Source organism: Trichomycterus rosablanca, chromosome 11 (genome assembly GCF_030014385.1).
Source record: "Trichomycterus rosablanca isolate fTriRos1 chromosome 11, fTriRos1.hap1, whole genome shotgun sequence".
Classification (NCBI taxonomy): Eukaryota; Metazoa; Chordata; class Actinopteri; order Siluriformes; family Trichomycteridae; genus Trichomycterus; species Trichomycterus rosablanca.
In genome coordinates, this window is record NC_085998.1 from 36,836,924 (window position 1) to 36,909,012 (window position 72,089).

At 41.4% G+C, this 72,089-nt stretch overlaps 3 protein-coding genes across 4 annotated transcripts; 1 reads left to right on the top strand and 2 right to left on the bottom strand.

Annotated features, from left to right (window-relative positions):
- The first annotated feature begins 1,232 nt into the window (after nt 1-1,232).
- Nucleotides 1,233-34,344, top strand: mapk8ip2 (mitogen-activated protein kinase 8 interacting protein 2). 2 transcript variants are annotated; one of them, XM_063004862.1, is made up of 13 exons: nt 1,233-1,446; nt 20,113-20,218; nt 25,022-25,249; nt 25,345-25,423; nt 26,659-26,853; nt 27,062-29,374; nt 30,147-30,222; nt 30,907-31,079; nt 31,308-31,417; nt 31,512-31,634; nt 31,936-32,006; nt 32,108-32,206; nt 33,737-34,344. In XM_063004862.1, exons 1-13 carry the CDS (start codon nt 1,376-1,378, stop codon nt 33,807-33,809), a joined length of 3,717 nt encoding a protein of 1,238 aa, XP_062860932.1. In that variant the 5' UTR covers nt 1,233-1,375; the 3' UTR covers nt 33,810-34,344. The 2 variants fall into 2 exon arrangements, with proteins under 2 accessions (XP_062860932.1, XP_062860933.1); XM_063004863.1 differs by having other exon boundaries at nt 26,659-26,751.
- LOC134323354 (gastricsin-like) lies at nt 12,407-17,689 on the bottom strand. The gene is made up of 9 exons (XM_063004861.1): nt 17,634-17,689; nt 16,774-16,918; nt 16,571-16,688; nt 16,162-16,280; nt 14,835-15,031; nt 14,597-14,713; nt 13,885-14,038; nt 12,661-12,753; nt 12,407-12,565 (listed from the first exon to the last, which is right to left on the bottom strand). Exons 1-9 carry the CDS (start codon nt 17,687-17,689, stop codon nt 12,407-12,409), a joined length of 1,158 nt encoding a protein of 385 aa, XP_062860931.1.
- Nucleotides 34,345-38,908: 4,564 nt separating the features above from the next.
- arsa (arylsulfatase A) lies at nt 38,909-46,857 on the bottom strand. The gene is made up of 8 exons (XM_063004358.1): nt 46,634-46,857; nt 45,037-45,277; nt 44,420-44,638; nt 43,142-43,311; nt 41,912-42,036; nt 41,325-41,452; nt 40,264-40,366; nt 38,909-39,748 (listed from the first exon to the last, which is right to left on the bottom strand). The coding sequence occupies exons 1-8, from the start codon at nt 46,855-46,857 to the stop codon at nt 39,426-39,428; spliced, it is 1,533 nt and encodes a 510-aa protein (XP_062860428.1). The 3' UTR covers nt 38,909-39,425.
- Nucleotides 46,858-72,089: the final 25,232 nt, after the last annotated feature.

Genomic DNA, 72,089 nt, shown 5'->3' on the forward strand with positions numbered 1-72,089 from the left:
CAATATATGTTTCACATTGTCCACAGCCCAAGATTTGATAAGGAGAAACTGATTTGCACCATTGAAACCGACGTTTGGCATTGGCACGAGTGACCAAAGGTTTGGCTATAGCAGCCCGGCCATGTATATTGACCCTGTGGAGCTCCCGACGGACAGTTCTGGTGGAAACAGGAGAGTTGAGGTGCACATTTAATTCTGCCGTGATTTGGGCAGCCGTGGTTTTATGTTTTTTGGATACAATCCGGGTTAGCACCCGAACATCCCTTTCAGACAGCTTCCTCTTGCGTCCACAGTTAATGCTGTTGGATGTGGTTTGTCCTTCTTGGTGGTATGCTGACATTACCCTGGATACCGTGGCTCTTGATACATCACAAAGACTTGCTGTCTTGGTCACAGATGCGCCAGCAAGACGTGCACCAACAATTTGTCCTCTTTTGAACTCTGGTATGTCACCCATAATGTTGTGTGCATTGCAATATTTTGAGCAAAACTGTGCTCTTACCCTGCTAATTGAACCTTCACACTCTGCTCTTACTGGTGCAATGTGCAATTAATGAAGATTGGCCACCAGACTGGTCCAATTTAGCCATGAAACCTCCCACACTAAAATGACAGGTGTTTCAGTTATTTTGTCCAACCCCTGTATATACACGTGTGTGTGTGTGTGTGTGTGTGTGTGTGTGTTTCAGGCATAGTCGTTGTCCTAAACTTGTTTGAGGTAATCTGCCTATTCTCACAAGCATATAATATTATATATTTTATGTTTTACCACCGTTTTATCCTGGTCAGGGTCACAGTGGGTCCCGTTTCCCTGGAATCACAGGGTGCAATGCAGTAAATCGCGTGACCTGGGCCGCTCGGTAACCGGAGCCCCGCGTAACGGTATGCACGTCTCAGAGATGACAACTATGCTAGGACGGGAGCGCGCATTGGCAAAGAGCGCGCGTCGGCAGGGGGCGCGCATGTGTCTGGGTTCTCCCCTGATCCGCAGTGCTTTTCATCATCAGTGCAGATCTCCCATCGCGCATCCGTTTACCCACCGAGATCCATCATCTCTCCAAAGCGCGCTCCCGCAGTCCGCCCCCTCCGTCCTTCGTTCCCGCCTCGGGAGCAGGTGCATGGCCGAAGCCGCAATCCAAGATCATCATCGTACTTACATCATCGCTTTTCTCTAGGCTTCTGGGTTGGATCAGACTCCTGGACCCGATCTGATGCTGTAGACGGGTGCGCGCTTGTGAATCATCCAAGTCGGGCCTGTTAGCGCATCCGCAGTGAGGACAGAGACAGAGACGCGTATTAACGCGCGTTAGGACGCAGACGCTCGGTGTGTACTTGCCTTCGTGCCCGCCGTCGGTGGATGGGACGCGCTTGGTAGATGAAGATGGCGGACAGAGCCGAGATGTTTTCCCTCTCCACCTTTCACTCTCTCTCTCCTCCGGGATGCAGGTAAGCAAGCGCATTATCATCATCATCATCATCATCACTATTATTATTATTATCATTCTTTTCGTTGATTTAAGTCAAACATATCAAATATCTATACAGTGCTTATTCCTCCTATCATGCCACATTTATGAACATAAGCGCAAATGGTGCTGATGCTGAGCATCTTCTCGCATGTCTGACTCTGCGTCCTTGCGCTGTTTATCCCCGCGATGCGTCTCTCAAGCCTCTGCTCGTTTATTGACTCATTTTTCCTTCTTTCCATGTTCCTTGTTTCCATATTATCATTTAATACAATAAAATAGGTCAAATCCCTAATCTATCTATATGGATTTCATCATCATTGCGTTGCGTGGCGCAGGATGTTTCCATAATCTGAGATGCGGCCCACGCCCTGATGACCAATCTGTACCAGTAAACAGCTTCTGTATCTCCATCACCAGTGCGGTGTGTTATCACAGGAAACAGTAACCTAACCTGCTTATCTTCTATTGTGTTTGGCACAGACGTGATCAGATGAGGTTTTTTATTTTTTAAATATGTTTAGGTTTACATTGTAGGTTTACATCAGGCTAGATGGAGTCCTGTGTGCTCCTGTGTGTAGATATTTACATTTACAGTTCCAGCATTTAGCAGACGCATTTATCCAAATCAACATACTTATGCATTAAGACTGAATGAGGGTTGAGGTTCATGCTCATGGGCCCACCAGGGGCAACTTCGGGATGGTTGGGCTTGATCTGGCAACCTCTGAACTACTGCTGTCGGATGTTGCTTATTAAATTACTATGAAGAGCTTAGGTTAATGTAAGCCTTAAAATGAACTCAATACACAACATCTCAGGCATTAAAGCCTTAGGCCTGTGGCTGTCTATGTAATTTCTGTAAGTGCATGTGTGTGTGTTTGGAGTGTGTGTGTGTGTGTGTGGGGATGGGGGGGTACAACTAATCAAATTGCAGTTAGGACATCTAAGAAGTAAATTAGGAGTGGCTGATGTTTTAGCTTTTGTTTACGTCTGTTCATCCATCCATGATTCCCTCTGTGGATTGATTAAGCAAATAGATTAAATTGATTTTTTTTTTATTTAAAATCTCTCCGTACCCGCTGAAGGATGGTGTTTTCTTTAGATTTTAAGCCAAACAGGTTTACTTTAGTCTAATCAGAAAAGATGTGTAAAAGAGAGGCTGTTTATTATTGTAAAGCAAATAAAACATTCACATTTTTACAGAGGTTTTGTCTATTAACGAATACAGCAAACAAAGCAGACACTGTGTTGACAAGGTTATGTGTTTCATCCATCCATCTGTCCATCCATCCATCCATCCATTAACCCGTCCATCCATCCATTCACCCATCCATCCATCCATCCATCCGTTAACTTATCCGTCCATCCATCCATCCATTCATCCGTTAACTTGTCCGTCCATCCATCCATCCATTCATCCATCCATCCATTAACTCGTCCATCCATCCATCCATCCATCCATTCATCCATTAACTCGTCCATCCATCCATCCATCCATCCATTCATCCATCCATCCGTTAACTCGTTCGTCCATCCATCCATCCATCCATTCATCCATTAACTCGTCCATCCATCCATCCATCCGTTAACTCGTCCGTCCATCCATCCGTCCATCCATCCATACATCAACTCGTCCATCCATCCATCCATCAATCCGTCCGTCCATCCATCCGTCCGTCCATCCATGTACCACCTCAGTGTCCTTTTATGTTGGTAGGTACGTTAATCGCCACCCATTTGTCCATCGACCTCACATCCACGCATTCATCTATTGTCTCATCTTTCTGTCCATGTATTTATAAGTAGTTTTGTATCTGACTGAGGCCCAGTGAACCCTGGCTCATCAAAAGACATCTATCACTGGTCCACCTGTCCTGATATGTACTGGTTTAAAATCCTAACTGACCACATTAGCCATATTTTAGTGTATCTTATTAAAGAATTCATGTAAGAACTTCAGGAATCATTTTGCTGTGCAGCACCCGCTCTACCAGATGTGCCACTTTGCCGCCCCCTGCTAAGATATGTTTAATGAATGCTGATAATAGTTTGTGTTAGATGAGCCATTCAGAAACAATATGCACCTCATTTACAAAAGAAAGAAAACACTGTGGACAGGGTGCTACTCTCTCTCTTTAGTGTTTTGTGTAAGTTATTTCCGATGTTGGATTTACTCGTGTATTGTTTCACTTTATTGTTATCACATCTTTAGCAGTAGTGTAAGTGCATAGTTGATTATATTGAGTTGATCAGCTGCATAGTTGATTATATTAGACCTTAATGAGACTCAACACACATTCCATCTCTTGCATTTATTCATTACAAGAACGGCAGAGTCCAATTTAATCACAGAGCTGAGCAGACGGGCATAAAAAGCTCCTCAAAATCTGTTCTGCATGGATTAGCACAGTAAATGCTTTATGTTTTATGAAATGGTTTCCACTCACCATTTCTACATCAGACCTCTCAGGTTTAGAAAAGGCCAACGATTAGAATAAGGTCACACAGTTCTTTAAGCTTAACCTTTACTGTACGGAACAGGATTGTTAATGATTAACCGGTTAGTCATCGTTCGATTAATGCTGTCTGTTCAAATCTCATTTCAATTCATTTCCAACAGCTGAAGCTGAGCGCTGAATGTGTGAGCATTTACACTGTTTACACTGTTGATTTGAGACGCACCCTTACACATCTTGTGTGTTTGCGCCAGCTAAGAGTTCAACCTCATTTTATTTTATGCGTTTATATTATTTAAATCAAGAACGTCCAAACTATTAAACACTGTAATCAAAAATAAAAGCTGTGTAGTGTCTGTAAGGAGTCTGTACTTGCATGTTAAACTGCACATTCAGATCTGCATGTAACATTATTATTATAGTATATGTATTTTCACTCCAGTATGAAGATAAAACAGCAATTTTGGACTAGTAATCTAAAGGTCACTGGTTCAAGCCCCATAACTGCCAGAATGCCACTGTTGGGCCCTTCAGCAAGGCCCTTAACCCTCACTTACTGTCACAGTATAGTTGCTTTGGATAAAAGCGCCTGCTAAATGCTGAAAACATAAATGTAATGTAAAAACTCTGCTTATAATATTATAATAATCCCACAAATGTTGTCAGGAAAAGCTTCAATACACCAACTGAACCTTGTTACTGACTCTGGGTAAAATCTATATTCTTTTTTTCCCTATTTTATTTAGGCATTTAGCATAGTCAATTTGTCTTTCGCTGCTGGTGGATCCCTGATTGCAGTCGATGTGGGTATATTGCTGCTCACGCCTCCTCCGACCCGGGCGCAGCCCTTAGCGGAACCCTTTTTCACCCATGCATTCAACCACGCACAGGCGCCTCTATATCTGCTAATCAGGGTCCTTACACAGCGTTTGAAGACCCCACCCACGTAGTCTGGTCAACTCGCTAGATGGCGCCCAGCCGACCGGTGGCAACGCTGAGTTTCGAATCGCGGAGTTCAGAATCTCGGCGCTGGGGTGCTAGTGGAATATCCCTACATTTTTAACCAGTTCTGCTCAGTGTTTATGTTAATCTAATTGTTCTACATTACTGCCATGTTCACTATATTACTTTTTAATACTTTAGTTTTGAAACTTAAGACTTAAAACTCAGTGATTTATATTTTGATGAGACTTGTTTCTAAAATTTGAAAGCATTAATTACCTATTATGTTAGTGTGACTAAGACAACTAAAATCAATAATTAAAATGGATGTCCTTGTTTGGTTGTATGATGTAGCAGGCGTTCAGTAAGCTCATATAACATGCAAATGTTATTCGGAGTTTGTTAAATACAGTCCATTTAATTCATGCAATGCATGCAAAATGCAGGTTTGTTTACTTTCTACTAGTCCCTGATGCGAGGCTTTTTAAAAGTAATCCGATCGATTAGTGATGCTGCAGACATTTAGCACACACATTAAACTACACTGTTAAAAGGATAACTGCTGTGGTTGTGCAATAATCTCTTACGTAACGTCAGCAAAAATCTCAGCCCTTCAGTATTAAGCAGACAGTTATTATATACTGCATGTGCCTAGCAAAAAATGTTGCCCTGTCCAGGGTGTATTCCTTTCTAGGGTCCAACGTTTCTGAGTGTAACCTGAAGTTGTGAATTTGGCAAGGACTTTTAACCAGATCACAACAGAATATCATTCACAGCACTTATAAAAATCACTGTGTACTTAGAATCAAGGAATTTGTCTTGGTGCATGTGTCAACATTTAGATGTAGTAAAATAATATAGAACAATGTATATTATATAAACATAGATATTTATCTAAACATAAAAACATAAATACAGTACACTAACAAACAAAAATGAATTAAAAGACAGAAGTTATTATAACCATTTCAACTTTTAACTTATTATATTGGAGTGGCACGGTGGCTAAGTGGGTAGCACTGTCGCCTCACAGTAAGAAGGTCCTGGGTTCGATCCCCAGGTGGGGCGGTCCGGGTCCTTTCTGTGTGGAGTTTGCATGTTCTCACCGTGTCCATGTGGGTTTCCTTCAGGTGCTCCGGTTTCCTCCCACAGTACAAAAACATACAAGTGAGATACAAGTGAGGTGAATAGGGGACACTAAATTGTCCAAGACTGTGTTCGATATAACCTTGTGAACTGATGAATCTTGTGTAATGAGTAACTACCGTTTCCTGTCATGAATGTAACCAAAGTGTAAAACATGATGTTAAAATCCTAATAAACAAATAACCATTTAACTTTCGGTTATGGCGGCGCGTCTAGACGCAGCGGCTCAGTGCTCTCTTTTCTTTTACTTCTTTATTTTTTTTAAGTGTTTTTGCAACTGACGATCACGCAGTATTATCATATACCCCACTAGAACTCCTGATTATAGGTAAACTCTGCAGAGCTTCCGTAAAATACGACATAACAACACTACTTCCGGAGCTCGCTAGCATACCACCGGTGCTTACGAGTACACAAGAGACCGTGGGCTTTCCTTGTTTTACTGAATCTCGTTGTACGTGTACAATGACAATAAAGGTATTCGTATTTTTGCATAATATTTAAATACATTGTGCACAAGTACTGCCAGGTTAGTTAGAAAGCTGTGTCGTACTGCAATTTTAACAGGATTGGGTTGCTCAGGGATATCAGTCACTGGTATTTTAAACACACTTGATGTTGGCAGTGTGATTTGGATCATTGACCTTTCCAGTTTACACCTTTTCCACTTGGCAGAAAAGAGCTGGTTTTATCCAATGATCTGCACTGTACCACTCACAGTCCTATAGATCTTAGTTTACTGACTAATTTTAGAGAGGTGACCTGACCTGGTTAGTGCATCTGTAGTATCATATTTCAACATGTTCATTGCCAAGTCTTGTATTTTTCTGCGAGAGCTGTGCTTCTCTGTGATTACTTCCCTGACTCAGCGTTTCTTTTGTGCTGCTGATTTTCTGGACTCAGTATTGGGTTTGTTAATCTTGTTAGTTTGGCTGTGGATAAAATGGGGGGGGGGGATGGGGGGTGAGAATGAATGCTGGGAAGGTGCGGTCGGTGGATCAGACTCTTTTTGTCTGTGCAGAGAAAGAAATCAAATCATCTGTGTGAGCACAAAAGGAGCAAATCTAATTCATGTAAAGAGCAACACCACTGAAAGTTATTTGATTTCACTTTTTTGTATTTGCATTGGTATTCTTTACATTAGCCGTTATACTATGGATGTGATGGCTTGAAAAAATAATTAGATCTAACGGCTGTTTTTGCTGCATAAACCCACAAAATGCCTGTGTGTCAAATACAAAAGACATTTAACCTGTGTGTAATAAACAAAAAAGCAGCAGTGTGATAGGGGACAGCGAAAGCTCAGCGGTTAGGTTATTGGTCTAGTAATGAGAAGGTTGCAGGTTCAAGCCTCACTACCGCCAGGTTGCCACTGTTAGGCCCCTGATCAAGGCCCATTAACCCTCAATTGCTCAGACTGTATTCAGTCAGTGTTTTAAGTCGCTTTGGATGAAAGCGTACACTAAATGCTGAAAATGTAAAAGTGATTTAAAGCATTTTTCTATACCTTACATCTATAGCACAAAATTACAAATCTGCAATGCAAGAGTCGCCTCTTTGTCCAGTTGTATGACCAATACACTAACAAGTCACTGCAATTGCTCTTAAATCCAGTGAGCAGATTGTTGATGTCGTTAGTGGTGGACTGCAAGCGATTCCCAACCTTTCATATACACAAAATTTTGTTCTGTACATTTGTTCAGTCTTTTGAGGTCTTCGAGACACCTTTAGCAGCTATTGCTATTATTTTAAATAAGCCATTTGACTGTTTGCAGTATTGGTCCATTCCCCTATTGCCCATGTTCTGCGTTAGTTAGGTAGCAGCTCTTACCACAGATGTCGGTAAAATCGGGAGAAAGTGCATAAATAAATAGAAAAAAAAAAATAAAATAAAAATAAAAAGTCAAACCTAGTTTAATGACATTTATAAAACGGATAGTTCTGGTCCTAAAATCTGGTTGGCTGAGCCGCGTTCGAAGCCGTTGTAAAATCCCCGATAAACGCACACCTAGGACCACCTCACATCATTCCATATTAATACGCCACTGAATAGAAAAAGTTAATGTTATTTTCGCCCTCATGTTGCCTAGCAACACTGTTAATCGAACTATTTTGCGTCGCGGAAGAATGCTTTATTGTAAGTTTATACAATAAATACATTTATGAATTAAACATTGTTGTATTTATTATATTTTATGTTGACCGCCGTTTTATAAAAGCAATAAGCCACTCGAGACCGTGCATTACTGTTATGATTTTATCACTGGGAAAACGTCATCCCCGTGCTAAAATCACAGTAATGCACGGTCTCGAGTGGCTTATTGCTTTTATAAAACGGCGGTCAACATAAAATATAATAAATACAACAATGTTTAATTCATAAATGTATTTATTGTAACATGAGTCAGCACATGAGTGTGAACCGGAGGATGCTTTTGTCATGGTGACAGCTGTTAGAGGTGACCTCACTGTGCTAAACATGCTAGAATCCTCCAGGGCTTTTCAGCTAATGGTGTGACCTCATCCCTTCTTCATCATCGGCTTCTATGGCAACCGCTAATGACTGGCGTGTGATGTTACACTCCCGAGATTTGAACAGACCCGCCCACTGCTTTTGGGACCGGTGAGATATGCAGTGGAGTGTTGCCATGGGGACGGTGATGTTGGGTGGCTCTGAAGGAGTGAGACTCCTTTCTGTTGATGTGAAATTGCCGTGCACTATGTATCTAAGGACATAAAATAAAACTAGAATTTTTGTTCTACCTGTTTTGTTTTACCGGTTTCTGCTGTGTGGAGGCGACTAATTATACTGAACTATGATCAGTGTTGCCACTCCCTGGGATTTTTCACAAGATCTTAGGATTTGCGGGATCGACTTGGGATTTGGGGATTTTGCCAAGTAATCTTGGGATTTTTAATTTGTACTCAAGCAGTAAAATCTGCGTGCAATTTTATGGTCTACAGCACATGTATCGAACTCAAGACCCGCGGACCAAATCCGGCCCGCCACGTCATTTATGTGGCCCGCGAGAGCTTAAAAGACGTACGATTGTCCTAAAATACCCTGTAAAATCTACATAAACTGCATCTCCCACAATGCATTCCGATTTGGTGACCCGCAAAGTGATCGCATCCCGCCACTAGATGGCAGTGTTTCCACATCAGCGTTTAACTGAGGCGGTTTTCCAACAAGTGATGCTGAGAAATATTTACAAATAATCCCAAAATGTGCAAGAAGAGAAAATTGAAGCAGAAGGAGGAAATTTAATGAAAGATGATAAAGTGAAAAGTTTGTGCTTCAAGAAGAGAAAGCGGTACGTCTCTTGTGTTATGATGCCGTGTCTGTGGTAAAGGAGAACAATATAAATGTAGATACACATTATAAATATACAGAAAAAAATTGGCATTTAAGGAAAAAAAACAAATACGCTCAGGTGGTAAAGTAGTAAAGTACGCTAGCCCACCAGAGTTGGGTTTCTAGATGCATCGTATCGAAACTCAGCTCTACCTTTCTGACTGGGTTGGGCGGCAGTATGAACAACGTTTGGCTGTTGTTCAGGGTTAGGGGTAGAGTCGGAGCATAGGTCCTCATAACTGGTGCGACTGCGGCCCCTGCTGGTTGACTGACGGCGCCTGCACAGGGCTGAGGAATAACATTGAGGGGGGTGTGACCCTCCGTGCGCAGTGTCTCTCGGTGTATGAACTCGGCTCGTGCAGGTGAAAAATGCAGACTGTACTGATTGCGTGCCGGAGGGTCGAATCAGTATAGAAGACACAATCAGGGTAATTGGACACGATTAGAATGGGGATAAAAGTTGGGGGAAAAAAGTGGGAAAAAATAAATAATAATAATAAAATAAAAAATAAATAAAAAAAATCCGAGCAGGATCGGTTACAATCGGCCCTTTGAGGGCCACCATAATGCAGATGAGTTTGACACCCCTGGTCTACAGTCATAAATAAGGAATGACAAAGCGTAATACGACTAAATAATAACCTTTGGCTGTTGCTGGCCATTTCTACACCTACTGCACACTTCTTTACTTACTTACATTTTCCTGGATGTGAGGACATGACATCACGTCTGTCGTCATCCGTGCATTTTACTTCCGTTTTTTGCTAATTGTTGTGAAAGATTGTTATCTGTGCCAATCGTCGTAGTGTTAACAGTTTAAAATCTGATGTTCTCATGGCATCGTTCGATGATTGCGATCAGAGTGATCACCATGAGGATGGATCTCACACACCGCAGAGTAACAGAGCTAAAGGTATAGACAACCATTCAACGACGAATGGCTGCAAATCGATGAGTTTAAACTTTGGCTTTAATCAGAGCCAGAATATTTAATATTGGAATTTGTAAATATCAATACTGATACTTACTTAAATACGTTATATAAATCTTCACGTTACTTGGGATTTTTAGTCTAATCTTGGGATTTGTGTGGCAAGATCATGGGAATTCTTAAAATGGAGAGACTATGAGTGACTGCTTGACTGAATTATCAGAGATTCCATCCTCCCTAGAAAAGAACCTTTTATTTAATTGCTTAATTGATTTAGTAAATTGCTTTTTACTGCGTGATTGTTTAGAGCTAGGCTAGGCTGTGCACAGTGTATTTATATACGTATTTAATCACGTATACGTGATTCAGCTGAAACCAGAACCAGCACGACCCTGACCAGGATAAAGTGGTGAAAAACATGGAAATGAAATGGAATATATGATTAATCCTGCATGAATGACATCACTGGTTGTCCGTTTCGGGATTTGCATTTTTAACATGAGGATGAGGATGATGGCTGAAGGACGCTGCTTTGCTTCATGTCTCTAAATGTCTGATTTTGACTGCTTGTCATTTCACATTATGCCAAACGTCTACACTAGCGAGTCAGCTAGTGTGGGTCATTAAAACCTTAATCAAAGTGACAGTAAAGCCTGTGTTTGCAGTTATACACACTCACATTTCATTTCTGTAAGCACTTTTACTGTTGAGGGAATTATAAAACAGTTAAGCTTATTACAAGGAACGACGGATGCTGGAGGTTCCAATTTCAGTAAGGATTTTGGTGTTTGAAAGTCAGAACACTGCAACACAACACAGTTAACACAACAATACTTCGTTCAAGTGCTTTACACAATATAATAATATTTTCATTGTTTTTCTTTAATTATTAAAGGCTTTTACTGTTTACTTATTTTACTCAATATGAATATGTTTACTCTCTTTTTCTTCGAATTTTCCCCCCAATTTTCTCCCCTAATTTAGTCGTATCCAATTACCCCGATTGCGTTACGCTTCACCTCTACCGATACAACCCTCCACTGCTGACTGTGGAGCTTCGCAACTGACACACGCCCCCTCCGACACGTGCTCAGTACCGGCTGCATAATTTCACCTGCACGAGGCGAGTTCATATGCGGATCAGCCTTGTGCACGGAGAGCCACACCCTGATCAGCATTATTCCCCAACTCTGCCAGCATAGGTCTGATTGCACCAGTTATGAGGAACCCTGGTCCGGCTCATCCCACCCTGAACGACAGCCAATCGTTGTTCATGTGGCCGCCCAGCCCAGCCGGATGGCAGAGCTGAGATTCGAAACGATGTATTCGAAATCCCAGCTCTGGTGTGCTAGCGTGTTTTACATTTTGAAATGTTAACTTTTTTGGTAGTAATAACTAGATGATGCGCTTAACTTACAGAAAATGTGTTTCATTGCCTCTGTGCTGCCTGCCATAAATGGCTAAATTGTTAACCTCTATTTTTAACAAATAAAAAAGGTCAATAATTAACATTTTAATTTTTTTTTCATTAAATCAATTGCTTGATCCTGGTCAAGGTTGTAGCGGGTTTGGTTTCACCAGACAACACAGGGAACAATGGGCACAAGGCCGGAATACCCCCCGACACAGCCAATGCTGTCAGTGTAGACACCCGGTCGGCCAATGGCACTACTAAGATTCAAACCTGGATCTCATCAGTGATGGGCTTGCGCTGCACCACCCGAGCGCCCACTAATTAACATTTTCTGTTCATACGTGAGTGTATGATCCTAGATTAAAATCTCTTAATCTCTTGAATCTCTCTTGAATAAGGTCTTTGATGTGAATGTGTGCAGATGTAATAAAAATTGAGACGGCATGATTTGCTGTTTATTTTTATTCAAAGATTGATGAAAGAGGGAAACATTTAAAAATATGCAATTTTGTTTATACCAATATACCAGAATTCCAAAGTATTCCAAAGCTTTTGCATGCCAATTTATATAAGATGGCTAATAAGTGTACCAGAAAGATGCGATGAAAGCAGTTATTGCTGATGATGTTACACAAACTGTTGATTTATTAAGGAAATCACAGTCTTGTAGAAGAGTATTGTTGGTTGTGCCGTTTAAGCAGCCTGAGCAAACCCAACTTGGTTGTTTGCGCGGTCGTAGACAGAGTAGTAACCCCTGAGGAAGACGTCGCCAAAGATCCAGAGAGGCTGGTTGTTCTGAGCAGGCAGGTAGGTGGGTTGGATGTTTACTGTGCAGTAGCCACCCTCATTCTCCTGTAAACAGCAACACACACACAATTGTTATTAATTTATTTATAAAACAGTCTAATTTAAATGTACAGCATGATGCAGGTAGTGAAATAACTTACGATGTAGGCAGAAGGAGGAAGAGGAAAGTTCACTCCGCTGATGGTGAAGGTCAGAGTTGGGAGATTGTTCACCTGGCTACAGTCCACAGCGTACTGTAGAACACAGACAGACATTTAATTGAAGATAATAGATAATATTTTATAATATTTAAGTTAGCTGAGTGTAATAAGAACCAGCTACATCTGCTACATTAAGAAATAAAACGTTTAGTTTGTGGTTCCTTCATTATGTGCCCTTCAGGTGGTTAAAATTGTGAGAACACTATTGCTGTGCACTTGAGAAATTCTGGTAGATACCTTTTGCACTTTTAATCATTATGGTCACTATTTACTGGGGCTAATCGTTGAGCCGGTTAGCTGATTTTTTATCTAGACAATGATGAGAATTTTCAGAAGTCACTACAGCAGATTATTCTGGTTCAACGGCACAGTGATTATGTCAGATGCACCTCCTGATGCAACCCTTATTTTGTCTATCCGGGGTTGGGACCGGCACTAAGAGCACCTCCTAATGGTTGGAACGGGCACTGACAAGCGCACCTAGACGTCTGATTGGCCCATAGCACCGCCAAGATTCGATATTAGATAAATTACATATTTTTTTATATTTAAATTATTTGCTTAAAGTATTTACACTTATCATAAACAATCAGCTGAACTCCCTTGTATTCAGCAGTCTTAAGGAATCTAAATATCGTCTCACAACACTCAAAAGTCATCAGACAATTTAATGGTGAATACCACAGACATTTATTTGTAATCTTTCACTGACCGTAACCACATTGGGACGCACCATTATGTTTGCAGGAGTCAGTAGTGCTGCTTATAAGGTCATAGCACAACTAAAGACATGCTATGAGTATTATAAGACTCTCTTAGCACTGCAACTGCACAATCTGAGGACAGTAGTCATGTTAAAAACATTATAGTTACTCTGCCTGAACTGGAGCCTGGTTTGTGTTTACAGTGCACTGAAGAGAACCAACATTGTTCATCTAACAATATTACAGTGAGTATCTTAAGAAAGAAGAGTTTATATTGTCAGTTAGGGTGCATACATTTCCTGCACACATTAAAATTTGTGAGCGGGTGCTCGAGTGGTACAGCGATATAATGTGACTTTGATTGGCTGTGTCTGAGGGATGCTGGTAAAATGGGTTCCTTATTCATGGTCAAGGTTTTTGCAGCTTGCAAGTCAGTAAAATATGATACGTATGTGAGTACCTGGCCGGAACTGTCCTGCTGTGCTCCAATAGACTGCATCAGGGAAGACAGGAAGTTGCTGGGGGCAGTGAGGCTGGAGGTACCAGTGTCAACAATACACTGGCAGCCACTGTACTGAGAGCACCAACCAGTCTGCTGTCCTCCGATTGAGACCCTGAGTCAGATTATAAGGCATTTATAATCAGAAAACTGCTACAGAAGAACTACTTTCAGATGCCGTAGCTCATGACAGTCCAAATAATTAATAAAATATGTCATATATATTTTTAATAAAGTTAAAGCTTTGACTTGGTCAGTCTAAAACTAAAAGAAAGGAGCAGGAATAAGCTGCTTAGGTGGCACAGCAGTCACAACACACCTTCAGACCACCACAGAAACCCAAGTCTTAGTGGTGCTACCAGCCTGGATGGGCTCTCATGAGACACAGGGGACTGTAGAGAGACTAGTGTGATCCTTAGTATGTTTTAGGATTCTCTGTAGGGATGTTTGAGGCCTTGGACCAGTCAGGGTGTGGTTCATACATTGCAAAATGTATATATTACACTATATATTACAGTTTACAATAGTAGCCTATAATAATATAAGCAGCTGAGGGTTAAAAGCTTTGCTCAGGGTCTCAACAGGAACTTGAACCAATGACCTTGTAAGCGAAAGTCCAGAAGCTTGAACCCTGAGCTACCACTGCCAGAAAAAAGAAATAAGTGACACTCACTCTTGAATGCCAATCTGCCAGTAGGTCTCAGCAGTCACTGGTGTCCAGTAGAGCTGACCACTGTACATATTGGTGTCCACAGCACCGAATGCAATCTCACTGCCAGATTGCTCATTCCTGTATGAAAAATATAATATTTAAATTGTTTAATAAAAAAAATACATAATATACTGACAATAGTTCTTACACCTGAGTTAACATTACTGTATTGTTGTTGATGTTCAGTAATAATGCTTACCCGCTCAGGTAGACTCCGAACAGGTTTTGCTCGAGCAGACCCTGCTGCATCATGTTATCTACCAGAGGCACGGCATTACCAGAAGCGAGAGCTGGGTAGGCCAGACCAAGGATTCCACTGAACTGAACCGATGCAAAGTTGTTGCCTTCTTGTGTGCTGAGTCCAATCTGTTGATTAGGGACCTGAATGCCAGACAGCTATAGGATACAGACAAGATCAGGATCTGTTATATTACTAAACACACTTGCACTGAAGTCAAGCAGGTTTACACTGCTGTAAAGCAGGTTTTTACAGAGACCAAAAACAACACATCAAAAAACTAATTAATGAAATTGGTGGCTATCTGGTCCCACGGAGGTTTACAAGGTGTAACGTTAAGCCTCCACAAGGGGGCGTTCATGTACAAGTTAAAATTCGTTCATTACATTTTTAGTATTTTTTGTATTTTTGTCTGGGACCTATTTTTTTTGGCTCGTGACCAACCCCAGGGTTACGACCCCTGCAATAAAGTTTGTTTTCCTTTTTTTTGCTAAATATGTTCTTTCAATGAACTATTTTCTCTTTTTTTAACTTGCATTTAAATCCTAAACATGTTTTAAAATGTTTAAAAAATACATTTTACTTGGCCCTGCTAATTATACTTTCTGACAATGATTTAATAAAGGTATTTATGTATAAAAGTGTGCACATTTATTATTTTACCTACCAATAATTAGGCCGATTAAGTAACGCAATTGTAATGCATACTTGTTGCTAAGAATGTGTAGTATATAGATAGACAGACATACAGACAGACAGACAGATAGATAGATAGATAGATAGATAGATAGATAGATAGATAGATAGATAGATAGATAGATAGACAGATAGACAGACAGACAGAAAGACAGATTGATAGACAGACAAACAGACAGATAGATAGACAGACAGACAGACAGACAGGTAGATAGATAGATAGATAGATAGATAGATAGATAGATAGATAGATAGATAGATAGATAGATAGATAGATGACTTAATTAATCCCATAGGGAAAGTCAGTTATTACAGCAGCTCAAAATATATTAAAATAAAAAGTATTAAAGTACACAGGTATTGTTGTACAACACTACGTAGTTAACTACATAGTAACTAGGATGAATAAACGTATGTAATATGTAATATAATAAACTGTTGTAAAGTGTATTAACAGGAGTGTAATGTCCCGACACAGTGAAGTATTATACAGAGTGACCACTGCTGGTACAAACAGTATATACGTGCTATTACTAGTTCCCCAGAATGCAGTATGTACTGTAGGTGATATGAAATGAGCTGGAGGACTTACAGTGACAGTGTCATAACCGAACACTCCAGTAAGAGTGCCAGCTCCATAGGGCAGGTAGAAGGTCTGGGAGGTGCTCTGGTATGTCGAGGACTGCTGAGGGTTAAACTGGGTGTGTGAAGCTGGAAATAAGCAAGAACAGAATCAGTTACGATATAAAGATCTTATTTGGCTGCATTTGGATTTGTGTTTTACACATGCTGCACTATTCACATGTGTGCTAGGTGAGACTGGTGTTAGCTGTGTAAAGTGTAAGTGTTTTTACTGCGACTCTTATTAGGCTACAGCCGTAGCTGTAATGAATTATTCAATACACGTGACATATAGCATCACATCATATACACACAACACTTTTTGTGAAACCACATTTTCATTTACAATTTCTAAATAAACACATTTTAAATGAACTTACTGCATACTTGCGAGTTGCAGTACGAAGAGTCAAACCACAGATTGGAAGAGCCGGTGTCAAAAAGGACCTGGAAGGACTGGGGAGGTGTGCCAACACTGATAACACCATAGTAGGACGACTGAAACAGAGGTGTTAAGCTTTAATCAGCCGAACACTATTGGAGGGGGATTAAGTAAGGTTATGGTTAAGTCATTTTGACTTACATCAGCGTAGTTTGTTATGGGTTCGATAGTGGTGGAGGCCAGAATCTCAGGAGGCTGGTATTTGAGGGCTGGATCAGTGTAGGGTAGATGGATACCCTGTTCCCTCAGGGTCTGCCTAAGAGACTTAAACTTCTTCAGAGGAACCCTGCAGAAAAGAACATCTCCAGGTTAATGTAACGTAAACCAGGGCTGGGCAATTATTAAGTAAGAAAAAATTATTACATACACTGTATATTTCAGCTCAACCCACAAAGTATGATTAGGGTAGAGAATATATAAATGTATAAATAATCTGTATTGCTGTATTGTTGAGAAACACATCAAAATGTTCAAATGTCACTAAAATTTCTGTTATGCTGTTTGGGAAACAAACATTTTGCACCAGACTAGATTATACAGTGTTTGGCATTAGACCATTACACATGACCATATACAAACCTGTAACACACTGGAAAAACACCATCTGAACCATCTAGCTGAGCCCTGGACTTATCAGACCACAGTACATACTTACATGGTCTTTCAAACCATCAACCCAGTGAACTCTGAAGTGTTTCTGCATAGCATTAATGTATAGCTTTCTTTTTGCATTATCAAATTTCATGTTGCATTTCGCAGCGGCGTATTGTGTTAAGCGACGATGGTTTTCTGAAGTGCTCCCGAGCCCATGTGGCTATATTTATCATCGTCTGAGAGCTCACACACATTCAACAGTGGTTTGCGGCTTTGCCCGACATGGACTTCTCCATGGATCTCTCCAGATTCCTTGAATCTGTTCACAATATCGTGAACAGTAGATGGTGACAGACTTGCATTAAGAAGTGTGTATGAATCGTAGCTGTTTTAAAGAGAAAACCTACCTGACCATTGCCTCTGAGAGGACAAGGCAAGCCACGAGTACGATCAGACTCTTCATAGTGATTCTTGTGCTCCGTCCACCTGAATCAACACACAGCGCACGGACTCCTCACGCCGCGCAGCCCTTATATACAGAAACCAACGTCTGCGTATCTCTTAGAACTCCGTATGTACACATTCGTGCTTGCATGTATCAGCACTTTTCTTTTATTGTGGGCATTATGACTGTTTGAACAATCACTCAATCTCAGATTTTCATTATGACCTTATTTATAAATGATAAGGAAATAATGAAACAACATGAAGCAATTCAAACACAACACTAATTAATTTAAAACACCATAATAAATGTTTTCTATTTTGTAAATTGCACCAGAAAGCAACGATTGTTTTGTTAATTTAACTGTATAGCAAGATAAACATTGTGTGAAATAGTATTATATTATATATATATAAAAAAACTATTCATTCATAAAATCATCATCAAGTTTGACCTTCCTCATTTAAAGAACAGAAAATAAAATGAAAGCATAAAGCCAAGAAACTTTATAGACAGTCATTTGGAAGGGCGAAGGGGGGTAGAACCACAAATGGGCCCTGGTGGACCTGTAAAAGTATTACAGATGTACCCAGAGGGAGGATAAAGGTGGGGTCCCTGCCTAAAACTGTCAGGGGGGTCAAACGTTTTACTGTCACCCATGAGGATACATTAGAGTGGTCTGCCTTTAAATATTTTAAGCCACAGAGAGGGCCAAATTGTGATGGCTAGACGACTGGGTCAGAGCATCTCCAAAACTGCAGCTCTTGTGGGGTGTTCCCGGTCTGCAGTGGTCAGTATCTATCAAAAGTGGTCCAAGAAAGGAACAGTGGTAAACCGGCGACAGGCTCACTGATGCACGTGGGGAGCGAAGGCTGGCCCGATCCAACAGACGAGCTACTGTAGCTCAAACTGCTGAAGAAGTTCATGCTGGTTCTGATAGAAAGGTGTCAGAATACACAGAGCATCACAGTTGCGGGGCTGTTTTGGCAGCAAAAGGGGGACCAACACAATATTAGGAAGGTGGTCATAATGTTATGTCTAATCGGTGTATATCTGGATGGAAAATATGTATTTTTTAATCTCTCCTACAATCATATAAAAGCTTTTACAAGGACATCGTTATCTAAGTTCTGTTTGGTAACTTAAGGAAAGTTTCTTATCAACAGCCTGAAGGAAAATCTACCTGTTATCACGAATCACACGAAAGCAAACACAGTTAATTCTGTATATTTATGTTTCTAACGTTAATAGACGTTATATAATGAATGCATGATTATCACTGTTTATTAATGATAAAAACACACTTTTTGTACTTGTAGCTCTTAGTACAACAGTAAAAGCTTGAGGATGAATGCTGAAGGTCTTTACACTGCAACGTTTTACCTTCTACAAGTTATACTTACAGTAAAGTCATTTTATATAAAACAAAGAATTTAACTAATATGAATATGAACTAATACGAATATAATTACTAATTATATAATATGTTATATATACATGTATATTTGTTGCAGTGTGTACCTTAACTGTGAATTGTTTACAAATTGGATGTAGTATATAAGTTCTAAGGTAAGTTCATTACTGGACTAGTAATCAGACGGTTGCTGGTTCAAGCCCCACCACCAAGCTGCCACTATTGGTCTCCTAAGTAATTCCCTTAACCCTCAATTGCTTAAATTGTATTTAGTTATAATTGTGAGTTGCTTTGGATAAAAGCGTCTGCTAAATGCCACAAATGTAAATATAAACTTAAAACATGATGATCTCTTCCTACTCGTATTACTCTCTCTTTAACTATAGATGCCACTGATCTGTGCTCGAGTCGTTCTGGGTGTGAAAACCTGCATTGCAGCATTTCTCACAACCAAACGGTAGAACTGATGCCATCTCCGAGTTAGCAGTCGGCGTATCTCTGGCTTTAAACAATGCTCTCTGTTACTGATATGTTTCACCATATCGGATGTTGCTCTCATATAGCAGCACGCCAGTCAACATAGTAATAACTATCGTCGACACTGAATGGGTAAAACGAATGTAAATCCTGATAGACTTTTCATACACAGAGAACGGAGGGCATGTTGTACTGTGTTATTCAGCCACACACACAGTATATGCAGAAACGTCTTCCTTGTTCACCCTGTGATTTGTACACATTATACATAGACCGTTTGTCCACTTTATAGTGCATCAACATGCCAGCTAACACAACTTCTAGGTTAGTCAGTTGTCAGTTTCTGTACCAAGCTGGATGCGAAGCTTTAAGAAGTGTATCTGGGACTCAGCTCAGGACTAAGTCCTCTGACCCCCTGACTTCTTTCTTAGCTACTCAATTCACCAATGAGTTGCGACCCAAACACCTACTAACCAAGGAACCCGACGAGAGAAACGCAAGCACAAGTACAGCTAATCTTTTAACCTGTTTTGTTTTGTTACCCCTGCAGGGCAGCTCATGACATTAGTCTGGAGGAGTTTGATGATGAAGATCTGTCTGAGATCACTGATGACTGTGGGATCGGCCTCAACTACGACTCTGACCCCTATGAAAAGGTACATTCCATTAACCATGTTCTATTCTATTCTATTCTAATCTGTTCTATTCTATTCTATTCTATTCTGTTATATTGTATTCTGTTTTATTCTATTCTAATGTGTTCTATTCTATTCTCATCTGTTCTATTCTATTCTCATCTGTTCTATTCTATTCCATTCTATTCTAATCTGTTCTATTCTATTCTCATCTGTTCTATTCTATTCGCATCTGTTCTATTCTATTCCATTCTATTCTAATCTGTTCTATTCTATTCTATTCTATTCTAATCTGTTCTATTCTATTCTCATCTGTTCTATTCTATTCACATCTGTTCTATTCTATTCAATTCTATTCTAATCTCATCTGTTCTATTCTATTCCATTCTATTCTAATCTGTTCTATTCTATTCTATTCTATTCTCATCTGTTCTATTCTAATCTGTTCTATTCTGTTCTAATCTGTTCTATTCTGCTCTAATCTGTTCTATTCCATTCTCATCTGTTCTATTCTATTCTGTTCTATTCTATTCTTTTATATTGTATTCTGTTTTATTCTATTCTAATGTGTTCTATTCTATTCTCATCTGTTCTATTCCATTCTATTCTCATCTGTTCTATTTTATTCTAATCTGTTCTATTCTATTCTAATCTGTTTTATTCTATTCTATTCTGTTTTATTCTATTCTATTCTGTTTTATTCTATTCTGTTCTATTCTATTGTAATGTGTTCTATTCTATTCTCATCTGTTCTATTCTATTCCATTCTATTCTAATCTGTTCTATTCTAATCTGTTCTATTCTATTCTCATCTGTTCTATTCTAATCTGTTCTATTCTGTTCTAATCTGTTCTATTCTGCTCTATTCTATAATAATCTGTTCTATTCTATTCTCATCTGTTCTATTCTATTCTAATCTGTTCTATTCTATTCTGCTATATTCTATTATAATCTGTTCTATTCTATTCTAATCTGTTCTATTCCATTCTCATCTGTTCTGTTCTATTCTGTTCTATTCTATTCTCATATGTTCTATTCTATTCTCATATGTTTTATCCTATTCTATTCTATTCTGTTCTATTCCATTCGAATCTGTTCTATTCTGTTCTAATCTATTCTATTCTATCTATTCTATTCTAGTCTGTTCTATTCTAATGTTCTATTCTATTCTGTTTTATTTTATTCTGTTCTATTCTAATATGTTCTATTCTATTCTAATCTGGTCTAATCTTCACACATTTGTGTTTAATTAGTGTCTACATTAGTAAATAAGCTGTGCATGTGTGAATGTATGAGTCCCAAATTCCATCTTTAATCTCACACCCAACATTCAAACCAGTTGCACAGTAGAAATGCTAACAACGTTGTATTTCAAAATGTATAAAACATAAACAGTGAGCTAAAGCTTATTTAATTCAGAGCAAAATTCTTCTCCTTGTTTCCCACACATCTCTGTCTGTGCTGCCATGATTTATTCATTGAGCCATGATGACCTGTCACACAGATGCTAAGTTTAGAAGGAATGGATAATGGAGGATTAATAGGTTTGAATCATGATGATCAGCCCATTTAGAGAGTAAAATTCCAGTAACATATGAGTGCTGATGTCTGCTGGTGAATTAATCTGTTTGGGAAGTAAGTGTGGAATAAACTGAGCTGTGTGTAATAAGGATGAGGATAATCTAGAACAGACGGAATGTCTTTATTTGGCATATATACACCAATTAGGTATAACATTAAAACCACCTCCTTGTTTCTACACTCACTGTCCATTTTATCAGCTCCACTTACCATATAGAAGCACTTTGTAGTCCTACAATTACTGACTGTAGTCCATACATTCCTCTACATACCTTTTTAGCCTGTTTTCACCCTGTTCTTCAATGGTCTGGACCCCTACAGGACCACCACAGAGCAGGTATTATTTAGGTGGTGGATCATTCTCAGCACTGCAGTGACACTGACATGGTGGTGGTGTGTTAGTGTGTGTTGTGCTGGTATGAGTGGATCAGACACAGCAGCGCTGCTGGAGTTTTTAAACACCTCACTGTCACTGCTGGACTGAGAATAGTCCACCAACCAAAAATATCCAGCCAACAGCGCCCCATGGGCAGCATCCTGTGACCACTGATGAACGTGTTGAAGATGACCGACTCAAACAGCAGCAATAGATGAGCGATCGTCTCTGACTTTACATCTACAAGGTGGACCAACTAGCTAGGAGTTTCTAATAGAGTGGACAGTGAGTGGACACGGTATTTAAAAACTCAAGCAGCGCTGCTGTGTCTGATCCACTCATACCAGTACAACACACACTAACACACCACCACCATGTCAGTGTCACTGCTGAGAATGACCCATCTCTGTGGGGGTCCTGACCATTGATGAACAGGATAATAAAAACTCGCTTAAAATTACAGGAAGAAAGCTTGAGAGGAGCCGGACTGAGCAGGAACCCATCCTGGAGAATAATTTGAATGAATTAGACTTAAACAAATCTTACATAAACACAATTAATTTAAACTAAATGTTATAACTAGTGAAACGAATAAAAAACGAGTTTTTCATTATTCAGTCCAGTTAGTGATAGAGTCTGTAGTGAGTTCAGGCTATTTTAAGTCAATTTTGAACTTCTATTTAATAAAAATCACTAAAAAAGGAACCAGACTCCACAAGGACACCCACACGGACCTCCTTGCTTGTCGTGTTTGTGGGGTTTGGCATGTTGCCCTCTAAAATATTATAAAAAGTCGTGTACTAGTGTGTGAGAAATGAGGACTTATTTCAAAGCCAGTAACCTAGAGTCACTGCACACCCACTCAACCCCACTGCAGCACTACTCTGTCATCTAATACTGCCCTGTGTGTGTGTGTGTGTGTGTGTGTGTGTTTAGTACATCTCCCTGAAGATTTAGTGCTTTGTTCAGGCTTAAGGTCACTAAGTACATTAGATATTAGGGTGCTGGTTTCTCTCTCTTCTCTTCTTGTTTGTATCCTCATTCTTTGTTCTTGTTTTTTTTATTTTAATATACAGTAGTTGGCCAAAAGTATGTAAACACCTGATCATGAGTCTGTTTGGATCATGTCTGTGGAAATTTGTGCCAATTTAGTCAAAACTCAGGCACTGATGATAAAAAAGAGAGCCTGACTTGCAATCAACATTCCATTTCATTCCAGATATGTTCAGGAGGGTTGAGGTCAGGGCCACTGGAATTCCTTCACGCCAAACATGTTTTCATAAAGTTGCCATGAAGTTGCTAACATATAAGTCTCTTAATATAGTTAATCTTCTACTGTTAAAAATAGGTGTGTCTCTTCCAGTTTTTATTCTTTTCCTTCTTTCAAATGTTAGCTATTGAATGTTTCAAATGTTTGTATATATATATTTTTTAAATATAAAATAAAATATTTGGCCAAAAGTATGTGAACACCTGATCATAAGTCTGTTCGGATCATATCTGTGGAAATGTGTTCCCATGTAGTCAAAAGGTCAGGCCCTGATGATGAACAAGAGGGCCATCAGGGCAATCAACATTCCATTTTATTCCAAATATGTTCAGGAGGGTTGAGGTCAGGGCCACTGGAGTTCCTTCACGCCAAACTTGTCAAATCATCTCTTCATTAAGCTTGTTTTCTCAAATACTTGCCATAAAGTTGCTAACATATAAGAGTCTTAATATAGTTGATCTTCTACTGATAAAAATAGGTGTGGTGCTTGCAGTTTTTATTCTGTTCTTTCTTTCGAATGTTAGCTTTTTTGTGTATATATATATATATGTTGTATATGCAGGCCATGTAGCGATGCCGCATTCATTCATGAGTTCTCTGAGGGTCCGGCTGTGTCAGCGGTAAAGTTTTGCTGACGTGAGGCTCTTCAGGCTGTAAAGGCAGATCTGGTCAGAACGAAGCTACACCCTCGAGTATGTTAGAACGGTGGCAGCATGTGGCATCGTGCTTATTGCTCTAATGAAGATACAAATTCTGGGTATTGATGGTCAGTGGTCTGCCAGACTGCTGGTTAGAGGAATCGATCGGGTCATGGAGCTGCATTTATTATTGATTTGTGTCCCTGTAGCACTGCTGGGGGTAGTGAAAGGGTCGTGTATATTTCATGCACTGTGGGGATTTTATAATGAGTTTGTTTGTAGCTTATGAACGCAACTGCATTGCGATTCTGCACAGGGAGAAAAGGGCAAACAGGACATTCAACATTCAAATAAAAAAATCCTTCAGCATTCAGAAGCTTAATCTTATTAACCACTATCCATCCATCCGTCCGTCCGTCCATCCATCCGTCCGTCCGTCCATCCATCTGTCTATCCATCCATCCATCTATCTACCTGTCTGTCTATCTATCTGTCTATCCATCCATCCATCTATTCATCCGTCCGTCCATCCATCCATCTATCCATCTATCTGTCCATTCATTCTTCTGTCGATTGATCTATCCATCCATCTATCCGTCCCTCCATCCGTCCGTCCATCCATCCATCCATCCATCTATCCATCCATCTATTTGTCTATTTACTTATTTATCTATCCATCCGTCCGTCCGTCCAGCCATCCATCCATCCGTCTATCTGTCTATCCATTCATCCATCGATCGATCTATCTGTTTGTCTGTCCGTCCGTCCGACCATCCATCTATCTGTCTACCTATCTATCCATCCATCTATCCATCCGTCTGTCTGTCTGTCTGTCTGTCTCATATGTGAGAATACCAAAGCCAATCTGTCTTTTCTTTACATTATTTCTAATCTTTCACAGTAGTTTTTTTTTTTTTTTTTACTTTGAATCTTTCATGTCATTCTGTCATTTTGGGCAGGACTCCCTCATCCTGGAGAAGAGTGACATCCACCACCCAGTGTCAACGTTTCAGGACGACTTCCAGGAGTTTGAGATGATCGATGACGAAGACGAGGAGGAAGACGAGGAAGGAGAAGCAGATCCCGACTCTCCACCCTCTCCCTCTGTGTCTCCTCCTGACTCTCCTAGTTTAGGCTCCCTGAAGAGCCGCCCCACGACTCTGAACCTGACCACTGCAGTATCACAGGTACTGACGAGCCCACATAAACGTTTCACTGTGGTACAATTTAAAACTCCCAAATATATGTACCTGTAACAAACCACAAATCTTTGTTATACCAGGACTCCCTGAACAACAACAGCAGTGTTTCTCCACGAAAATCAAGCTGGCAGGACTCTCTACGTAACTCCACATCACAGGGTAATAACAGTTCATGAACTACTTTGCTAAAATGACTTGATTGTCATAATGATTATCATAACCACGTCTTCTGTGCACATGCTTTAATATGGTGACTCTAGTAGTTCCACAAACTAGCTGATCAATATTTATAGATTGTTAAAATTGATGGACCTTGCACAATTGGTGCTCCAGGCAAACCTATTTAACATAGACCCAGCCACCCACGCCCCAATCGTACGTCAATACTGCCAATTCCCAAAGACTGTTTCAGACCGAAAGCCAAGTGACTGTCAGTGCTTTTGCATGGTACACACCTTTTGAGAAATGGAGCTAGCTACAGCACAACCTTCTTAATACATTCATTCATTCGATTTCTTATCCGCTTATCCAATTAGAGTCCCAGCTTTTCAATGGGCCCAGGGCACACAGTAACACCCTGGACCAAACACCAGTCCATCGTAGGGCAGACACACACACATACACACATCCATTCACCTATAGGGCAATTCAGTGTCTCCAATTAACCTGACTGCATGTTTTTGGACTGTGGGAGGAAACCGGAGCACCCGGAGGAAACCCACGCAGACATGGGGAGAACATGCAAACTCCGCACAGAAAGGACCCGGACCGCCCCGCCTGGGGATCGAACCCAGGACCTTCTTGCTGTGAGGCGACAGTGCTCCCTACTGAGCCACCGTGCCGCCCACCTACTTAATATAATCAACTAATATTTCTTAATTGCCGATTACACGATTACACAAAGCTGTGAAGCCTCAACCTGGGCGGCACGGTGGCTCGGTGGGTAGCACTGTCGCCTCACAGCAAGAAGGTCCTAGGTTCGATCCCCAGGTGGGACGATCCGGGTCCTATCTGTGGGGAGTTTGCATGTTCTCCCAGTGTCTGTGTGGGTTTACTCTGGGTGCTCCGGTTTCCTCCGACAGTCCAAAAACATGCAAGTGAGGTTAACTGGAGACACTAAATTGTCCACGACTGTGTTCGATATAACCTTATAACCCGTTTCAGTCATGAATGTAACCAAAGTGTAATGACGTTAAAATCCTAATAAACAAACAAAGCCTTCACCTTAATTCTATTGAACTCCAATGGAACAAATTCAGATGTTGTCCTTCAGAATAGTCCTTCAGAATAGTCATTTATTTAAGACTATTGCTGACTTCACAATAGTTCTTCATACTAAATAGACACAACATGAGCAGATTTTTACATTATTTCTGGCTCTTCTTTTTGTTTAGGCCGTTTGTCTCCAAACCACACTTGCCTCGAGGACGGTACCCACGTTACTGGCACATGTCCAGGGGCTCCTGGCACCAACGTCTCCACCAAAGGTACTCCCCCAAACTCAACTGGGCACTGTGGTCACACTCAGTCGCCTGGCAGGCCGCTGCTGTACGACTTTGAGGGCAACAGACGCGAACGACTCGAATACGGTAAAAAATGTCTGACCCCGTTGATAGAAGCCCATCAGTAACCATGAACCTGAAGTTGTCGTCAGACTTCTCAGTGTTCTCACCATCATCTTCACTTTGTTTGTGTATAATTGAACATTATTAGACTGCAGTGTATATCTTTCTCTCTTCACCAGTGTAATTCTGCTTGTTTTTCTTCCCTCCTTCTATCTGGTCTTCTGCTAATCAGGTTCCTTCGGTCAACACAACTCCTTGGATGGTCCTGAGGTCACTAAGGCAGAAAAGAGTGTTAATGGAACTCTTGAGGAACGCGTCCTCTCAGGCGATGACTGCATTTCCCAGTGCTCTGACACTGAAGTCGACCATGACCTTAACGGCCATCCCAAAAGCCACCTGTTCCACCCTCGACCTACTGACACATACACAATTACTACAGAGACCGCTGATGACCCTGAGATGGAGAATGACCTTACAATGGATGGCACGAGCAAGTGCCTGTCATCTACGGCCCCACTTGGTAATGATGCAGAGACACCGCTGTCAGATGAAGAACTGGATAAAGACTTTGAGATTGACTTCATAACCAAGGAGACCTATGATCTGACCTGTAAAGAAACGGAAGGTTTAGCCTACATAGAGTTTCCAAGCATTGAGCCTAGTGAGACATCATCTGAGCAATCCAAATATGGGATTCAGGGATTGCCTGGGAATCGGCCTGCTGCCGCTGCGTCAAATGACACGTCATCTCCCTCTTCTGACCCTGGCATTGCCGACATGAATGCCAAGCGCTATTCAGAGTCTGACCGCCATAGCGATGACCTTAGCTCCCCTGGATCTGATTCTGATATAGAGGGGGAGCTGGAGGCTGAGTTTGCCTGTGGTCCACTAGTCAGTAACATGATCTCATCCATCTCCGAGACAGAACTGGATCTGACCAGCGAATCCAGCAGTGGAAGGTCCTCACACCTTACTAACTCAATTGAGGAAGCCAGTTCTCCAACTTCAGACCCTGAGCTCGATCAAGAGCTGGATGCTGAGCAGGACAGTGGGATTGTGGGTCTGAAGACGTCTCTTCTTCTAGGCCAGCCTGAACCAATCAAAGAGGACCATACACCATATTTTATGGAGAGCCCAGAAATTCAACCTTTTGATGATGATCAGGCATTCATGGGTCTGCAGAACGTGGATGATGAGCAGGGCTTCGAGCACCAAGCTGATCCAGATGAGACCCTGCCACCAGCTGTGCCCTGTGATGATATGGCAACTCAACACCTGCTTTTGAAGATTGAACCGGACCACAGTCTGGAGAGCGTGAAAAGATCTTTCTACCTTCCGGTTGAACCTAGGAGCATGCCCTCGATGGATGACTATGACGGAACCACGGAGGGAGACTCGGAGTCGGAGTCCGAAGACGAGCTGAGTGAGAACTCGGATTCACCGTGGCTACTCAGCAACTTGGTTAACAAGATGATATCAGAGGGATCCTTCCCGATCAGCTGCCCGGAGGACTGCCTCAGGCGCTCTGCCTCCATCTCCGACACTATTTCACCCTCGTCTGACCTGGACCCGGAAACCTTCAACGAAAGTGAAGGGTACAAGATAGGGAAAGGACAAGACGACTGCCAGAAACAGCAACCTAGTGTCTCAGGTGAGAGGATGGGCGGTGAAACTGATGACAGAAAAGCCAGCTGTGAATCAGAAGAAGAGCAAGACGCTACGGCTTTCGGATCTTGTCTATATGTCGGTGATTTCAAAAATGACACTGGTACTCCTGCCTGCTTGGAAAAACGCCACACCAAGAACACAGGTCAGAACTACACGTCATATATGTCACTCAAAAATCAACAGAACGAGGATGAAGAGGAACCAAATAATGACTTGATGATGGACAAGATGAAGGACCTGGATTCACCCAGCCTAAGTGAGAGCATCATCAGTGACAAGGATGAGGGGCGAGAGATTAGGGTGGACCCACTCTCTCTGGAAAAAATGACACAAGTGAAAAACAGTCTGACCCTTGACCTGCCCACAGCACAGACCAATCGCTGCTTCAGCCTCACCTACTCCACAGACAACGATGAAGATGAGCAGGACCCCTCACCTTTCCTCGAGGCTGTTCACAAACCACCCTCACCTTACAGTAATGACACTTACCTTGACAGTTCGCCCCCTATCGATGAGAGTGTGCAGGAGCTGGGAAGCACCTTCGACTCGGTGGGTGGCCGAACCGTGGACGACTCTCTGGCCTATGACTCGATGAAGTACACTCTAGTTGTGGATGAGAATACTACACTAGAGCTGGTGAGTCTGAAGCGCTGCACCTCTGTGCTGAGTGAGGACAGCGACGGACTGTCCACTGTGTGTGATGAAGACGCAGCTGATGAGGAGGAGGTTCTGTACGGCAGTAACGAGACGGTCGGATGCATGCGGTCTGATCTGTTGTTAAGCTCCTCCTCTGAGGAAGACTCCTCACCCGAGGCGGACCTACCATTCTCCAAAAAATTTCTCAATGTGTTCGTCAACGGCACGTCTCGATCCTCCAGTGAGTAAAGCTTTTAATTAGTGCCAAAAAATAATGTAGACCATTGTTATGTACAGTAGCTTTTAATGAATATTAACTTGTGATTGTCACCCTGTGTTACTCTCCCTGGTTCATTCCTTTCTCTATTGTTTAGATGTGTCTGATTTTGCTTTCTCTCGCCTAATCGAGTCATTTCCAGCTCCCCAAACTGTAATACATTTACCTTTTAATAAACCTGTAACTTAATTTGTGAAGGCTCAGTGGCTCAGTGGTTACAGTTCTGGTAAACTGACCAGAAAGTCCTGAATTCGCCAAGCCGCCACTGCAGGGTGGTGTATGGTGATAATGGCTGTCTTTTCCATTTAGAAAACTGGATGGGTGCACATATTAAAAATATATTACCTGCCAGCCATCATGATAAGTACTCTGGTTGGTGCAGTTGGTAAAGTAGATACCAGATGGAAAGAAGGCTCCTGAGGACCTGGGTTTGATCCTTGAATCTGGTCACTGTCTGGAGGTTTGCATGCCTTCCCTGTGCTCATGTGGGTTTCCATCGAGTACTCTAGATTTCTCCTATTAAAAAAACATCCATTAGGAGAATTGGCTGTTCTAATATGTGTGTAAATGAGTGTAAATGTGTAATTGCTGCCCTGTACAGGGTGTATTTCATCCTTGCACTGATTTTCCACAATCCTGACCATTATAAAGCTGTAAAAATGAATGAATGTTTTGTTTTTGTACCTCAGGGTTTAATTTTCATGTTTTTTAATATTGTCATTTGTTTGTTCCTTAGGTACAGAGTCATTTGGCTTGTTTTCCTGCACTATAAATGGAGAGGAGAGAGACCAGACTCACAGAGCAGTCTTTAGGTGGGTCTACAGTATCAGTTTTCAGGTTTTCTTCAGTGTATGAATGAGTGAAGAATATAAACACAAACGCATCTCTTTGTACTGCTGTGTATCCTTGATTCATTTACAACAAAGCAGCTTCATTGTGTTGGTTATGAATCCCTACACTCTGTTGTAGTGTTTGCACTTGGTTAAGTGCATGCAGCAGAAGTTGTGAGATTAGGGAGTAGGATATGACCAGAATGGGAGAAAAAATGGGTCCAGACGATTGGGTGGTACGGTGGTCTGATGCGCTAGCCCACCACCACTGAGATTTTAAGCCCTCGAATTCTAGGCCGAGGATTCACAGTTGGCACAGTTGGCTGTGTCTGAGGGAGGACGGTTGACAGGGTTCCTTTGTGCTGCTACAGATGTGACCTCTGCTGGCTGGACAAGGCAACTGCATGAGTGGTGGGAAACTCACATAAGAGCATAGCGTGCATTTCAGCATGCAATACATCTTCAGCTCTCATTGGTCAGGGCAGCAGGGATGGTACTGCATTGGAGAATCTGGGAATTGGAAACGCCTAAAATGGAAGTAATTAGGCATTTAGTTTTCTACTAACACAATGTAAGTGTAAAAGTAAAGCAGGTTGATCTTAGTCTTCGGAAACCCTACACTAGAGCTCTAGAGTTTACAATCTGTCCCCTCTGTATTTCATGCAGGTTTATACCGCGCCATACAGATGAACTAGAGCTGGATGTCGATGACCCACTCTTTGTTGAGGAAGAAGAGGATGACTACTGGTACCGAGGCTACAACATGCGCACGGGTGCTAGGGGGATCTTCCCTGCCTACTATGCTCACGAGGTCATCGGGCAAACCAAAGACCTAATGGGTGAGAACCAACACACGTGTTAAGATCTATTTTAATGCTGATGTTGATCCAGGGTATAAACAGGGTATAAATAGTACATACAGTATATTTAGTTAAAGTATATTCAATAACCAAAATTAAAGTAATTAGATATTATTAAAGTTTTCCCATGTGTCTATTATGTTATACTGTAGTTTACTATATAAATAAGTTCATCATGATTATTGTGTTGTATAATTGTTTCCACAGCAATGAAGAGAAACCCAGCATGGATGGAGAGTTTCGCTGTGCAGTTCTTGGGCTCGGTGGAAGTGCCTTACCACCAGGGCAACGGCATCCTATGTGCAGCCATGCAGAAGGTGCACAAACCAGAACAGAAATCTCTGATAAATATTGCCATGACTAAACCATGTTCCACTTTAGAACCAAGACCTTCATGCATTTTTGTTGCAGATTGCCACGACGAGGAAGAGGACGGTGCATCTGCGTCCTCCATCTCTGTGTGAACTGGAAATCAGTCTACAGGGAGTCAAGCTGGTCATGAGTCTGGACGATGAGTATGACCTCTCAGAGGAGGTGAGGGAGAGAAAGTAAAAAAAAATAGGTTGAACTAGCCCTATTTATGTGACCACAGAACACATTAAGGAATATTCTAAACATCTAAATACATAATCTTAGTTGCTTTATTGTTGTAAATTTTGTCAAATTAAAAATAAATGGAGATCATTGATTAAAGAAATAAAGAGGGTTTGTTTCTATTTAAGTTGTGAAAGGTTGATGACAGAAAGATTACATAATTAATGCTAAATATACGTATATTTTGTGTATATCGATGCTCTGGCTTTCCGTGTTTAATGTTTTTTCTCTGTCCGCACAGTTTGACAGATGTAGTCACTTCTTCCAGATGAAGAACATCTCCTTCTGTGGATGCCACCCCAAAAACAACTGGTAGAAACTACAGAAATACAAATACAGATAAAGACAGTAAATAAACAAGCTCATTTATTAAGACCTGTACATTATTTTGTCTTTTTCTCTCTGTTCTGCAGTTACTTTGGCTTCATTACCAAGCACCCAGTGCTGAATAGGTTCGCCTGTCATGTCTTTGTCTCTCAGGAGTCCATGAGGCCTGTGGCTGAGTGTGTGGGGTGAGTTACCCAATCTCACATTTACATTACGATCTAATAAACACACCCTTCATATATCTGGCACCTGACAGGAAGAACAAAAGGTAGAAATAAGGACAGAGTGAAAAGTGAGAAGTATCATCATAGTACCATTATTTATAAGGATAAGATGAGAGGGGCCAGCAGGGATGGATGAGAGGATGATAATGATAATGTGGCTGTGTACTCAATCACAGAGCCATTTAGGACGCAGTAGTGTGAATAATTTAGGAGTCATCTGACTCTGTGAGGAAGGGAATGGATAAGGGTGATATATTATGACCCCTCATTATTATCATGAAAGAACCAGCCTCATTATATAAATAATATCTCATTACTAGGGTCATCAGTTGTTATGCAAGAAACTTGTTTTAGAAAGAAACCAGGTTTAGTTCATAGGGAATAAACAATTTAATGCAGGAAAGTCAATAGAATGTTATTTTTGCAAATTCTAATTATTCTAATGGTCGTAAATCACCAGTGGTGCTGTTAGTTGTACGTTTATGTACGGACATGAGGGGTGATTGAGATAGCGAGAAGGATGGTTATTCTCTCTGGAGTATGTTACTGCAATGTACTCACTGATACAGAGGAAACTGGACCCACCGTGACCCAGACCAGGATAAAGCGGTGGTAAAGCATGAAAATGAAACAAACAAAATGTTTTTTAAAGTATTCAATTAAAAAAAAGCTTGTTGAATGGCGCCCAAGTGGTGCAGCAGGATATTCCGCTCTCTGGGATATTCCGAATCTCGGCTCTGCTACCGGTTGGCTGGACGCCCCCTAGCAGGCACAATTGTCTGCTATGTGGGACAAAACCGGACTAATAAGAGCGTGGGGACTTTGATGCTGTGAAAGGACCCTGGTTAGTAGCCCGGAACGTCTGTACAGAAGTAGAGGAACATGGAGATCAGTGCATGACTCTCCATGTGCAAGACTGAACCCACACGCGAATAAAAGGGGGTTGAGTGGACTGCGCACGCATTGGAGGGAGCATGTGTCAGGCGAATATAGCCTCCTCAGATGTGATCGGGATTCCCAGCAGCGGAAGACTAATTGGCTATGCCAATCCATCCATCCATTTCTCTGTCTGTCTGTCTGTCTGTCTGTCTGTCTGTCTGTCTGTCTGTCTGTCTGTCTGTCTGTCTGTCTGTCTATTTGTCTGTCTATCTATCTATCTATCTATCTATCTATCTATCTATCTATCTATCTATCCATCCATCCATCCATCCATCCATCCATCCATCCATCCCTCTCTCTCTATCTGTCTGTCTATCATCAATACATTCATCCCTCTCTTTCTATCTACCTGTTCGTCCATCCATCCATCCATCCATCCATCCATCCATCCATCCATCTATCTATCTATCTATCTATCTATCTATCTATCTATCATCCAGTCACCATCCATCCACACCCCCCTCTCTCTCTATCTATCTCTATACAAATAGAAAAAGCTTGTTAATGTGCATCCTGATTATTACAAGTGCACGTTCGTGTGTTTGTGTGCAGACGAGCGTTTCAGGAGTACTACCAGGAGCATTTGGAGTACGTCTGTCCCACCGAAGATATCTACCTGGAGTAAAGTCAAAGCGAGGTTACCACGTCAACCAAAACACCAGCCAGCGCTGCAGTTCAAGGTTTGGCCACACAGCGGCTGGTGGCCTTTACCGGATTTAACGTAGGCCTCGGGTCTGTCCGTCTCTAACTCTTGTCTGAACACGAACTGAGCTGAACACGTAGGTTCGATCTTAGCGGTGCATCTGTTTCTTTTACGATTTATTTATTTACTATTTTATTTACTCTCATCCTTGAACTGGATTGCCTGATAAACTTTTGTATAACGGTAGCTGCGGTCATGGCTTGGTTTGGACACTTACAAAGCATTTGAATTATTTTCTCCAGGTTCAGAATTAACACAGTAAGACTTCAGACATTTAATGCATGGCTTTGATTCAGGGTTATGCACACAGGCACATATATAAACAGGGAAAAAAATCCAACCTATTACACAGTTGAAATCCATGTAAAGGCGCAGTCTTGTCTGTAAATATGTATTCGTTTAATTATTCTGAATGAGCTTTGTACTGAATTGTACTGAATCTGGGTATGTGTTGCTAGTGAGCAGGGATTAGTAAAATATTGACCTGCTCACTTCAGTGGAAGGTTCTTTGCGCATTCTTAATCTACCATCGTGTAAATACTGTATATTTAGGAACAGTAGGTGACTCCAGATGCTTCGGTACATCACTGTATGTAAGTAGCACCCTCCATTAGTCAGTGGAAGTGTGAATAGGATTGAAGGTGGTCAGGAAGGGTTATGTGTTAGCCTTTTAATGGAGAACTGAGTAGCATCAGCCATGCACGGCCCTGTAGATTACTTACCTCTTACGAAGTACTAAAGCTCTGCTATAGCTTGCCAGGTGACCCCGGCCTCCGCTTACTCTCAACTCTTCGTCAGCCATCTTGTGTGTTTCTCAGACTGTGTAATCAAGTGTTTTAGCTTTTACTCACTCGTTCGTTCATGGGTCCGTACGTTCATCAAAGGCTAACAGGTAGATTTATAGGCGGTTAGTGCCGTACAGCAGCTTCAAAACCGATTATGTAATAATTATAACTTTGGTTTGCTTCCATTATACAAAGACTGCAATACGAATACAGGTTCATTACTAGTAATTGTGCAGTACGAGATTCTTACAGCATGAAGGACCTGAAACTGTTGATTGCTCTAATTTTTAAACATTCTGGAGAGATGAAAACTAAAAATAGCCCCTTAATGTAACTATATAGACTAATATAGTTATTCAAGATTTGGTTAAAATGATAAAATATTCCTTTATTTTCCTAATCTATTACATCAAATATTCACAGATATCATTGGTGTCTGTTCCATAGGAACATGTTTGAGTATTTATTATAACTAGTGTTAGTCTAAAATAATAAGATTACAGTACATAACTCCACAAGTCTTGATTTACCATGAATTCTACACTACAGTATGGGTCACACAGTGTGCTGTACCCTTATAGCCGTGATTAGCAACAACCACAACCTCGATTATATCTAGTTCTTGGATTAACCTTGCCTGCTGTATAAACAGACAGAGCAGCGCCCCCTTTTGGCACCATTCGCAATGTGCTACAACAACTGCAATACTGATACAGGTTAATTACTAGTAGTAATGCAGAAAGAGATTCTTCCAGCATGAAGGACCTAAACTGTTAATTAATGTTATTTTCAAACACATTTAAATATAAATTTAAATTAGTTTGAAGAGATGAAAACAAAAAATAGCCCCTAAGTGTAACTATATTATTTATTTATTAGGATTTTTTGTCATGTTTTACACTTTGGTTACATTCATGACAGAAACAGTAGTAACTCATTACACAAGATTCATCAGTTCACAAGTTTAATGTCAAACACGGTCATGGGCAATTTTGTATCTCTAATTCGCCTCACCTGCATGTTTTTGGACTGTGGGAGGAAACCAGGGCTCCTTAAGGAAACCCAGACAGACTCAAACCGCTCCACCTGGAAATCGAACCCAGGACCTTCTTGCTGTGAGGCGACAGTGCTACCCACTGACCAGTTGTAACTATATAGACTAACACGGCGATAAGATATAATTTCACGGACGGGCCGGGGCAGGAGGATTTAAAATAAAATGATAGTATAAGCATAATAAAAAACACAAAGTGCATAACAATACTACTCACCAATGATGGGAAATCAGTGGGAACACTGAGCTATTTTTGCTGCAACGAGATGCTTCCACCTAGGGATGATAGGACACAATAACACTCGTAGTGTGTTCTTTATGTCCAGTCTCTCTCTCTCTCTCACTGTCTTAACTGCTTATCCAATCAGGGTTGTGTGGGGTGTGCTGGAGCCTATCCCAGCTTTTCAATGGGCACAAGGCACACAGTAACACCCTGGACGGGTGCCAGTCCATCGCAGGGCATACACACACACACACACACACACACACACACACGTACACACCCATTCACCTATAGGGCAATTCAGCGTCTCCAATTAACCTGGCTGCTTGTTTTTGGACTGTGGGAGGAAACCGGAGGTCCCGGAGGAAACCCACGCTGACACGGGGAGAGGTCTACTGCAGAAAATCCTGCTTCACAAAGACAGGATGTTGGAAATGGAAGCAGTGTTTTCATTGCTTTTGTAGCGATCTATATTTATTTATTCTTTCTGTGCGGCCCGGTAATAAATGACCGTGCTCTAGGTACCGGCCCTGGCCCGGTGGTTGGGTACCACTGGACTAACAGGCCTATTTTAGAATAAATGTGCATCTCAACGTTCTGATGTTCTTCTGTTAGAGGACTTGACTCTCAGCTACAACAGGCTTGCTTCACCACATGATTGTACCTTAGATCAGACTTCAGAGCAGCTTTGGATTAAATCACTGAGGCTCCTGGCGTTTCACTCACCCCCGTTACACAGGCATCTATCACACGAGCGGCCTGCAATCTGATTCCATCGTTACTCGTCCGTCGTGCTGATGCTACGCATAGGAAAGAGCTACAGTTTTAAAACTATACGTGTGTTTTGCTGTCGGTTAGATCGCTGTAAATAATCTAGTTCCGATGACCATGCTGTGTCCTCTCTGTCGAGTGTTATATTTACTAAAATGAATATGTACATTTAAAATGAATTCAATCAGAAATAAAGGCAAGCGGAATAGGCGTTTAAAAAGACTGACTGTACATTGTCTTAAACGATTTATTTACTTACTTTCCTGAACCGCTTCACATCGCTGTACATCTGTGGTTTAATGTGCTGTCACGTTGTGCTGAATAACACACGTCTATCAGTCAGTACGTGTAGCCTATAACATTCATTCACACAAGAACCTTTAGCATTACTGTTTTCATCATCACGACCGATAGTTTCATTAATGTTTAATTCAGAAAGAAAACGGTCTGCTATTGCATTTTAGCACTGCTGACTGTCCATTCAACCCCTGTAAGTATTAAAGCAGAGCATCTACTGGATCACGTAAACTCGGGTAGCTGAATTATTTCAATATCTGCAAAACTCTCTGGATTGTAATTACATAACGCAGGATTTTACCGTATAACAAGACCAACAGCCACAATCTGACAAACTATCTATCTTGTATCTTTAAACATGAAATCGAAATAAAAATATTCCCTGCCTTGTCATGGATTTGGTCTTATGAATAAAGTACTATATGCTTGATGTCATAAACGTGTTTGTGAGTTACTGTATTTGTTTGTTTGTTTGTCAGGATTTTAACGTCATGTTTTACACTTTGATTACACTCATGACAGGAACGGTAGTTACTCATTACACAAGATTCATCAGTTCACACGAGGTTATATCGAACACAGTCTTGGACAATTTACTGTCTCCAATTAACCTCACTTGCACGTCTTTGGACTGTGGGAGGAAACCGGAGCACTCGGAGTAAACCCACGCAGACACGGGGAGAACATGCAAACTCCACACAGAAAGGACCCGGACCACCCCACCTGGGGATCAAACCCAGGACCTTCTTACTGTGAGGCAACAGTGCTACCCACCGAGCCACCCATGAGTTACTATATGTGCATTTCTATTACTGAATGTACACATACGAATACATTTACTCTAGACACCCAAAAGCCTGTAATCACTCGACCCAGTTCGCAACCAGGAGGCCTCTACTCTTCCTGGAAGGCTTTTCACAAGATTTTAAATCATGCATTTAAAATATGTGACTATTTTGTCAAATATGTATTTATTTTATTTATTAATTAGAATTTTTATGTCATGTTTTACACACTTTGGTTACATTCAAGACAGGACAGGTAGTTACTGTCGAACACAGTAATTTTGTATCTCCACTTCACCTCACTTGCACGTCTTTAGGCTGTGGGAGGAAACCCACACAGACACGGGGAGAACATGCAAACTCCAAACAGAAAGGACCCAGGCCGCTATACCTGGGAATCAATCCAAGGACCTTCTTGCTGTGAGGTCACAGTGTTACCCACCGTTCAAAATAAAAACATGATTTCATGCAGTGATGTTGAACAAGAAGGCCTGGCTGGGCGCCCAGGTTAGCACACCAGCGCAGAGATTCTGAACTCATCGGTTCGAAACTCGGCGTTGCCACCGGTCGGCTTGGCACCATCCAGCAGGCATAATTGGCATTGCCTGCAGGGAGGGATGACCGGAAAATTTGAGTGGGGTCTTGGCGGATAAAAGCGCCTGTGCAGAATGCATGGGTGGAAAAGGGTTCCGTTAAGGGCTGTGCGCAGGTCAGAGGAGGCGTGAGCAGCAATGTACCCACCTCGACTGCAAAAATAGGGGATTCCCAGCAGCGGAAAACAAACTGACTACACTAAATTGGAAAAAAATGGGAGAAAACCATGACAAATCAGCCTTTAATGGACCTTGCATTGTGCACAAGCATGCTGAAACAGAAAAAGACCTTCCCCAAACTGTTGCCACTAATTTAAAAGCTTGTCATTTATCGTGTATCATTGTTTTGATGCACTTGTTAGCACTCATAGCTGAACTCAATAATTAACTTATACAGTGCTGTAAAAAAGTATTTGCCCCCTTTTTGTGTGCTTGCATTACTTCATACTGAATGATTTCAGACCATAAGACAAATCTTAGTACACAAATGAATTTATTAAAAACAAAACACATTTTCTAAAGCACAAGTGAATAAATTTAGGTGTTATCTAGCATTTATCTAACGTCCTCATAAAAATAACCAAACTTAAGAACCTAAGAAGAGTTGGATCAACCCACATTAACAAAGTCAAGAGTTTATTTAAAACAACAAACATACAGTCATCAAACCTTCTGAGATCCAGGTTTTAATCGTAGCTGTGCTGTCAGCCGGCTGGGTGTCTACACAGACACATTTGGTAATACAGTGTCTGAGGAGGGCAGGGGGGATGATCGAAGTCCGGTGATGGATTACCACCCTGTCAGGGGTATTCAAGCTTGTGCCCAGTGTTTCCCCATGGAACCGTGTCTGCTACGACCCTGACCAGGATAAATCGATTGATAAAATTCATGTTAAAATGTTACTAATGTGTTGCATTCTACAAGAGCTTCTCTCATTGATCATGTACAGTAGATTCATGAGCACTAATCATTCCCCAGTTAAGACCACAATGTGCAATTTCCAGTGTTTAGTCTTTCAGAAAAAGCTGAACTATTTATCACCAGTGATTAGTGTAACACGACACTCGCAGCATTCAGGTTTAGGCGAGCACTGTGGTCTACAGCAAGGTTCCAGATTAGGTTCGGTTCCTTTTCCAATTTCACTCTCTCCAAACTGCATTGACGCCTCAAACCGGTCCTTGAGATCCTGGATTCTCCGCAGCACCTCAGTCAGTTCTGGATGATCCTTTAGGCTTAAACTGTAGTTCTCAGAGGGGTCGGATTCCAGGTCGAACAGCAGAGGAGGGTCGTGATGCTTCAGGCCAGAAATCGGGTGACAGTCCTGATCTGGAGTGGTGTCACTGTGAGATGCACCTAGAGCACAAATAACAGGTTTTTAAAAAGCATAAAGGTTTTGCTGAAGATGTGATTTGATAGGTTTGGTGTGGAGGAACTTCAGTCGCCTGCACCCTACTGAAAAGATGGAATAAATTAAAACAATAATGGGAGCCAGGCCTTCTTATGAAATCACCACAATGCACTATGACTACTGTGGTATGTCCTCTTAGAGGAGAAAAGGCTCTTATAGCCTGTGGTGGAAAAACCCTTTAATGAAACACCTCAGAGACTGGATCATGAGTAGAAAAGGGTTTCATTCTTCATGTTGAAGCTCTAAAAATGCGATAAGACAGAAAGAAAATAATCATCCTTTATACTCCCATCAGTGACCTTGTAGGACAGTGGAAGAACGGGTCTACACCAGGTAGAACTGCGTTTTGGAGGTCATACATCTGACGCACTTCTTGTCAAGTACAACCAGCTCATTGTCAGGTATTCACATACTTAGATAAGCACCACCATGGACAACTATCCATACAGTATGAACTTACCCCGTGTGTAATGATGAGCTTTATATCTTCCCATCCTCACTGCAAACACACCGAACTTCTCACTGGGGTCTACAGGGTAGAAGAACATGGCCTCCCTCTGACCCTGAAAACCAAACCAAAATAAGGTTACTACAAAAGTCGTCATTACATTATGCAGCATGTCTTAATTTTGCTCATTTTATTTGTGCCAATGATAACTCTCGCTGTGGTTTACTGGAGTCCCAGAGCTTCAGAAATAGCTCTATAACATTTTACATACTGATATTATTGAGTACATTTCTTTGGCATCTACACAAACATGATCGGCTATGTCTGGTTGGGGGGCCAGTCCATCGCAGAGCTTCACCTATCCACTCCTGCTACTAAGACATAGCCAACCATGTCTGTGTAGATGCCCGGCCAGCCGACAGCACCACTAAGATTCGAAACAGGATTCTAGAATAGAATTCCTTTATTTGTTATATCGTCGCTGTCTGATGAAAAATCTCCATTTTTTTTTTTACATGTGTTGATTGTGGGTATAAATCTGTCTGTCCATAGCAGCGAATATTAAAATGACCAATGAAAAGATGAAAAATCATGCAAACTGTTTAACATGTATCTCCATTGGCTGCTAAACCTGTCCATCAAAACCGCGTATCTCCTCCTCCTTCCCCTCCGGTACTGATTAAGAAATGTGTAATATTTGATCTATAAAGTTTATTCAGGTTATTTAATTGCATGGTTGTAAACATAATTTATATTTGTATACGTAAGTCCATTATATATATGAAACCGACGGACTGACGACCTGAAAAAATTAGATTTTTGTTTCTGTGCTGAATTGTATGTAAATGTCGCCGTCTGTGGTTTGTTGCATCGTTACAGCCAGGTGAAAAACTTTTTGCTCTTTACTGAGGAGATACGTGTTTTTCATCGGACAGCAACGATATACTGCATACAAATGTCCTAAATCTATTTTTGAAAAAACACTAAGACCTAATCTAAATCCAAAATGAACACCTAATTAAACCAATTTCCTCATTTTAATTAGACACAATACCAATCTGATAAAGTCTTACTGGTCCATGGTTAAACAATATATCCGTCATGTCCACACCATCCAGTTGGACTTTGGGTAATGAAGCTCCAGCCAGTTTGGCGAAAGTCGGCAGGATATCCAGGGTGCTGGAGAGGCTGTGAGTGACACCTGGGAATATAAGTGCATACGAAAGCAGTTTATTATAAAACACAAACTTCAGTTAATAATAATAATAATAATAAAAATACATTTTATTTATGGGCGCCTTTCAAAACACTCAAGCCCACCTTACAATACTTATAGCTTAAACATCAGTACATAATTAATTACACAGATTAAGGGTAGGCACGTTTAAAGAAGTAGGTTTTAAGGCGTGTTTTGAAACTAGGGAAAGAATCGATGGTGCGAGAGAGTCAGGAGCAAGAGAGTTCCAGAGATGTGGGACAGAGTAGCTAAAAGCTCAAGCCCCCATAGTAGACAGACGGACCAAAGGAGTAGATAATTGGAAGGCAGAAGAAGATCTGAGAGTACGACAAGGAGTGTAGACATGGAGAAGGTCAGAGAGATACGGAGGTGCTAAACTGTGGAGAGCTTTGAACGTAAGGAGGAGGATCCTACACTATGTACCTGGATTGATGATTCCAGACCAGTAAGCAATGGCAGGTTCTCTCATTCCTCCTTCATATGTCGTGCCTTTACCACACTTAAGCAAGCCGGCATTTCCTCCGTGGGACATTCGCATGAGCTCGGGCCTAAACGTTCACACACAACACAAACCTGCTCGATTAATAACAGGGCTCATTTAAATAGTCATGATAAACAAAGGCTTCAATTTAAAGACATTATAATGACCACTATCGGCTGTGAACTGCCATACTGGCCTGAATAAAAGATGTTTTTGATTATTAGGTGCCAGCGCATTAGGACAAATTAGAAATCTGATAATAAAATGAAATAATTTGCAATAAAGTGAAATAAAAGCTGATGTAGCAGTACATTGCACTAGATAGAACACGTGATGTTTACATACAGCATGTAAAAAAAACCACTTTATTTGTTACATATCACTTGCAAGCCATTTTAATTAAAAAGAGGCTGACAAATGTGCTTGAAATTCCCCAGCTATAAATTATGTATTGCTTACTTGTGCTCCTGTTTACCATCAGTTCTGCCTACTACCTCAAAACAGATTTAGCGTAGTCAATTTTCGCCCATGCTTTCTGCACAGGCGCCTCTATCTGCTAACCAGGGTCCTTACACTGTGTTTTGAAGACCCCACCCACATAATCCGGTCATCCCAACCAGCAGACTCTGTGGCCAATTACTGTCCGCTGCAGGCACTGCCAATTGTGCCCACTAGATGGTGCCCAGCCGACCGGTGGCAGAGCCGAGATTCCAACTCGGGTGTTCAGAATCTCTGCGCTGGTGTGCTAGTGGAATATCTTGCCGCATGCGCCCCTAGGAGTGCCTGAGTTTTGATAGCAGACTGATTGGTTCCTAAAATCAGCATTTTAGCATCCTGTCTCATACAGCTAGCGTACTAACAATTTAACAAACTAGTTCTACATTAGATGGTGTGGATGTAACCTTACAACTTAACTAACTTTAACTAAAGCCAAACTTAAAAATCCAACAATTGTTCTCTACATTTTATTTTTCGTATTTACGTCCCAGAAACACACAATACAAGCTGTCGATGTAAAAAAAAAAGGGTTTTTCACCACATTTGTTCCATCGTTTTCCAAGATTTTCCAAAAATCCCTGTCATCTGTTGTTGTAAAATCACTATAAGTGCACAAATGCCCTGTAAATGAAGCTTTAATCACACACAGGAACACACCTCACCCACTGCCTTACCCATTGTCGGCTGTGAAGAAGACGAGGGTGTTGTTGAGGATTCCTGTTTTCTCCAAAGTTTGCAGGATGTTTCCTACAGTGGAGTCAAACTCCAGCAACGAATCTCCAAAAGGCCCCCGGAGGGTTCGGTTCACCGACTTCCATCCGGCGTACTGCGGGTAGTGAGTGTGCTACACATGATCACACACAGACAGAAAAAACATAGTGATAGAGCTGAAACACTAATAATCAATAATCTCAGTATTTAAATGGCTTGTGATGTTGGCTTATTACTGCACTATTTTAGAGTATAATTCACTTTTATTACATTTCATTACTGAGAAACACTGGCAGCAAGGCAGGACAACACTGCACAGGGCGCCAATCCAGCGCAGAGACAAACATGCCTGTATGGATGCCTGGCTGGCTGAGAGCACCACTGGGATTTGAATCCAGATCTCAGCATTAGTGGGATAGTATAACAGTCCACTGCACCACCACACATTGTGCGTACAAAATGTTGGTAAAATACAGTCGGGGTCCAGAAGTCTGAGACGACTGGTGAAAATACTTCTTTTTTACACTCACCCACTCACTCACTGTCTTAACCGCTTATCCAGTTAGGGTCGCAAGGGGGTGCTGGAGCTTATCAAAGCTTTTTAATGGGCGCAAGGCACACAGTAACACCAAGGACAGGGCGCCAGTCCATCGCAGGGCAGACACACACACACCCATTCACCTAAAGTATCTGCATGACTGCATGTTTTTGGACTGTGGGAGGAAACCCACACAGACACGGGGAGAACATGCAAACTTCGCACAGAAAGGACCCGGACCGTCCCGCCTGGGGATCGAAACCAGGACCTTCTTGCCGTGAGGCGACAGTGCTACCCACCGAGCCACCGTGCCGCCCCCTTTTTTAAACTTTTATTTTAATTTACCTCAAGCTTTGAACAACTGCTTAAAAAGTTCTGACTGTCATTGACTTTCGGCCACAGTGACAGCAGTGACAGCATTTATATGGGCACTTGAATGGGCTAGCGAAATGACCGCTGCACCACCCAAGCACCTTAGAGTATAATTAATTGGTCATATAATTTACTACATTGAAAAAAACAGCTTGTTATTTATTTAACACTAAATTGGACGCAATTGAAGGCAACTAATAATTTAGCAGATGCTTTTATCCCAATCTTAACCACTAGGCTACAACTGCCTCTATTTGACGGCTGTAGCTGCTCGTAAGGACTGAAAAACTGTAAAAAAAATGTATTAGAAAACTAAGGGCTCCAGACTCACATGTGAAGGATAATAAAGAAAAAATGGCTGATGCTTCTGTGCTGCTGTGCTGATAAAGTCAGTAGCAAAATCGCTGTAGGCATCTTCAAGCTGCACGAAGTCCACAGGCTGCTGCTTGATGGTTTCACCGTGCATCAGAGGAACCGTCACCACCCCAACATCACAGTAGCCGTAACACTTCACATCCGGTGGGAAGCACGTCAGATTGTGACAGGGACCCTTTATGAAAGGAAAGCACTGATTAGTTTCTTTTAGCTATAGAGCTCGGGTTCGTACAGTGTTGTGATGCTGTAATAGTACAATTCTAATACACACAATTTTACTTTTTTCCCAGCAAACGTAGTTACCAGTAAAGACAGATATGTCTGACGTTTGGCTCATGTTTACAATTTAGTGAAATCCTTGTTTAACTGGATTTAGCTCCTTAATACTGATATATTGTTAGTTTAAGCTGGGAATTGCTGATTGTGTTCAAAATGATGGTGAGTAAACAGCAAAAATGACAGAACATTTTTATTAAAATAAATAAATAAATAAATAAATACAGCTGATTAAAAATATGCTTTGCAAAATAACTGTGACATATGACACGATATGATCATGAACACAAATGTTACCATGTCATGGGAGTATGGGATGCCAAGGTAGTGGTCAAAGCCTTGTCGTGTGGGTAAGTAAGTACCATTTGCCCCGTAGCCCAGGTGCCATTTCCCCATCATGGCAGTGGCATAACCTAGAGGCTTCAGCACTTCTGCAATGGTGGTCTCATTGAGGGGAAGCCCACCTCTAGAACCCGGGTACAGCACACCGGGGTAGATGCCAGACCGCGTCTGGTAACGGCCTGTCAACAAAGAGGCTCTGTGAAGGAACCAGAAAACATTTAAGAGGTTTTGAAGACTTTATCTGGTGAAGACATAGTTCATAACAATACAGAAGGTAACAAGCAAACACAGTGATAAATGATCTGCTTTTAACTTTGAAACAACAGTTTAGGTAAGGCCTTATCCTGTTTCAGCACACACTGAGACAGACAGACACACAGACAAACACTCAGACATACAGACACTCAGACAGACATAGACACACACACACACACACACACACTGAGACAGACAGACAGGCAGGCAGGCAGACACAGACACACTGAGACAGACAGACACACACACACAAACATACAGACACACACACAGACAGACAGAGACACATACACAGACAGACAGACACACACAAACACGCTGAGACAGACAGACAGACAGACACAAACACACAGACATATAGGCACAGACAGACAGACAGACGTACGTACAGACAGACACACAAATACTCTCAGACAGACAGAGAGACACGGACATAGACAGACAGACAGACACACACAAACACTCAGACATACAGACACTCAGACAGACAGACACACACACACTGAGACAGACAGACAGACAGGCAGGCAGGCAGACACAGACACACCGAGACAGACAGACACACACACACACACAAACATACAGACACACACACAGACAGAGACACATACACAGACAGACAGACAGACACACACACAAACACACGCTGAGACAGACAGACACACACACACACAAATACACAGACATATAGGCACAGACAGACAGACAGACGTACGTACAGACAGACACACAAATACTCTCAGATAGACAGAGAGACACGGACATAGACAGACAGACACACACACACACACACACACACACACACACAGACAGACACACACACAGAGATATAGACACAGATATACAGACAGACAGACAGACAGACAGAGACACACACAGACATACAGAGAGACACACACACACACACACACACACACACACACACACTCAGGCATATAGACACAGACATACGAACAGGCGTACATACAGACAGACACACACACACACACAGACAGACAGACACACACACAGACAGACACACACACAGACAGACAAACAGGCAGACAGACACACACAGACGTACAGACAGAGACACGTACACAGACAGACGTACAGACACACACACACAGACAGACAGAATAAAACAGACAGAAAGACAGACGTACACACGTACACACACTTAGACAGACAGACACAAACACACACAGACACACACACACACCAAGACAGACAGACACACACACACACACACACACACACAGACATAGAGACAGAAAAACAGACAGACAGACACACACACACACACACACACACACACCTGGAGGGGCTGCAGACAGGACTGGTGGAGTAAAAGTCAGTGAATCGGAGTCCATTAGCCGCCAGTCGATCTAGGTTGGGGGTAAGAGATGTGGGGTGACCCGAACATCCCAAATCTCCAAACCCCAAATCATCCGCAAACAACAAGACAAAATTGGGCAGAGATGCAGCCCGACACAGAGAGAACAGCGCCAATAACAGAGCTCCAGTCCTCAGATCCTCCATCTCTTACTTCTCTAGTTCGATCATTTCTGCCTCATTAATGCTCGTTTTTACAAGGAACTATTTTAAATGAATAAAAACGAGATCCATACGCCCATACTTAATCACGTGAGAAGTCATATGGCTGACCGAAGGCTCATGTGAACCGAATGGGCTGCTGGGATATGTAGTTTTTGTGTGATTTATACACTACAAATTTAGTGTTTATTTTTTTAAATGCAATTCGCCACAGTATAAAAGCACTATGCAAAAATTATGTTAATTTAAAAAGAACTAAAGAGTACATTTGGATACGAACGGTATAAATGATCTTTCATGAACAGTAATGTTAGTCTTAATGTGCATAGCAATATAAGCCATGTGGTTACAGAGAAACTGACATGGTCATGTTGTTTGGTAAAACAAACCTTAAATGTCTAAGAGATTAGTTATTTTACATCTATCTGCTCTCTATCATACATACACACATACTCTAAATATGAAAGTAGAGTATTAAGATGGGCTGTTGCATGGTGGGAGGGCTGCTAATGAACCGTGATGCTAGGAAATCATTTCTATCCGAATCAGAATGTTAATTTTCGCCAAGTACCAGGTCCATGGTACAAGGAATTTCTCTTGGTGCAGGTGTATATACATCAAATTAAACAGTAGAAAAAGGAACCCTATGTAAAAACACAGAATAAACAGTATAACAGTGACATAAACGGCACAGCATCAGACACGTGTGCAATGAAGATGTACAGTACAGTTCACTGACAAACATTCATTCATTCATTCAGAAAACCGAAGCTCCTGGAGGAAACCCACGCAGACACAAGGAGAACATGCAAACACCACACAGAAAGGACCCAGACCGCCCTGCCTGGGGATCGAGCCCAGGACCTTCTTGCTGTGAGGCGACAGTGCTACCCACTGAGCCACCGTGTCGCCCACTGACAAACATGCAAGTAAAAAATTGTGTGATTATTAAGTATATTAAGATTATTAAGTATATAGTGTGCAAATGTGTGTACTGTATGTATATACAGTGTATCACAAAAGTGAGTACACCCCTCACATTTCTGCAAATATTTCATTATATCTTTTTATGGGACAACACTATAGACATGAAACTTGGATATAACTTAGAGTAGTCAGTGTACAGCTTGTATAGCAGTGTAGATTTACTGTCTTCTGAAAATAACTCAACACACAGCCATTAATGTCTAAATAGCTGGCAACATAAGTGAGTACACCCCACAGTGAACATGTCCAAATTGTGCCCAAAGTGTCAATATTTTGTGTGACCACCATTATTATCCAGCACTGCCTTAACTCTCCTGGGCATGGAATTCACCAGAGCTGCACAGGTTGCTACTGGAATCCTCTTCCACTCCTCCATGATGACATCACGGAGCTGGTGGATGTTAGACACCTTGAACTCCTCCACCTTCCACTTGAGGATGCGCCACAGGTGCTCAATTGGGTTTAGTCCATCACCTTTACCTTCAGCTTCCTCAGCAAGGCAGTTGTCATCTTGGAGGTTGTGTTTGGGGTCGTTATCCTGTTGGAAAACTGCCATGAGGCCCAGTTTTCGAAGGGAGGGGATCATGCTCTGTTTCAGAATGTCACAGTACATGTTGGAATTCATGTTTCCCTCAATGAACTGCAGCTCCCCAGTGCCAGCAGCACTCACGCAGCCCAAGACCATGATGCTACCACCACCATGCTTGACTGTAGGCAAGATACAGTTGTCTTGGTACTTCTCACCAGGGCGCCGCCACACATGCTGGACACCATCTGAGCCAAACAAGTTCATCTTGGTCTCGTCAGACCACAGGGCATTCCAGTAATCCATGTTCTTGGACTGCTTGTCTTCAGCAAACTGTTTGCTGGCTTTCTTGTGCGTCAGCTTCCTTCTGGGATGACGACCATGCAGACCGAGTTGATGCAGTGTGCGGCGTATGGTCTGAGCACTGACAGGCTGACCTCCCACGTCTTCAACCTCTGCAGCAATGCTGGCAGCACTCATGTGTCTATTTTTTAAAGCCAACCTCTGGATATGACGCTGAACACGTGGACTCAACTTCTTTGGTCAACCCTGGCGAAGCCTGTTCCGAGTGGAACCTGTCCTGGAAAACCGCTGTATGACCTTGGCTACCGTGCTGTAGCTCAGTTTCAGGGTGTTAGCAATCTTCTTATAGCCTAGCCCATCTTTGTGGAGAGCAACAATTCTATTTCTCACATCCTCAGAGAGTTCTTTGCCATGAGGTGCCATGTTGAATATCCAGTGGCCAGTATGAGAGAATTGTACCCAAAACACCAAATTTAACAGCCCTGCTCCCCATTTACACCTGGGACCTTGACACATGACACCAGGGAGGGACAACGACACATTTGGGCACAATTTGGACATGTTCACTGTGGGGTGTACTCACTTATGTTGCCAGCTATTTAGACATTAATGGCTGTGTGTTGAGTTATTTTCAGAAGACAGTAAATCTACACTGCTATACAAGCTGTACACTGACTACTCTAAGTTATATCCAAGTTTCATGTCTATAGTGTTGTCCCATGAAAAGATATAATGAAATGTTTGCAGAAATGTGAGGAATGTACTCACTTTTGTGATACACTGTACATTGACTGTATAAGGGGAACATGTGGGAGGTATGTGTGATGTGCATTATGATAAAAACCATGTGCATTCCGTTAAAGCAGAGGGATGTGGAGTCTTTGTTAAGTATGGTGATGGCCTGGGGAAAGAAGCTGTGGAGGTGGCGGTTGGTCCGAGTCTTTAGGGCTCTCACTCTTGGTCTCCGATGGGATGAAAACTGCTGGAAAAACGAGTGACCAGGGTGTGAAGAGTCAGCCATAATCTTCCCTGCCCTCTTCCTCATCCTAGGGGAGTACAGTACTGTACGCTGTAGTTTACGATTGGTGTGCAGAGATGCCGGGCCGAACCAGGCGGTGATTAAAGATGTAATGATGGACTTGATCAACTGGTTGTATTAAAGGTTGCATTCATATTGTCTAATTTCTAAACAATAAAAAATTGGTACAATATACACCACAACATGGATTCTTAAAATGCTGCCTGTTGACCATTTACAATCTCTTACTTATGGAACTGTGTGGCCATATAATCCAGCATTATGGACACTGCAATCAGCTCTTGGCTGTTGAAGAAATGTGTAAACTCTGCCACTGTGAGTCACTATTTCTCTTATTCTGGTGCAGAATAATTTGCTCACAGACCAACTGGGAATTTATACGCTCACACACATGAATGAGAAATGATCTCTGGTTCAATCATTAACACCTCATTAGGACTGAAGGGAGTGGATGGATAATCACAGTCCTGAGGTCTCCTCTTCCTTTCAATGCCTTGGTAATGATATCAATTCTCAACCAGTTCATTAAACCACAAGTTTCACACAACAAGGTTCACATTCATTTCTGTTTCAGTCTGTAACACATCTTAGCCAGGTAATCAAAGGCTCTAGGACATCAATTACCTTTGATCGGATGAAAGCAAGATGTGGAGTGGTTGGTGTTTTTGAATAGGTTGGAAAGTTGTGAACAGTGTATACTTATATTTTTTAAGAAATGAAAGGACTACCATTTCAGAAGCCCTATTTAATACAAATACAATGCATTAAATAAATTTGGCCCTGTTTATATTTTACAGTCAAAACCTGTACATTTGAAATATTACAAAGAAACCTTTTACCAATAACGATTTACCAAAAAATAGCAAACAAAATAAGTCATACCCATTGCAATTCTCTATAGTACAGACCTACATTCAGCTCAGTGTGTGTATCCGCACATAGGAACAGTACCAATGGGAGGCAGAAAGAGAAAGAGAAAATGAGAATAACAGGGAGGGGGTGAAGATGGAAAACCAAGCTGGTCTAAAATGCCATTTTAATGTCCTCTGGTAAGAATGACTTGCCTGCCACCATTCAGACACCTGTGGGAAAACTTCCAGGAATAAAATGTCCCAAAAATGTCCATTATGTGCACTGGTTGTTGTGTTGCCTCTACTCTAAAAATTTTAATTAATTTTTTCTTCCTTATGTAAAGCACTTTGAATTGCCACTGTGTATGAAAGGTGCTATACAAATAAACTTGCCTTGCCTTGCCTTACACACAAAAAGGTTGCTGACTTTCTTTCTGACAAGGTCAACATTTGGGTTTTTTAGGGTCCAATGAATTCTGTGATACAAGTAATATGGACTTGACTGAGATTGTTACATAATGTGGGTGTCCAAAGAAAAAATCAACACAAATTGCTAGAGAAGGTGTTGGACTGGTTTTGGAAGGTGTTGGAGCATCTCTAATTTTTGAGTGACCTTTGGTTTTTGCACCCCCCGAGGATCCTCACAGAATTAGACAGATTTAGGGGTTACAAAGACCCTAGACATAAAACATAATGAATAAGTACAGTTTATATTTATATTGTAACTAATCCAGGCTAAATTTCCACCTTGCACAGTGTTTCCTCATGTTGTAAAGCCCCTAAATCCAATACACTCTTCGGTCAGTTATCATTTCAGTTTGCTGCTTTCAATGACTGGAATCTTTCACAAAGACAAGTTTATGTCTGTTGCTGCTTTTAAAGATTTAATCAAGGCTAAATTTAATGATACTTGTAATTGCTGTATGTGTCTTTCCCTATGCATGCGTCTTTGTCTGTCATTGTGAATAAGAACCTGTTTTAAAGGCCTCCCCCGGTGAAATCTCTATTTCCTCGGCTGCTCCCGTTAGGGGTCGCCGGCGGATTGTGATCCGCATGATTGATTTGGCACAGTTTTTACGCCGGATGCCCTTCCTGACACGACCCTCCCCATTTATCCGGGCTTGGGAACGGCACTACAATATACTGCTAGCGGCTAAGTACCTATAGGTGTCTCCAATTAGCCTGGCTGCATGTTTTTGGACTGTGGGAGGAAACCAGAGCACCCGGAGGAAACCCACACAGACATGGGGAGAACATGCAAACTCAACACAGAAAGGACCCAGACCGCCCCACCTGGGGATCGAACCCAGGACCTTCTTGCTGTGAGGCGACAGTGCTACCCACTTAGCCACCGTGCCACCCGTCTTCCCTGGTTAAATAAAGGTAAATTAATATATAAATAAGTAGCAGACAATCATATACCGCTCATATACATATACAGCAAAGGTACACCCATCCCAATTATAATTCAAGTGTTTCAGACACACTCACTGTTAACAATATGTAGTTAATTAATTAAAATAAATTATATGCGTTAACATTTTGGATAAAGCCCTTTCCTGGATTCACTTGGTTTTGACTTTATCAAATAAAACTGTGCTTATAAACATATTGTGTTCCTTTAGTCCAGTAAACGAAAACTGTTAACAACGAGAAAGTTCCAGAAAAACGCTTATTGGTGTTCAATTGTTAAGAATTGAGAGTCGACTCTTATGTTCCGGAGATATCGTTTTTAGGATGTGAATCAGGGAATCGTTTCCTTGTGCGAAACGAACCGAGACTCAACAAAATCTCAAATTTATTTCGTACCATGCTGTCAGTTACTATTTTACATATTTATTTTCGCGTCTCATTATATACATCAGTGTTTTTTTTGTATTTTACCTTGGAAAGAGTTCAGTTTGAGTTTATTTTGTTTAAATAACCCTGAATCAACTAAATCAAACGGACCAATGTCCTAAAGCTAACCAGTCACAGGAGTTACAAAGTCAGAAAGATGCAGGTAAGAGTTACAGATTTATTACATGTTTGCCAACTGGTTTGCAGATTAAACTTTATCAAGTTTTATATGAATTAGACTGAAACTGTAAAGATTTTCTGGACACATGGTTGTTGGTGGTAAAATTAAGATTAAGTTAGTACTCTTAAAGCTTTACATCACATTTAGGTTTAAAAATGTAATAAACCATGCTAAGGTGTCCTGGAATGACTAATATATTAATTAATACTCAAATATGTCATTAGATTGTAGTTTTGTTAGTGAGAATTAGTGAGAATCAATCATTTGTACATGAATGCCTGTCTACCATCACTATACAGATAAAAACTCTATCATGGAATGATTCTTTCTTTTATTTCTGAAGTGTTGAGACTGTACTTAAGAAATACAGACTGAAAATTGATCAAATTAGATCATTTAAAACAAATGAAAGTCATAAAATCCATTTTATTTGGTTCTAACTACAGTAAAATAGTCTTTAAATGGAAGCAGTCTTTATGTCGGTATGGATTCTGACTGCATATTAAACTGTGTACATGTGGATCTGTGTGTGGTTTATTTGTTTACAGAAATGATGTGGATATTTTGCGTCATACTCCAGTATGAAAGTAGAAATCCGCGTATCTTATATATATACAGTATATATAATAACTACACTTATGTGCTGTAGAAAAGCTTTAAGATACTAACTGCACCTGAATTTTATGTTCATTTTTCTGCCAAATTTGTTATATTAAGCTGCTTTACACTAAAAAAGGTAAAGACTTGATAAAAAAAAACTCTCGACTAATGATGGTTGGTTATTAGTTGCATAACTACAGTGAAATAGTCTTTGCTAAACATGAACATGCCAAACTGTACACAGACAGTAAATCACGAGAATCAAACCTAGGTCAGTGAAACTGTAGCAGTGCTGATGAGCAGGGAAAGAATCAACCTGACTGGCTGCATGAATAAAATCTCGGACACTTTGTATTCAGGCTGCATGTGCGGCTCTGGTTGACTGATTTCTTCATAAACTGTCCAGGATGCTTGCAGAATGCCTGCAGGATTTCCTCCTGCACTGGCATATTTTGGCCTATTAATCATACAGCGCTGTGAGAAGTGAAATTTAGATAGATCATGGAAAACTGTTATGTTATGGCTGGAAACATTTGCACTCTGGTGTCTGGTACAACAGTTAAATATTAAATAGGGATGTTAATGGTGAGCAGATTGCTGACAAATCATTGTTTGGATAACAAGGACTGTTAAAATTTCATTTTAATTCATTTCCAACAGCTGTACTGATGTTTATGCTCTTCAGAGCAGGAGCATTGTGGATCAGTGTTAATTTAAGACCCACCCTTAATGCATATGTGGATGTTTACAGAGCGGCTGCAGTTTTAACCTGAACAGGAAAATTTTTTGCACATTTGTATTATAAAAATCAGGAAGAACGAAACATTTACTCATTTAAATCATAAATAGAGGCTGTTTTTATGTCGGTATAGATTCTGACTGCATATTAAACTGTGTACATGTGGATCTATGTGTGGTTTCATTTGTTTACAAAAATGATGTGGATATTTTGCATCATACTCCAGTATAAAGGTAGAAATCCGCTTATCTTATAATACCTACACTAATTCTGTCAGGAAAAGCTTTAAAATACTAACTGAACCTTTATTATTATTTAGCCCGTGTAAGTTTCAGAATTATGAGCTAGTTGTGCTCGCTGTGTTTTCTGTTCATCTTTTTGCCACATTTGTTAAATCAGGCGGCTTTACGTTAAATAAAACATAAAGACTTGATTTGCTAAGCTTCTGTTTATACCCAGTCCTGGCTGTTCTCTGGTTTTGACCTTCGTCTGCTTGTTTACTCCTCATTATCGTGTTTGCTGTTGATCTGACCCCTAATTAATAAAAATGTTTAACTTCATTAAAATGTCATGTATACATCCTGTTACCTTCAGCTCTTGTGCTTTATAATTACATTTTATTAGTAGAATATGAATTTATTATCCAAGCCGTCGGTGTGTGAGGATCCAGGCATGTCGCCTCTAATGTGCGTGTTTACGGATGTCGTTAATGATTTGCTGTCTTTCTCATCACAGCCACCGTAGATGGACACTAATGAGATTCAGAATCATTTTAGCTTCCTGTCTACATGACGTATGCTGATGAGTAAAGCGCTTTTTAAACTCTCATTTATTTTGAAACTTCTGCTAATAGGTGCATGTTAATTCGGCCACTTGCACGTTACAGTATACAGTCCGAGCAGTTAAGGCTTAAGGGCCCATCAGCAGCAACCTGGCAGTGGTGGGGCTTGAACCAGCGGCCTTCTGATTACTAGTCCAGTACCTTAACCACTAGGCTACAACTTGCACATATAATTGCCAAATAATCGGCTAGAAAACGAACTGTGCTGTACCTATGCTGTACACACGTGCACGTTACTGAGCTCAACACTGAGGGCATCAGGCTTTCTGCAGAAGAAGTGTGTAAGAGGGCAGCAGTTTATTTACAGCGGCATTAATACAGCCATGTTAATAAGTAGTAACATAAAATTGCATGTCCCTCAAGTCTCTAATATCTCGCCCCCAGACCAGCAGCACTTCAGCCCAGTGATGCAGAACAGACAGAGGCAATTAGCTGCACTACATCTTTTTAAATTGGGGTCGTCTTATTGAGTCAGGTAACTAGTTTTTACAGGAACACTGACACTTTAAAGCCAAAGAAGTCACCAGGTTATAATATTAAACCTGCAACATGCAGCTATCTGAGAACAAGCTCGTTTGTGATCAAAAGAGCACCAGGACACCTGAGTGACGCGGTTTGCTCTTGGTGTTGAAATGCCTCTTTTAGACGAGATGACAGTATCAGGGCAGCATGAGTTTTGAATGAAGTGTGTAAGAGATACGGCAGCCCCAGAGTGCTCGTCCTAGATGTGAAAGGGCACCAGCGAGACACTTCAGAGCCGTCTGGGTCACAGATTACTTTGATGTTCTTTTAGATACTGAAAACCTGTCAAGCACAGGACACTTGGACATTTTTCTGTGCTGTGCCGTTGGGGCTGTATTCACTTGAGGGGAATTCCCAGAGCTTTTGGAGGAAGGTCATTTATATCATTTAATCATAGTTAATGTGATTATGGTTAATGTGATTAATTCGTTTCGGTTGCACTCGTGCCCTGACTGTGAACGTGTTTGGGGGGGGGGGGTGTTTAGAGATCTGTTTAACTGCTCAAAAAATAAAGATCACAGTACGATTGTGAATCAGTATCACCTGCTTTGGTGCAAATGAAAGAGGCAACAGCAAGACAACCAGCACAAAGGGAATTGTTTTGCTGGTGGTAGCCACAGCATTACTCTCACCTTATCCATCCTGACTGATTTTTCTCTAGTTTTGTGTTTTGCGTGTGCCCTCGTCACTACTGGTAGCATGAGGTGGTATCTGCAGCCCATTGAGGTTGCACAGGTAGTCCAGAACCTCTGGGACGTTATTATATCTCATCTGAAGCATGTCCAGACGTCATCAAGAGTGCATACAGACAGGCTGTGATGATTTTTGGTTTCTGTTGACTGTTATTACTTTAATTTGCTTGATTTATCAAAGTAACCTGGAATCGTTCATTCCTTTTGATCCATTGTGTGATTCAAGTGTTTCCTTTTACTTTTTTGAACAGTGTCTTAAATTTATACTGTTTTTTTTACCTTTTTACTTTTATTTTTATAAATCATGTCAGTCCTGTTTGTTTGAAATTAACACCAAAGTATTTACCTTAAGGTATGATGTCTGTCTGTATAATTAATACCACCTTCCACTCACACAATGAAAGCTGAAGCTCCTGTTCAATTTGGTGTCTCTATATTAAATATTAAACATTTTACATTTATATTAAATACTAACATTTATTCTGAAAAGTGTAGAGGACCGTGATCAAATTCATGCAGCAGTTACCAGAGTTCATTCCAAGGCAGCAGCGGCTAAAACGTTACCACTCGATGTGATGTTATAAAATCCAAATCCACTCGACTTTGGCTGCTTTGAAATATGAAGGAAACTGTAGAAAAAGCAGCAGCCAGAGACTATTAACTATTATATTATATATTTACAGAATCACTTAACAAACATAGTATGAATATGTTTACAGTTAAACACTTTAACACAAAGTAACTGCCTGATCTATAATCACAATTCTAAGACGACTGAAGATGAAACTTGATGCAATAAGAGCAGAGCATGCAATTGCTGCAAATAAATAATAGATGGTCGTCAACATGCAAACACACTTCAAGGACAGCCGGCGAACACCAGAGGCTTTCAGCCCGAGTCCTATTAGTAGTGTGTTTCAGTGCAGGGTATGGGTTCAGTTCCTTTCAGAGCGATAAACACCGTTATTCATTCATTCATTTATTCATTTTCCTGGTCAGGGTTGTGGTGGGACGAGCTTCCTCAGAATCACTTGACACCAATCTATCATGGGACCATAGCACCGCTGGGGATGCAAACTCTGGATCCTAGCAGTTGTGGACCAGTGTAATGTACACATGCTTTCTTAATATAATTACATGTAAAAAAAAAAAACAGTAATACCATTATAATTAATGTTCTCTTAATGAGGTAAAGAATAGATGTTGAATAGGATTCAACCAGAAACCTAAACCTTCATGTAAGTCAGTAGAGAACTTACATTTTCAATAAAGAAGAATATCAGGCTGCACAAAGATCCAACCCAAAAGAAAAGCTCATTAGTGACTCAGTGAATGAGCTCAGTGCTGTTTAATGGTAGAAGAACCTAGACTTGAAATGCTCATAGAGGTTGTTAGTGCCAAGGTAACTGAGTCAAGTGGCTGCCAGTCTGTTTCCTACTGGGTACAAATGGGAGATTTTGAAATAGGTGTGTTGCAACAGGGTTCAGGAGAATCAATACCATAAGAACTGGCATAAACACATCAGTTATACTGGACAGAACAGAACCAGCTTCAAGAGAGCTAATTATGGAAGACGGTGTGGATGTGATGATAGATTAACTGGTCTTGATTAAAGAGGGCAGGATCATCCTGTTTGGGTTGAAGTGGGCAACGAAATAAGTGCAGTATGAAACAGTATGATGATTGGGTCAAGGTATGCTTGGAACTATTTTATTTTAGCACTAGTGACTTGATTTGTCAATACAAAGTGTAAGGATATCCTCACATTGCTCCTCAAAGCTTCATGCAACAGTGATAACATTCACCTCAGCACCAGTACTAAGATTCTCTCCAGTTTAAGCCATAGTAGCTCTTCTGATGGTCCGCACCAGATGCCACAGACTTAGAACTATACTATATGTATATAGCAATGAAAATATGTTAATTAAAACTATAGAAGCACTATGAAAACCTACATTTTAACATGTTATTTAGACCCTCTGGCGTAAACAGCCTGCTTGGCTTAAAATTGTGTGCTGGATTAAATACCCAGAAACCCTAACAAAGCGCAGCTAATGAGATAGTGGAGACTTATTCACCAGTGCGTACACTGGCATAATGCCAGGCTCACATTTTGAGGGCTCACAGCTGGCAGGTGGAAGAGTTTATTTCAGGTTGCACCCGTCAAAGCATTTAGGAAGCAACCAGGCAGTAAAAGGTAACAAATAAACGCAGCCGAAGTTCAGCAACAATAGGGAGGACGGCAAAAAGCAGACAGAGGTAAAGAAATCAGAATTTATAGTGGGACAAAAATATATCTAACAAAAACCAAAAAAAAAAGAAGATTCATGCTCAGGTAGATTTTGAAATAGGTGTGTTGTAACACAGTTCAGGAGAATAACATAAGAATTGGCATAAACACATCAGTTAAATGGGACAGAACAGAACCAGCTTCACGAAAGCTACTACTAAACTGGAAGTGTGTATTATATAATAATAGACAAACTGGTCTTAATCAAAGAGAGCAGAATCCTGAAAATATATCTTACAAAACCATTTATAAAAGAAGATTTTTACACAGATTGGACGACATTGTCCAGCTTTTATCATGTAGCTTAGCCTGGCAGGAGGGAAAAATAGAGACTAGCCGATTAACTACAACATAATGGTCTGTTCGAACTCCATAAGGAGTAGTGAGTAAAGGTTGATTGCTACTCAGGAAGTTGACAGCAAAATTTACCCATCAGTCTTTATGTGTCTTGCGGGTTATTTACGAGCAGCAAACGGTACGAGCTGGATTACGTTGGACTAATGTTTCTTTACTCTTTGCTAAATACTATCAACGATGTGAAAGTAACCAGTGAACGTTCAGAAACGCTGCAAAATCTGTTTTGAGCTATATCTGCTATGCTGCCACCGTTGGGCCCTTGAGCAAGGCCCTTAACCCTGTCTCGTCCAGGAGTGTCGTACAGTAGCTGACCCTGTGCTCTGACCCCAACTTCCAAACAAGCTGGGATAAGCGGAAAAAGAATTTCATTGTACTGTACACGTTTAGATGTATTTGACAAAGGCGTTCTCTTTTTCTTCTAAGCACGAAAACCACATTATTCCCATATTACATACACAATATGATACATAGCGGTAGTTTGATTGGTTTGCTAGCTAATCTAGAAAGCAAAGGAACGGTCAAAGATCGCTGGCTACCCCGGCGACGAAAGAGGCAGTAGGTACCACTCACAAAGAAACCCCTGCGAGTGACCTCAGCCATACCTTACCCCTGGCATCACGGTTTATGGCGGCGAAGCCTCTTCCTTGAGACGGATGCAAGAAAAACCTCGTCCGTTTGAGTGGGGAGGCACACCCGGCGTTACCCGCTAATGATCCTTACGCACTTTCACCCATGGAAACCTTGTTACAACTTTTACTTCCTGTAGATAGTCAAGATTGATCCACTTCTCGGCGCTCCGATCCGAGGACCTCACTAAAACATCAGTTTGGTAGTAGCGACAGTGGGTAGTACAGGTGTGGGAGGGGGGTCTGAATGAAGGGATGTGATCAACTGAAGTTCCCTTAGTTGATATAATGTGATTGGTACATAGGGAATACCAGTGCACTGCCAAGGGACCCTGTGGAATAGAATTCAAATATGGTCTCTCATTTCTCTCTCTCTCTCTCCTGGGCTTTTGCAGAAGGGTCAGATATCTGTTGTCAAGTTGAGTCAGGTTCCTACTCTCCAATTAAGAGCATCTCTATCGCCCCCTGTTATTTATCAGACTCCCGTGAGTATTTGTGCATGACTACTCGTCCTTACAGCAGGTCACTAGATGGAGCTGCTTCATCACATCCACACTGCGCTGGAGTTCATGCCAAGTAATTCTGCATTTTATAAATTCGTTGCCATTGTTATGGAGCTCCGGTCTGCCCATATCTACACTCATTTTAGAAGCCATTGATTCTGACCTCTGAGCTGCTGTGCCCTCTATTCTACCCATGAACAGAAAGGGAGCGCATTAGCGCATTTTTACAGCACATAGATTAACATTTTTAGTCCATGTGTTGCTGATTTTTGCTTTGTTGAACAAAACCTCTCAGCCAGCAGTGTTGTAATCAGCTGGTGTGTGTGTTCAGGTGTGCACAGACAGATCCAGAGCTTTTGTTGCCTTTGGTAATGATTGATAACAGGTATTGGCAGAGCTGCATTTAGCACTTTGTGCTGATATTTTGGCAAAGCTGTGTAGTTCTGCCACTAACGACTGTTTTTCTATCGATTAATCTATAGACTATTTTATCTATTAGTCGATTCATCTAACGATTAATTTTCTTCAAAAAATGTAATTCAGAATCTCATTTAAGCTTCTTTTATTTTAACAACAAACTGTACGGCATAATAATATAACACAGAGCTAAATGTAAACAGGGTTTATGTCCATATTATCAAATTCTCAAGTGCTCCATATTAAACAGAGTGCAGCACGTGTTTATGGTGTTCCGTACACATAGCAAAGTGCTTAAATGTGTAGCAGAAATAAAATATAGGTAGGCATTAAGTCCAATGTTCAGTAAAGACAGAATGAGCCCAGATTCTAACCTAGACATTCACTCAAAACTTACTTCAAATTCTTAGCCATGTAAACACAGTGGTGAGCATTTAGGCTTATTCATATGAGAAGCTTTTTGCACTTTGATCGCCACGGCAACTGCAAAAATCGCGAGCCCATCGGAGCGAGTGCGCGGCGCGTGTGAATGCGCTCTAACTGAACTCGCTAAGAAATACGGTATTCCACGATCTCTGTGACTAAGAAGCTTAATGAAACAATATAGAAGTAAAAATGCGCCCTAACTGAACTCGCTAAGGAATACGGTATTCTAGGATCTCCGCGATTGAGAAGTTGAAACAATATAGACGTGCAACATGGTGCTAGTGCTGCTGTGGTACCATCAAAGCTCTGCACAGTGTACAAACCACATTTTTGTTTTGTGCCAGTTTTAAGTATCACCAAACTTTTGATGATTTGGGTCTTGGAAAACTTTGAGCTTTTATTTGAAAGCTCTACAATCGGCCTCTGACTGCTGCAGACGGCATTTTTTAAGACTGCGCTTAATGCCGCCAACCAGTGACTAGACCAAACACGAGCAAGTAGTGCTGGGGGAATCATATGAACGGTTATATGAATGGAAATGTAGTAATTAAAAAGGATCGTTTATGAACATAGTTTTAACCCGAGCTTTGATTTTTTCAATGCATTTTTTCTATTCCTTTTGTTTTTAACCTTATTAGTTGGGCGGCACTGTGGCTCAGTGGGTAGCACTGTCGCACACTGTCACAGCAAGAAGGTCCTGGGTTCGATCCCCAGATGGGGCGGTCCGAGTCCTTTCTCTGTGGAGTTTGCATGAGTGGGGTTTCCCCCGGGTGCTCTGGTTTCCTCCCACAGTACAAAGACATGCAAGTGAGGTGAATTGGAGACACTGAATTGTCCATGACTGTGTTTGATGTAACCTGAATCTTGTGTAATGAGTAACTACCGTGTCTGTCATGAATGTAACCAAAGTGTAAAACATAATGTTAAAATCTTAATAAAGAAACAAACAAACTTTATTAGTTTTCTAGTACTTTTGCTACCACTAGATGGCAGACAAAAGTGTCCACTAATGGGGACAATCGGTCTAAGTGTAGCAGGTCAAGGAATAAGGCATAACAAAGCCAAAATGTCCTCATATGTGACCGCAGGGTCTCGAGGTTAAAAACGATGCATCGACTTAGAACATTGAAAATGTTTCGACGTTATCGACTAGGTCGACCAATCGTGGCAGCCTTAAAGCAGTGTTAAACAGAGTCTTCCTTTATATTCCTTAATGAGATTCTAAAGCGAGGAATCTGAGATTACTTCTCATGACAAAGGCATTTTTGTTCTCAGTCCTCGTCCTGCTGGAAGATGCACTCAGCCGAGGCAGAGAGGTTTTTGTTAAGTATCCTGGTGCTTCTTGGAGTCAATTGGAGTCGTCTTGGATGTCGTGTATTCCAACAAAGTTCCCAAAAACATCTTTATCTAGGAGTTACAGGATGTAAAGGAGTTCGAATCTCAGCCCTGCTACCGGTCGGCTGGGCGACATCTAGCGGACACAATTGGGAGTGCCTGCAGCAGACAAGATTGGCCGTCGAGTCTGTTGTATGGGAAAAGGCCGGACTAAGTGGGTGGCGTCGAGCGCTGTTCAAGGACCCTGGATAGCTAATCGAATCACCTGGGTAGAAGTGGAGGAGCCTCATGTGGGAACTGAGGCACAGGTGAAAATACAAACTTGGAGTTATGAAATGTTGTGGGCTGAAGTGGTGTGTTTGAAGAAAACCAAACCAGCATAGATAGATGTACTTTATTTAGTCACAAATCTCCGCTTGGGAAAAAAAAATACTAAACACTAAACACACCACTTACCAGTCCAAAAATTTGTCTTATTTGACCATAACATTTTTCACCACATTGGAATCTTTCAAGTCCTTCAGCCTGGCACTTTCTCTGAAATGACTTTTCTGTTTATACTCTGCTGTAAAGGCCAGCTTTGTGAAACTTGTGTGATGGTAATGCCCACAGACCGACCAATTTCAGCTATGCAGACTTGTTGGTGGTGCCAATACAATTTCTGTTTCTCTGAATAGCACTCACAGGGATAGTCATCGCTGTCGAAGCCTTTTGTGTCCTTTTTTAAGCTGTGATAATCCACAAATCTTTACAGAGCCTGTTGTCAGCCGGGTGAATTTGTGTTACCGTGCACTTTTAGTAGTGGAATCCTCAAGGAACATCTGGTTTAAGTCTGAAGTAATCAAAACCACTACAGTTGATTTCAGGTTTGGGTCATTTACGTGCTTATTTTTCAAGCAACCCACATTATGTCCATGATTTTTTATACGACCCAGACAACACAAACAATGCGTCTTACTCTCTCTGCTCTGCTCTGCTCTGGACAATCTGGTCCCACTGTGGTTTACAAGATGGAACATAAAGCCTCCACAAGGGGGCGTCTGCATACAAGTTTATTAATAATTTAGTAATTATTATTACTTTTCTATGCTTTTCTATACTTTTCCCCTGCTCTAGGGGACTGGTTACTTGTTAATTCCAGGTATTTTACTAATTAAATCATAATAATTTATCAGATTTGATAGGATTTTGATGATGTGGGTTATACTGTGTAAATACAGCTCAGATTTTTTTTAGTTTCATGGTGATGGTATAATGGGACTAAAGGAAGGGATTTCATTAGGGTACGATGGTGTTCTATAGGCACTGAAACTGAATTTTACATAAAACTATTCCTTTGATGACATATGTTATTACAAGGGGCGGCACGGTGGCTCGGTGGGTAGCACTGTCGCCTCACAGCAAGAAGGTCCTGGGTTTGATCCCCAGGTGGGGCAGTCCGGGTCCTTTCTGTGTGGAGTTTGCATGTTCTCCCCGTGTCTGCGTGGGTTTCCTCCGGGAGCTCCGGTTTTCTCCCACAGTCCAAAGACGTGCAGTGAAGTTAAATGGAGATACAAAATTGTCCATGACTGTGTTTGATATAAACTTGTGAACTGATGAATCTTGTGTAATGAGTAACTACCGTTCCTGTCATGAATGTAACCAAAGTGTAAAACATGACGTTAAAATCCTAATAAACAAACAAACAAGGGGCGGCACGGTGGCTAAGTGGGTAGCACTGTCGCCTTACAGCAAGATGGTCCTGGGTTTGATCCCCAGGTGGGGCGGTCCGGGTCCTTTCTGTGCGCATGTTGCATGTTCTTGCGTGTGTCTGCCCTGCGATGGACTGGCGCCCCGTCCAGGGTGTTACTGTGTGCCTTGCGCCCATTGAAAAGCTTGGATAGGCTCAATCACCCTGCCGCGACCCTGATTGGAGAAGCGGTTAAGACAGTGAGTGAGAGTGAGTGAGTGAACATCTTATGACAGTTTTCTTGTTGATATTTTATTGGTTAGCGACTTTGCGAGTGTCTCTAGTCCGTACTTTGAAAGTATTCGATGGGAGCTCAGGCAGCGCAGGGGTAAAAAGCACGCTGGCACACCGGAGCTGAAATCTCAAGCTCTTCGGTTCAAATCTCAGCTCTCGTGCAGTCTGCTAGTGCACACGTGTCGGTGGGGGCGTGTGTTAGTCACAGAGGTCAACTGCAGTAGAGAGGAAGCATAATGCAATTGGGTAATTGGATACGACTAAATTGGGAAGAAAAAAGTATTTGGTAAGATATAGAAGAGTTGTAAGTGTCTCTGTGTCCTTGAAGAAGGGATTTCCACCCTCATTCTTTCTTCCTCTGGTTCTGATTGGAAAGTAAATGACTGCCAGCATCTATTATCTTTAGCTGTTTGCTATTCCACTAGTTTAATAACAGAATCTATTTGCTTTCTTGCATTTCCATATTTATGGAAATGGCTGTGATATTAATGCAGATTTATCGTGGTGTGGAGTTTAAATAATACCCCGGCCAGCTCAGTGTGCTTTAAAATGTCACAGCAAATAACCAGAGTCTTTTTTTTTTTTTACCGGCTGATTTTTCCGTCTCGTTCTTTCACATCGTCTTAAGCCCGTCTGACTGCTTATCAGCGCCGCGTCTCATTGGTATGAGAACGGGGACGGAGGAGAAGAGAAAGGCTCTGCTCTTTCAAGGATGTGCTTTTGTCTTACTACGACCCCTACATTATTCATCAGGAGCAGCTGGGTGTTGGAGAAAACGATCTTTAGCTACTCGTTGCTAAAATTGCTACTGGCGCGGCTGACACAGGGATAGAAGCTCGAGCTTTCAGGTCAAAACTCTTTCGTGTCCAATTGTCCGATTGCGTCACGCTTCCTCTCCACCAATCCCTGCTCTGATTGAGGAGAACGAAGCTAACCCACGCCCCCTCCAACACGTGGGCAGCAGCCGTATGCATCTTGTCACCTGCACTTTGACGAGTGCAGTGCAGCTCAGCGTTGTGTACGGAGAGACACACCCTGAGAGCACTCTTTCCTCGTCTCTGTGCAGGCGCCATCAATCAGCCAGCAGAGGTCGTAATTGCACCAGTCATCAGAGAGAGAGAGACCCCATCCGGCTTAGACCCGCCCATATCTAAACAACAGGCCAATCGTCGTTCATGTGGCCACTCAGCCTCAGTCGGCAGGCAGAGCTGAGATTCGATACGATGTATTCGAGATCCCAGCTCTGGTTCCAGCATGTGTTTTTACCACCGTGCCACCTAAGCGGCCTCCTTGGACCACTTTTGATAGATACTGAACATGTTACAAAATGACCAAAGGTTTGTAGACACCTCCCACTCTTTTAGGATGGCTTTCCACCAGATTTTTGGGACTCCATTCCTGTTCAGTCAGAAGGGTTTTTGTGAGGTCACTATTATTGTTGGGCTCTGAGCAGACCACTAGACAATGTTGTCGAATCATATTTTTATGGACTTGTTTTATGCACAGGGGGAATCCTCATGCTGGAACAGAAAACACTGTTTCCTTTCCATAAAGGCACAAAGTCATTTTATATAGCTGTATATACACCGGCCAGCCATAACATTAAAACCACCTCCTTGTTTCTACACTCACTGTGCATTTTATCAGCTCCACTTACCATATAGAAGCTGCAATTACTACAATTACTGACTGTAGTCCATCTGTTTCTCTGCATGCTTTATAAGACCCCTTTCATGCTGTTCTTCAATGGTCAGGACCCCCACAGGACCACCACAGAGCAGGTATTATTTAGGTGGTGGATCATTCTCAGCACTGCAGTGACACTGACATGGTGGTGGTGTGTTAGTGTGTGTTGTGCTGGTATGACTGGAACAGACACAGCAGCGCTGCTGGAGTTTTTTTTTAACACCTCAGTGTCACTGCTGGACTGAGAATAGTCCACCAACCAAAAATATATCCATGGGCAGCGTCCTGTGACCACTGATGAAGGTCTAAAAGATGACCGACTCAAACAGCAGCAATAGATGAGCGATCGTCTCTGACTTTACGTCTACAAGGTGGACCAACTAGGTAGGAGTGTCTAATAGAGTGGACAGTGAGTGGACACTGTATTTAAAAACTCCAGCAGCGCTGCTGTGTCTGATCCACTCATACCAGCACAACACACACTAACACACCACCACCATGTCAGTGTCACTGCAGTGCTGAGAATGATCCACCACCTAAATAATACCTGCTCTGTAGTGGTCCTGTGGGGGTCCTGACCATTGAAGAACAGGGTGAAAGGGGGCTAAGAAAGCATGAACTACAGATGGACTACAGTCAGTAATTGTAGAACTACGAAGTGGAGCTGATAAAATGGACAATGTGTGTAGAAACAAGGAGGTGGTTTTAAGTACATGTTAGCAATTGGTGTTGCTAAAATGCCTAAACTCAGTCATTACAAGGTTGTCCACTTACTTATGGCCCTATTTCATATCAGATTTTATCATCTCTGTAGAAATTTATGTTAATTTAAGTCTTTTTTAGTGTGAATAAAGCACATGATCATTTATTATCTTACTATTCAACATTAGATTCCACCTGAGTGCCTCTTTCTCTCTTTTTTATTTTCCCCCATACTAGTAAAACGGTTGGTTCAATCTTTCCTCGTCTTGCTCAGTAAAGGCAATCATCGTCTTTTTTATCTTACACTCCCAACCTCTTCATTCTTCATTTTCCCGCCTCTCTGGTCAGTCTTCCTGGCCTCTTTTTTCCCTTCACACTGAGACGTGAGGCTGAAAGCACCGAGCACTTTAGAGAAATGAGAGGACTCTAGTAAACATTAGCATAGTGACAGGCCTGGTATGGAGAGGTCACAGAGCTCTTGATTCTCTCTCCTGCAGGTAACTGTGCTGTGGATGTAGTACACACACACACACACACACACACACACACAGGATGTGTGTTTCTCTAGAGAAAAGGGAATAGATCTGAGATGTACACAACTGCACAGTACACTGACTTTCATTTCTTCTCACATACAGCTTGTTCAGAAGCTGAGGTCAGCCACTGCTTGAAATGGGTTTAGGTCCTTACCTGGGGAACCAACAGTGGTGGCTGGGTTGAACTCTCGACCCTTAGATGAGTCCAGATCCATACCCACTGAGCCTTCTCTGTTTTTTTTTTCAGTTGTGTGTGTATGCATGTGTGTCTACAGGGATGTTGTTACTTAGAGATCAGTTCCATCCTACTGCACATGGACAGTATGTACGCTGTCCCGTACAGTCACCTACGTATATCTGTGTTTTTTAACTAGTAAGCAGTGAATCAAAAATGAGCCAGAAAACGCCTACTAGTGGTCGATGGCCCAACCTTTAGAAGCTACTGAGCCTTGCAAGGCCACTGTTCACAAGTTTTGGCATGTAAAATTGTAATAATAATTTTTATAGCTGTATATAATAGCCTGTGCAAAATTGACTGCATTTATTACATTTAGAGCCAGGACTAACTACATCCTTATTGCTTTCTGTTTTGTTTTGGTTAACATATGTATATGTTTAATGAATGCCCTATTATTCAGTGGTAAAGTGCACTAGCAGACTACTGCTGAGATCCAGGGGGTGCAACAGTAGTGCTATCAGTCGGTCAGGCATCTTCACAGACATGATTGGCTAGTGTCTCTGGATTTGGGGGTGGCCGAAACAGCCTTGCCATTGGGAGGGGCACTTTCCCGATCTGTGCGCTCTCAGTGTCAATTCCAGTAAAAATATGAGGGTGTGTCAGGATGGGCAGCCAGCGTAAAAACTGTGCCAGGTCTGGAATACAGACCAGATCTGGTGGGTTGACCACTTATGTATACAAGAGCAGCTGAAAGGGGGGAAAAAAAACTTAGAGATGTTTCTTGACAGGAAAAATACCCAATTTTAATGATTACTCCAGCCTTTTCACACTACATACATATCTGATCTACAGTATAATTAATCATTTGAATGTTTTTCTGTAGAGGAAAAATGATCAACCACATCTTGGCAGCGGTTCAGTGGCAGTGTGTAACTGAATAAACACAAATATTTACAACAAATAAAATTATGTAATTATTTAACTTCAATTTCCGGACTACTTCATTAGATGCTGCTATCTTGTACATTTACTGGAGACTGTATGTAATAGACCTTCTAAAGGTGTACACTTTGTTGATATACAATTACTGACTGTAGCTTATCTGTTGGTAATTATGCAGTCATGTTCAGTCTTGGTTATAGTATGAAAGAATAAAACTGAGTGCTTTTTTGCACCTGCGTGTTAAAAGATCCAGTTTTAGGACGGTTTATTAGCAACAGCGCATTTAGGAGAGGTGTAAATCTACCTGTGATCATGACTGGAAGTGTCCCAGTGTAATTCTACCATAAAAACACTTCTGATTGCAGTTTGATCTCTCTCGGCATGGTGCTTCGTTCACGATGTGTTCTATAGGGACACACAAACACACTCAGGTTCTCCTACTGAGACTCAGTAAGACAGAACAGAGGTTTTACTCTTGTCATTGTGGAACTCCTGCTGTTCCACTCGATCTGGGGATTTACACTGTTTAAGCTGTTTGTCTATCAGCTGTACCAACCCGGCTTTAATCACTGTTGTTCAGTAGAAACTCAGTACACATGCTTTAGTTCACAGTTTACAGGAGCCACATGTAAAAAAAGGGTGTGTGTGCACCAAAAGAAAGGTTTGTATTTATGAAAGTGAGATTTATTAAAAGCAGAGATGTTCACAAGTCACAAAATACGAATCCGAGTCGAGTCACGAGTCTTTAGGCTAGAGTCCGAGTCAAGTCACGAGTCAATATAATATACTCAAAACATATATTGGAAATGTAGCGTAGAAATAAACAAATAATCTTCATGTTCAGATAAAAACAACAACAGATTAGCGACTGTATTTTGCCGTTTTAATTCGTTCCTTTACTTTCATAGGTACCAGTTAAAAGCTTAAACTGATACGTTTTGTTTTCATTGCAAATTACTGCATAGCGGCTAAAAAAGGTCCAAAACACAGCAAAACAAATCATAACCACTGCTTACCTTAGCTTCTGTTCTTCCAAATGCTATTCAATTTATAAGCGTGCGTCCCATTAGGAATAGAATCCGTTATTTTGTAAATGTGCTTATAATTAAAAACCTCCAAACTTTTCCCGGTTGTGAAGTAAAACACGAACTCGTTAGAAAGCCGATCGAGCGTTTCATTATAAATCATTTGTGTGACGCTGCAAACTAGATACATGCAGATAACAGCATTTCTTACTATAAATTACAATCAGAAGGTCTGATTGGTTCAGAAAGCGGTTCTTACAATCATTAGCACCAATTCTGTAGGAACGTTCCATTCACCCCAGTTGTTCCTGTGAAGTCACTAAGTAGGGTATTCCACCATTTTAAGTGAGAATCCAATCCAAAAGAGGGAGTAGGGAGCGACACTTCATCACTATGCCGGAAGCTGGCTGGAACATTTACCCATTGCGTGCATTTCGGTTTAAAACGGCTGGAGCGTTATTAGAGAGCTGAAATGACACGATAAGAATGATGTCGGATCATATATACGTATATATAATTGTTACACGTAACTAATGTTGCTGACTTTTGTTGTATACAAGTCATTTTTTGTGAGTCACGAGTCGAGTCTGAGTCATTTGAAACGAGTCCGAGTCGAGTCTGAAGTCCCCATCTCTGATTAAAGACAAAACCAGACTTTATATGCGACTGCCTCGTTTCTGCAGGTTGCATCCGTAACCACGACTCTGCGGTGCTGTTTACAAAGCTGTAGTCGTGTGTTCTGTGTCGTCAGGGTTCAGCCGAGGTTATGAATCAGCTGCTCGGTTTGTGCCTCGTCTCTGCTCATGGTGACCGGTTCGGTTCGAGGACGTGGTGAAGCTTACAGCTGAGGTCTGGCAGCAGATGGCCGTCTCTGTGTCCTCTCGTCCTCAGGCTCGTCAGGGTACGAAGAGACAATAACTTGACTTTGCGTTTAGCCCGGGGACGGTCTGAAGAGTCATTGGACAGCTCTGTGTCCAGTGATATTAAGGCAGTACCGGGCACCATAACATTTTCCTTCTTCCTCCCAAAAGGGCTTTGACATGCCCCCCCCCCCCCCCTTATTTTTTAATGCATACAACAAACTACACTGACCAGTCGTCTAGCCATCACACTCTGGTCCTTGTCAAACTCACTCAAATCCTCACGCTCGCCCATTTTTCCTGCTTCTAACCTCAACTTTGAGGATAAAATGTTCACTTGCTGTCTAATATATCCCCCCCACTATACCCACAGTTATTCACTTCACCTCTCAGTGGTCATAATGTTATGCCTGGTCGGTGTATAAACTGCAACATACTGGTGTACAAAACTTTAATGATGCACCTTATTGCTTCAATTGTGTGCTGTCACATATGAAAGTGACTCTAAATGAGAAAAATGTGAATGCAAAAATGTGTTAAATCTAGTTGTAAATTTAATTACGTTTGACTTTGTGGTTTGTGTCTTGTGTGTGTGTGTGTGTGTGTGTTCATAAAACTGTGCTATTAGTAGCTGTGATGATTGTTTACACCGTGTTGACTTTGTAAGCCCGTCTGTTTTCATAGCATCCTGTATTCTATCTAGTTCAATTAATGTTTTAAGAGTCATTCTGTTGAGTTACTGTATAACCCTCCATAAAGTCATATTTGGTTTTAAATGGTTATCGAACCGGCTACCGAATAGGCTAAACAGCAGCTGCTCTTGTATACACTGATCAGCCATAACATTAAAACCACCTCATTGTGAGCTCCACTTACCATATAGGAGCACTTTGTAGTTCTACAATTACTGACTGTAGTCCATATGTTTCTCTGCATGCTTTGTTGCCCCCTTTCACCCTGTTCTTCAATGGTCAGGACCCCCACAGAACCACCACAGATCAGGTATTATTTAGGTGGTGGATCATTCTCAGCACTGCAGTGACACTGACATGGTGGTGGTGTGTTAGCAGGGCTCTAGAGTGCGACCTAATTTCTCAATGGTGCGACTGAAAACAATCTGAGGTCGCACCGGTGCGACCAGCCTTTCGAGGGAAAAAAAAAAAGTCTCTGTGACTCTGAAAGTCTCCGGTGCAACAACAGACACACATTAGGCCCATATCTAATCATATCTATATGTCTAAACCAATCAGAGATAGTGAAGGGCGGGACCAGCGTCATCAACGGTGGGCGTTACACAGCGAAAGTTAAAAGCAGTAATATCATGGCGGAGTGTGTAGGATATGTGCGAGCATTTGTGCTGCTGTTACAGATGTTGGTTTTTATGTAAAAACATCAATCAAATATCGGTGATAAGAAGACGTAGACGTGTTTGTCTCAGTTGTTGTTTTCTTTAGTTAACTGACGTGAGAAGAGTTTTGCGCTTCGCTTTCACCGCGACTCTCGATACATAAAACATCATTAAAGTTCCATGATACAAACAAACATCTGTGTGAAATAAACATCAAACCCAGTCTAACAGCTCCACATGTATCTGTGTTTAGCTGGATTTACTTCACGTGTGGTGTTTATATTTCACGTTAAGCGTTGTTCGTTCTGTCCGGGTCACTTTTACCACGTCATATCACACAGTTTATCTTTTTTTAAGGCACTTTAAAAATATCAGCAGCAAACTGACTCGAAATGTAATAATGTCCTGTCATGTAGCCTATGTCAATAATATGCGTCTCGTTACTGCATTAACCATATGTAATATTCTTATCATTAAATAAGATGTGCAGTTTGAAGCACCAACACTTTTTCAGTAAGTTACCTTTCTTGTAGAATTGTGCTTCAAATAAAGAACTTTATGTTGACCAGATTGTTAGTTAATCATTTACAAGTCAATATTGCCTATATGGACAGTGATTAAACAAAAAAAAAAGTGAACCTGTAAAACAGAGCGCTGTTGGCTGGATATATATTTGGTTGGTGGACTATTCTCAGTCCAGCAGTGACAGTGAGGTGTTTAAAAACTCATCAGCGCTGCTGTGTCTAACACTAACACACCACCACCATGTCAGTGTCACTGCAGTGCTGAGAATGGTCCACCACCTAAATAATACCTGCTCTGTGGGGGTCCTGACTGTTGAAGAACAGCATGAAAGGGGGTAACAAAGTATGCAAAGAAACAGATGGACTACAGTCAGTAATT

Coding starts and splice junctions, on each gene's coding strand:
- mapk8ip2 (XM_063004862.1), top strand. CDS start 1,376: ATGAAGATGGCGGACAGAGCCGAGATGTTTTCCCTCTCCACCTTTCAC. Junction 1,447..20,112: donor CTCTCTCCTCCGGGATGCAG/GTAAGCAAGCGC, acceptor TTACCCCTGCAG/GGCAGCTCATGACATTAGTC. Junction 25,250..25,344: donor TGACCACTGCAGTATCACAG/GTACTGACGAGC, acceptor TTGTTATACCAG/GACTCCCTGAACAACAACAG.
- LOC134323354 (XM_063004861.1), bottom strand. CDS start 17,689: ATGAAGAGTCTGATCGTACTCGTGGCTTGCCTTGTCCTCTCAGAGGCA. Junction 14,714..14,834: donor TTCGGAGTCTACCTGAGCGG/GTAAGCATTATT, acceptor TTTTTCATACAG/GAATGAGCAATCTGGCAGTG. Junction 14,039..14,596: donor TGGCAGATTGGCATTCAAGA/GTGAGTGTCACT, acceptor AATCTGACTCAG/GGTCTCAATCGGAGGACAGC.
- arsa (XM_063004358.1), bottom strand. CDS start 46,857: ATGGAGGATCTGAGGACTGGAGCTCTGTTATTGGCGCTGTTCTCTCTG. Junction 41,453..41,911: donor GTCTGGAATCATCAATCCAG/GTACATAGTGTA, acceptor TTATATTCCCAG/GTGTCACTCACAGCCTCTCC. Junction 39,749..40,263: donor AGCTCATCATTACACACGGG/GTAAGTTCATAC, acceptor TTTGTGCTCTAG/GTGCATCTCACAGTGACACC.